Source organism: Streptopelia decaocto, assembly GCF_964273445.1.
Source record: "Streptopelia decaocto genome assembly, chromosome: 1".
Lineage (NCBI taxonomy): Eukaryota > Metazoa > Chordata > Aves > Columbiformes > Columbidae > Streptopelia > Streptopelia decaocto.
In genome coordinates this window covers 127,878,680-127,949,681 of record NC_138663.1, presented here as the reverse complement: position 1 = coordinate 127,949,681, position 71,002 = coordinate 127,878,680, and the positions used below count along the sequence as shown (strand labels likewise).

The window sequence follows — 71,002 nt, the reverse complement described above, 5'->3', positions numbered from 1 at the left end:
TAAAAGAAAAAAAAAAAAAAGGCATTCAAAGCCTTTACAGCATCCATCAAAGCGATAACGTTATTGCATGGTACGTTTATAGCTCCCTTGCAGCTGCAGCAGCAGCTTTTCAGTGGGGCTGGGCTTAAAACGAGACCAGAGCCAGTCCTCCGCTGCTCCAGCACCAGCAGACAGACCTTTTTTCCCCACTGTGCATGGACATTTCCTGGACCCTAGCAGTGATTCTGAAATTCATTTCACCTTTTAATTGGATTTCACGGAGGAGAGTGAAGCACAGAGGGGGGATGTCCAGGACTGTGGGGGTTGCTGGCGCCCATCCAGGCAGCTGCAGATGCAGAGGTTTGGGACGGGGTTGCTGTGGCAGGGGGCTGCCTCATACACCCCAAAACCCACCCGCACACATTCACTCTGTGGGCTCGGTGGCTTCACTGGCTGGGAGAGCAGCAAATGCCCTATTTCTGGTGTCAAATTTCAGCAAGCACAAGTCGCTTCCATTTCATCGCACTCAGAAAACGGGCTGGGCTTAACTAGGTCACATTTCCTAACTGTATCAGAGGCGAAGGCTTGTCTTGCATGAGTGATTTAACCACTCTAGAAGAATTTTACGCAGCGGTGTAGTGAGCGCCTGTGATGAGCAATGGCTCCCCTTGCCTGGCTCCGAAGGAGTGAAAAAGACCTGTGCAAGAGACCAAATGCTGTTTACAGCCCCACTGTTCTAAGATCCTGGGTGATAAACAGCTCCTTTTCAGTGTTATGAATATATTCATCTCCAAGATGAGCTATTTCAAACTCACGTTTTTCTCCATTAGCTGCCAAGGCCCAACCTTTGCACGCTGCTTTTATCCCATCTGCACCAGGCAGCAAAAAGCCCCATGCAAACAGGTGCTGTTCCCTCCCACTTCAGGGAGAAGGCTGAACCTCAGTCCTGGGTGCCAACAGGTAGGTGGTGAGGCAAGGATTAGCAGGATTTAAACACCAGTCTTCTCAGCCTCCTTTCCCTGCCTATGTTGTTGGTACAGCCCACCACCTCAGTCCTCTTCTGTGAGGAAGTCAGAGGTGGTGATGGCTCCCATGTGCTAGCTGGTGGCTTTGTGCTGCTGTGGGGACAACTCACCCACCTTCCCAGCTCAGCATCACCTTCATGCTGTGGCCATTAGTGTGCCTTAGGGAAAAGCTGCAGGGAGCCTTGAGGGCAGCTCGTAGGAGCTGCACCCCAATACCCAGCTGGTGAGGGGCCTGGAGCACAAGTGCTATTAGAAGCGGTTGAGGGAACTGGGGCCGTTCAGCCTGGAGAAAAGGAAGCTGAGGAGAGACCTTATCACTGTCTACTACTACCTGAAAGGAGGCTGCAGCATGGAGGGTGTTGGTCTCTTCTCCCAAGTAGCAAGTGATAGGACAAGAGGAAATGGCCTCAAGTTGTGCCAGGGGAGTTTTAGATTGGATAGTAGGAAAAAAGTCTTCATGGAGAGGGTTGTCAGGCACTGGAACAGGCTGCCCAGGGAAGCGGTAGAGTCACCATCCCTGGAGGTGTTTAAAAGGCATTTAGACAAGGTTCTTAGGGACATGGTTTAGTGCTGGAGTTAGGTTATGGTTGGACTTGATGATCCTGAGGGTCTCTTCCAACCAAAATGATTCTACGATTCTATACCTGAATGTCTTTGTGATTCAGCAGCACGTCCAGTCCTGCCCTGGATCACACTGGACTCTTGGTGTGCACAATGCATTCTGCGCCATCTCATCCCCTGGGCTGGTGATGCACTGCTTGAAGGTGTCCATCCCTTTGCCCACATTAGCCATTTGTCCATCAGTATCAATGCATGTCTCTTTGATTATGGCTTATTTAGGAGGATAAACTGATTTGTCTTTATTTTTCAAACACCTCACCACAATCCTCCTCATACAAGGGGGAACAAGACAGTCGCTATTTTCAGTTTCTCTGCATCCATCATTTTCTTTCCACATTTTTGCTCCCCATTCTTCACCTATGTTACTTGTGCAACAAGAGGATGACTCCAGCCTGTAATTCACCTGCTCTGCTTAGACAGAGGAAGGTGGTATTTTCATCATGGGCTTTTTTTATCCTATTCTTTATATAGCCAGCCATTTTGTTCTCTTTTGAGACGGCTGCTGCAGACTGAGCAGATGTTCCCACTGAACTGTGTGCAGTGACACCCAGCCTCCCCCCACCGTCACCCAGACAGCTGCAGTCAATTGAGAACCCAGCGAGGCGGCAGCAGCAGGGAGGCAGCCTTCTCCAACGTGTTTGTCAACAGCAAGGTTCTCCTGGCCCTTCGCCTACCTTTGGTAGGTCCCACCGGGCGCCTGCACGGTCTACTCTAACCTAAATAATTTCATGCCATCTGCAAAACTTGCTGCTTCGTTGCTTCCACCACTTTTCCAAGTCATTAATAAATATTAAGCACCGGGAGCGGGCTCACAGCTCACTGCCCAGCCTGCTTTCCCCAGCCCCAGAGGGAGAACACATCCCCACATCCCTCTCTCCCACTGCCAGTGAGACCCTTGGCATCACCTCCCTGTGGCTCCCATGTCCCCACCTCGCTGTGGGGGGCTCCAGCCTGTGCACCGCAGCTTTGCTGGGCTAGAGGGGTGTTTTGGCTCCCGGTCAGCCAGCGTTTCTAAAAGTGAAGTGCAGGCTGGCTGACCTCAGCTGGCTGAGTCGGCTCCTCCAGCTCCTCCACATTGCAATACACTCAATAATTCACAACGCTAAATGGCCCCTTTGGTTCAGACCGAGTTTTCCATCCCACGGGATGCCAGATACAGTGCTGGCAGCTCCAGCTACCCATCCTGTCCTCCAGCCAGATAAGAATCGCAGTACGGGACAGGGGCCTCCAAAATGAGCTCCCAAAGGTCTTGAGATGCTACCAAGCCCCCTGAGGATGCTGCTCCCCTTCCCATGGTGGGGAGGGAGGAAGCAGTGGGCTATGGAGGGAAGCAGTGTTCAAGTGGTCCAAAAGGACTGTCTCTGGTAGAGACTTCTGTGCTAACTTGTTGGGCAGGAAAAATGTGAAGCAGCCCACCCTGGCTCTTGAGGGAAGAGGGGAAAGCATACACTTTCTGTTCCCCACACACCTGTGCACACAGCCCAAGAGCAGGACAGGCTTGTTTCTTAGCCTCACCGCTCTCCTCAGGCCTATCCCTGTTTCCACTTGCCCGCAACTGCTGCACTCAGAAACCCCCATGTTGGGCTTGAGCCCCTTCTCCCCCCAACTTGGGGGGCTGGCAGTGGCCACATGCAGGAAGCTGCTGTCTATTGGGCCAGGCATACCCGTGGGGTGCCCAGGGGCTAATGGATTTAACGCCTGTGGCAGATGCTGATGCACCAGCGCTGGCACAGGGAGGGATGGGGACGGCTCAGCTGCTGTGCCCCCATGGGGTGAGAGGATCCAGCATGACTCAGGTCAGTCATTTCTACCCTACAGCTGCATCTCCACCCACCCCAGATAGAAATCCTGCCTCCCACCCCAGAGAAGGCAGCCATTAACCTCAGTGTCCACATCTACAGTTTTCCCTAGCTCATGAGGAAGGAAAGGCTTCTTTTATTTTTGTCTTCAAAGAAAAACAGAAGGAAAATAGGAATTTAGTTCTGCAAGTCTCTGAAGCACTGCTGCCTACTGGAATCGGAGAATAAGAGAATAGTTTGGATTGGAAGGGAAAGCTCATCTAGTCCAACCCCCCCTGCAATAAGCAGGGACATCTTCAACTACATCAGGTTGCTCAGAGCCTCGTCTAGCCTGGCCTTCAGTGTCCCCAGGGATAGGGCATCTACCACCTCTCTGGGCAAAATGTTTTTGCCACCCTCATTGTAAAAATTTCTTCCTCATGTCTATCCTGAATCTCCCCTCCTTTAATTTAAAACCATTACCCCTTGTCCTCTTGTAACATAGCCTTCTAGGAAGTCTGTCCCCATCCTTCTTGTAGGCCCCTTTTGAGTACTGAAAGGCCACAATAAGGTGTCCCTAGAGCTCTCTCTTCTCCAGGCTGAACAACCACAAATCTCTCAGCTTGTCCTAATAGCAGAGGTGTTCCAGCCCTCTGATCAGTTTTTGTCCCTCTTCTGGACACTCTCTAACAGGTCCATGTCTTTCCTGTACTGAGGGCTCCAGAGGTGGATGCAGAAGTCCAGGTGGGGTCTCACCGGAGCAGAGGGGCAGAATCACCTCCCTTGACCCGCCGGCCATGCTCCTTTTGATGCAGCCCAGGATACAATTGGCCTTCTGGGCTTCAAGCACACATTGCCAGCTTATGTCCAATCTCTCATTCACCAGTAGTCCCCAGTCCTTCTCTGCAGGGCTGCACTCAGTCCCTTCATCCTCCCGCCTGTATCAATACTGGGGTTTGCCCTGACCCAGGCACTGAAGTAGCTGTGGACATCACATCTGTTTGCCCAAAGAGCAGAATATCCCACGTGCTTTACAGTCTTCCAGTGCTTGGCTTTTATATCTGTTGTCCACATAATTTTCCTTGAAAGGTCTAGGAGAAGTCCTTCAGGACCACTAGCGGCTGCAGGGCTCCTAAAGCCATAGGGGAGATCATCTTCCCTGGCTGTCCTGCCAGGCATTTCAGCAGCATGCTCTTTGCTTCTAATAGGCATGAAGGAGCTGCAGTACAGGGTCTTCTGCCCCTATCCAAGCTTTCCAGGGGGTCAGACCGGGGCTCTGCGTGCACTTTGCACAGCCCAAAATGCATTTAACCAGACTTGTCGCTGTACAGGGAAATAAGCCACTCATGCAGACTGCAAAGCCTTGTTCAGCTGCTCACTTTGAGAGCTTAGCCACAGAAAAAAGTACCATCCACGCGCAGTACATGACTTTAAAGCAATCAAAATGTACTCAAAAGAAAGCAAACTTTGCAGGCATAAAGTGAGAGAGCTCTTCATAGCAGAGGTTATTTCCCTGCCTAATTTCAGCCTTTCATTCTCCCGGGTTTTGGCCAAAAGGCTGCTGAGAACATCCCTAGGTTCTTCCTAATAATTGGTTGAACCACATCTTCACATTTTCCAGAGAACACAACCTTTCTGCACAGACGCAGGCTGGAATAGTGACCATTGCCTGAAAGATGAACATTTTGAGCAACTGGGCAGCAGAGTGCTATAGGTAAAAGGAGTGCCCCGGCTGCCCCTCGGCACCCCCCTGCAGCAGGGCACACAGCCAGCCACTTGCAGGGGACATCTCGCTCCTTGGAAGAAGAATTGAGGATGCAAGCACTGGTAAAGCCTGTTTTCCTAAATACAGAAGGGAAACAAAGGAGAGATTTCCCATTCACTATTTCAGGCTCCTTTCCCCTAAAACTCTCTAAAGTGGAGCTACAAGCCCTTCTTTGATGTTTGTTTACATCCTCCTTTATCTGCTTCCGTGATATTTTTGTGGCTTTTCTGCACAAAATTATACAGCTCCCTCCTTTGCTCCACACCTGCCTCCTGTGCTCACTCTCAATTACTCTCTTCTCTGATCACACCTCTCCTCCCATAGCTCAAATATCTGACCCCCCTTTGGTACCACTTGCAATTTGGGCAGCAGCTCCTATCATTTCAGCTATATATTTCATTAAAGGGAATGTGTTTGGGTTTGGGGTTTCTTATTTGTTTTGGTTTGTTTGTTGTTTTTTTTTTTTTTTTTTTAATATATGTATCTTGAAAAAGATTGGCTATTAACAGCAGCTCCTGCTGACCTCCCTGCTGCATCCAATTCATCCTTAAATAGCACAACTAGCAGGACTAAAGTCTTTATAAAAATATTGCATGCTACCCATTCCTGAACGTTTTTGTCTAAGGTTCTCTGTTGCTTTGAGGTTTTTTTCTAAGGCAGGGTCAGGAATGGAAGAAAAGCTTCTGAGAGAGGGTTTATAGATGTTAGGTTATTTGCATTATAACTACAATTCAAACAGAGGAAAGGGAGAGGGAGGGGGAGAGGGGAAGAAAGAGAGAAAGAGAGAGAGAGAATGAGTGAAAACTCTTTTTTTTCCCAAAGCAATTTGTAGTGCAAAGGCATTCATTATTTCAGAGTAATCTCCTTCTTGCTATTAGACCTCACTATCAAACTTTTCCTAGACACATTCCTCCCCCATTGGATAATGTTCATCAGATTACTACTAATCTTACCACAGACTTCATGGCATTCCTTGGAGAAGTCATGCCTCCATCTCGTGACAACCCCCCTTTTCTACTGGTGGCAGGCTGATGCTGCACCTGAATACAACTGATTTTTGCTTTTTCCAACAGATTCAGATCTGATGGCAACAAAACCATCATGGCCTCATCATAGCTTGCATAGCTGTTCATATAAAATAGTGTTTCACCAAAATAGCTGTTCACCAAAAAATAGTGACCAAGCAGCTCTTCAGGCAGTCAAAGGGTTTCATTTCGCTATTGTCAAAATGAAGCATTTGGAACAATTTTTCATTCCTTTCTAAGCCAAAAAGTCTCAAATCCTCATAGATGGAATAAAGGAAACGAAATACACAGCTTTTCCTCTTCACTTTGCCATGTTTTAAGTCAGTTCATGTTTTCTTAATTTATCGTCCTGCCAGGGGGTTGCCAGGAATTGCTGGTGGCAGCAGACTCTGCCAACTTCCCAAGCAGAGGAACGAGGTGCTCACAACTTCCCTACCTATGGGCTCTGCTGCAGTCCACACTGCCCCATCCCAGCAGCCACACAGCTTTCTCCAAGTGTTTCTGCCCAAAAAGCACCGTTCTTAATTTTCCATGGATGCTCTCCGCATTACCAAGATCTGGCCCCTGCACGGGGAAGCTTGTGCTGCGTGAAAAACTGTTTCATGGGCAAGGGTCTGAGCAGCGCAGACTTCTCTCCCGCACTTTCCAACAGGTTATTTCCACCAGGACACTATGCTAACCTGGTAGCATTGCTGGCCTTTTTCTCTATAAATGACTAGCAGTTCATCAAGATGGAGCTGGTCCTGGGATGCCTGAAACGCACAACCTTGTAGGTGCTGTCCGGGGATGCATCATCCCTTGCCCACTGCGGCAGTCCTCCTCTGCCCTCTCCATAGCCAATAATCACTGAGCACTGCTGCCAGCATCTGAATTGCAAGTTTACAGCCTGGCTAAATCGCCATCCACACCCCACAGATCTCATTCAGCATTTCCTCTATCACCCTCTCACTGGATATCTGTTTCAGATTAATTGGCCCTAAGATGGGGCAGCCTGCATTTGTCTGGATTCTTTCCTGCCCAGGCTGCTAACCTCGATAGATATAATTTTTTTAAAGGGAACATGTTGGCAGACAATCAGAAAGGAAAGCTCCCTGATGGTGCAATTATAGTTTAATGTGTAAGAACCATCCGGGAGACACCAGGAAAGCCCAGGCATTCTGGGCATATGAAATACAACTTGCTGCTCCACATGGAAAGAAAAAAGAAGAAAAATCCACTGGAGGGGACTTTGCCAGAGGTGAATGGACTCTGTGCGAACTGATATCTCATTTCCATTGCTGCCTTTGATGCTGTGGGCAGGGAAGGCTCATGAAGAGGCATGTAGACCAGCGCAGGACAGGTGGGGATACCTGCAGGCAGGGAGAGACGCTGCTCTTGGCAAGGGGCTAAGTGAGAAAACAACACCAACTCGCCCTGATCTTCAGTTCAGTGACATTGATGGAGGGATTAATTCAAACTGATTGACCACAACTTTACACTCCACATTGCTGTCACATATGATTAAAGTTGATCAAATTGCTCACTGCAGATAAATCCTCCGACAAACTCAGCCCCGTTATCTGTCCCTGAACCAGCAGCCAGTCTACTTACAGAAGGGATTGCTGTTTGGGTGGCTGCGACAAGCAGTTAGCGTGAATGCATTTTAACATATGGTTTAGCTGGGACCCTTTCACAGAAAATATCCTACTCCTCATTCACCGTTTGCATTATGCCGTTGGTCACGTAAGTCATCCCGTATTGCTTCTAGCTAGGCACCATGCTTTATAGGCAAGAGAAACATCTCCTCCTCATCGCAAGTTATTTGCAATCATGCTGAATTGTTCCACGAGCCTATTATGCAACTGATAGGGCTCTTCAAAACAGCTTGCAGAACAACGCCAGCCTGAGCATTCAATTATAGTTATTCACATAACTCTAAAAGATAGCTTGCTTTCGTGAACATCTTTGCGAGTAGAAAAGTTGGGTGTGTTTTGTTTTTTTTTTTTTCAACAGAGTGTTTGGGAATAAAATGGGTCACAATCACTGAGGAAGACAGGCTGCATGTTTTATTCACAAGCACATTTTGTGAACGTTTATTGCTACATATGGCCAGCTCTAGTGAAAATGGACATCCCTAGTTTTCCTCCTCATTTTCCCTCCCTTGATTCTTATTTTTGTTTCCATGTCTTAACTGTAACCTAATGACAAAAAGGAGAGAGCTTCTGGGAAACTATGCAAAAGAAAAGTTTATTCCGTCCTAGGCCTTTTCCTTAAATTCAATTATATTGCTTTCATCCGCAACAGGATAATGGCCATTTACAGAGTCCATATCAGATGCAGCCACACAGTTTCTGCTGAGCAAATATTTCTCTGGAAAAATGCCACTTCATTTACTAGTGAGTTGGTTTGCTCAGTGCATCTCAGCTTTGACAGATTTTCACCAGCTGCCATGAAGGATTTCCAGGATGAGTCCCTGGCCCAGCGACAGTGCCAGCCCCATCCCAGCCTCTCAGGGCGGCTGCCAGGGACCCTCTTTCACACTATCAGCCCTGGGAGCTCACCCAGCCATTTGGTGTCCATGGCCAGGTAGTGGCAGCTGGGGTTTTGGGGACAATTTCTTTGCGCTGCATGCTCACACTTTCAGGTTTTCAGGCCGTACCAAGATGATGGGAGACTCGGTCTCACCCTGGCCGAACACCAACACCACTGGTCACAGCGCAGCTCAGCCACCTTGCTTCTCAGGTGGCCTTGTGCACCTTCTTACAACTTCTGCCACAGAAGACTGGAGAGTACCTCCTGTATTACAGGAGCCCAGGCTTTTGGTCTTGAATGGTCTTGAGCCTGAAGCCTGTCACATCAGTGTGTTGGGCTCAGCACGAGAAAACAGGCCAAGGAAATATCAACCAACCCAACAGGAAAGGGGGAGCGTGTGTCTGTGTCAGAGCCTGTCAGTCAGGAAACAGAACAGAGACAATGTCCTCCTCCCTTAGAAACCAACACCAAGAACAAGGGATGGAGGGAGGGAGGAATGGAGGGAGTGAGGACACGGTGCCCTGGCTGAGGAGGATAAAGATGTGGGGTTTTTGCCTTACCCAGCTCTCTTCTCTAAAGGCTGTTCCTTTCAGCTGCCTCAGAAAGGTCAGCATGGAAAACCAAAATGATTTTTTAAAACCAGCTCTAAGATAAAGGTAAGTACTGCTTTCCTTGAAGGCAAAATAAAAAGCCTAGCTTAAAAAAAAATTTAAAAAAAAAAGAGGAGATGGAGGAAGAAAAAATAAATAGTCCCTTGACTTTTACTTTATGTTACTATCTGTGGAAATAATCTTATCTGTGGGGACTTTTCAGTGCTACTGCTCTTGGAGTCAGCATTTGATGTAGAGCACACATGTGGAAGGACAGCTGCATGGGAGGGTACCAGTTTTCCACACAGGCACTGAGAAACAGATCCAGACAGCTACGGGGACAACAGGGCCAGAGAAGCTATCCAACACCTTATCCCCCACCAAGTGGGACTGATTCAGCTCAGGTGCTGTTGCCACAAGGGCTGTGGGGTGGCCATCACACAGACAGACACAGCTGGGTCACTCTGCTGCAATGACCTCCTCTGGTACCGCAGGAGCCCCAGAGGTCCCCATGTGGTCCGGGACCAAGCACCCCATGCACTGTGGCCTCCATTCAAACAGGCCACCCAGCATCTCCTTTCCATCGGGTGCAAGGGAAGGAGGCAGACTGGCAATGCTCCTGCAATTAAAAACACTATACCCTCCCGCCACCCCGTGGGGATTTAGGTCTGTGAGCATTTTGCAAATTTTAGTCTGTTAAGCAAGTCCCGCAACTCCTCTTTGAGGCGCTGAATTATTATTTCCATTTTACAGGCAGGGAAATGAGGATGGACCATGTGAGGGTGTTTGTGTGAGATCCCATATGTTCTCCATTACGAATCATTGCGCTTCCTGGCTGCAGCACGACCCAACTTGAAGTGCTAAATAATATCCAACATTTGTTCCCTTTGTATGTCCAGACCAACCAGTAGCAGGAAGCACTGCTGCAAACTCATGCAAACCTGGGAGGTCTGGGGAAGGGTTTGGGCCCCCAAGAACACATACTCAGAGACTCAGAGAGCAGAAACGCCAGATGCATTAACCTTCTGTGTGACAAGATACACCTCCTACCAAGGGTATGACAGGGCACAACCGCTTCTAGCTAGCGGGAACATTTGCTTTTTAAAAAGGCAAGTTTCTGAGCACCTTCCTTTCTTCCCCTGGATGCAAAAAGGTGTAAGAAGTGGGTAGGACATGCATCAGGAGAAGGAAGCAGCAGCAGCAAGGCAAAACCACTGCCCACATGAAGCTGTGAGACATCAAAGGCAGCCTCCTCCCAGCTGCTTTGCTTCTGGGACCACGCATGCCTGCCCCACACACCACATTGTGCCATCCTTTCATTTGGGAGGGTCAAAGCAGCATGTGATGCAGCCCTTGTGCTTCCTTCACTGCACTGCCATATGCTTGCTGCAGAGAGGGAAAGAAGCAACCATTTACCCAGGCAAAGCAGGGAGACCACAACCACAACGATGGGCGAAGAGCTCACTGTCCCAGCCAGATACAGCAGGCAATGGTGAAGACAGCAGTGTTACCCGTGGTGAAGTAAGGGATTGTGCTTGGACGAGCACTGCCACCCTTCTGGAGGGTGATATGGACATCCAGGAGTCTGGATGCAATCTACAGCCAAGACAAACCTCTGACCCTTCCTACATTACTGCAAAAGTCATACTGAATCCCGATAGGCCAAGATTTATTTCCAAAGTTTCTCTACTCGTCAATATGACAATGCCTCACAGTCTACTGGCTTCATTTGAGGCTTTCAGTGGGGCTTGGACTAGATGGCCTCCAGGGGCACCCCTTCCATCTGAAATTAAGCTTTGATCCTATAGTTCTCCAATTTTGAGGAAAGAGGTCTGAGCCAAAGTACCACTGAAGCAACAACACTGCTTCTTCCAGCATAATCACTTTTATCCTCAGTGCATCTTTGAGGAAATTGTTCTTTGTTTCAGCTTGAAAAAACAACATCCCTGTGGAGACACAGCTGCAGCTCTGTTAACATGGCTGGTCACCCAGAAACTTCTGGAAGAAAACTGGACCATTTCGACACACTTCACAAAGAGGATGCTGCCTCACCCTCTGCTTTGAGTCTCAAAGCCATGGCAGTGGCATGAGGAAGGGCCTTCAGTATGTGCATCCAGATTATCCCCAACACACACATGCAGAGCCTAGCTGGATTTCATAAGGAGGCTAAAAAGCAGTGGCCTCCTCATTGACACCAGCAAATCACCCTGCTTAAAAAACGTGTTTCATAGTATCCATAACCACATGCATCCCAGACCTTGGAACATAGGTTATGGTTGAAATAATGTTTTGAACATGAATCACCTCCTCAGGATTCAAGGAGGATTTTCCTCTCATCCTCTGGATGCTTATCTATCTCACAAAGTCTGTCCAGAAGCAAATGGAAGAGCTGTGCATCAGACAGCACGTGCAACTGCCCACTTACTGGGTTTGTGCCTTTCACTGTGAGGACAAGACTGCAGGCGACAGTAAGCTTGTGCAAAGACCCAGCTAATTGTTACAAACAGAATACGCTGCACCATAAGCCTGCTAGGGCTGTGGGGTTTCCAGCATCTTTTCCATAAAAGCTGACATCTATGGCTCTTTCAGCTTGCCTTGGAGGTCACTCCTCAAAACGTGGCCAAGCACCGTTTGCCCACATCCAGCCCAAGCCACTCATCTTCTCGGCCACAAGACAAATAATGTGCTCCAGCTCTGGCTCGCCTTCCTCCTCTGCATCATCTGGGCTAACCGCTTGCCTTCCCACGCAGAACAGCTGGCTCCATCCAGGCTCATATGTTTCCTAAAGACCTTGTGGGGGCTGCACCAATTTTCCACTAACACTGCACTTTGTTTATGCCCAGAGGTCTCCAGGTCAGCAAGATGCTGGGGGTGGGGAGCTGGAGCCATTGCTCTGTGCAAGATACATTTGGCTCCTGTCTTTGGTTTGGCTGGGAACCCTGTGGAAGAGGCAAATGGAGCAGTGGAGCAAAACAAGCTGGAGTTGCTCCCCACCATGGCAGCACCAGCTGCCATCCCCAACTAAGCAGATGAGAGAGCTCACGGGAAAATAAAATATCTTACACAAAACATGCCTCTGTTAAACATAAATATAACTGTTGTGACTCGTCATGGCTTTCTATGAAGGGATGAAAAGAGGGAAGCAAGTGGAAGTAGCACGAGTGTCACTGCTTTGAGAAGGTAGCCTGTCCTGAGAAGACCATGCAGGGTAGGCAATACATCTGCTGGACGTTGCTTCCTGCCTCTTTTCTGTTCTGAACAGAAGAGAATGAATGAGACAATACAAAAAGGAGCATGTGAGCAACTTGGGACTCTAACCCCAGTGACGGACCCAGCAGACCCAGACCAGTAGGGGAGGAAAATAGGTTCAGCATCAAGGGGCCTGCTGACACAGCACTGCCAGGACAAACCAGTGGAGGCCAGCTTGTCAGTGAGACATCTTTGAAGGTATTTCATTCAAGGGTCTGCCACCACTGTCACTCACAAGACCTCAAGGCTGTTTAGAGCAAAGTGCTACCACCCTCAGATGCACCACAGAGCCTGCCCATGCCTTCCCCACCAGAGTCTAAGAGTCATCATCAAAAGCAGGGCTCCCTCCCCCACCACATTGTGCCACACCACATCCCTTTGAGCTGAACTGACATCCATTCACCCTGCTTCAGCAGAGCCTCCCACAACCACATATCCGTGGGATCAGTGCAAACAGAGAAGAGAGATAGACACTTGGCACAGCTCCTTTTGCTGCATGCCACCTTAGCACTGGGACAGGACACCACTAGTGTTCAGGTCCACAAACCCAGACACTGTTTTTGCACCAGGTGAATCCCACAAAGCCAACACATACCTCTCAGTATCATCCCCACAGGTCCAAGCTCCCAGCCTGAGAGAACTCACCCTAAGCAGCAGGAAGCTCTTACTTAAATGCAGAACACAGCTGAGAAAGCACCTGAAATCTGTCTGGGGCTAAAATCCATTCCCCAAGGTGCAGGTCCTCCTCTTCTGCAGAGACTGGCAGCTGGGGGCAGCGGCAGCCCACCACTTGCAAAAACCCCACCAAGGCAGCCTTCTTCAGAACCCTGGGCAAACTGGGCAGCAGTGAGGTGCAAGAAACCTCCTCAGGAATGGCTGGAAAGCAGTGCCTTGTGCTTAGTGTGGGTGTGAGGGAAGGCTCCACCATGGGGCAGGAAGGGTGGCGAAGACCCTCACCACCTCCCATTCCCCACCCATCACAGCACAGCATGGCCTGGCTGCCTGCCCCCACTCCAGCAACAAGGACACCCAGCATGAGCTGTGCCCTCCCAAAAGCCGCAAAGCCTTTACTGATGCCAACAAGCCACCCCAAAGCCCATTATGTCCACCCAAGTGCCCACGTCACTCACTGCTGCAACTTGTTGCACCCCAGCTTTCTGCTGCTCCCTGAGCTTCCAGCATATGAGCAACCAGCTCATCAAACAAATGAGGCAGCAGCACATCACCCCAGGCCAAGGTGCTTGGGCAAGCCTAGGCAGGCTGGGTATACTGCTTGGCCTGTCCTGGGCAAGAACAAGCTGTTTGCAAGAGTGGTTGTCAGGGTTTTTGCTGGTGCAACAGCGATGGAATAGATACTGCACCTCCCTGAGGAGGAACCCAGTCCCTCGCCCCTGCAGCACAAAACATCTCACTAGGAGAAAGCGTTTCATTAAAATGTGGTGGTTTGTACGCTTAAAACAGGGTAGGGGCAGATTCACTTAGCACACGTGGAGCCCATTTTAACAAGCCATATGCCGTCCCAGGAAAAGGCCTTGGACAAACATGATTTCAAGCGTCTCATCTGCAGCACCTTGCAGCTTAGTTGACAGCCTCAACAAGCAGGAGAGACAGGTCATTAGGGAAAACAGAGTCAGAAACAAGGGGGGAAAGGAAGACCAGAGAAGCAGAGACAGCCTAACAATAAATGCTTGTCTGTTCTGGAGAAAGGAAAGTTAGTGTGTGCATGTGTGTATGTGCCAAGTAAATGAGTATATTTATACTTCATGTTGTATGGACTATGTGGAAAAAGTGCCTGTATATACACAGTCTGTTATATGAATTTCTTGTAGAGCAGTTGATGTCTCTGTGCTTAAAAAGTGGTGATGTACACATAAGTGTGAGTTACATGTGGGTTAGCTGGCCACAGCTATAGAGCATGAAATGTTTATTGCGTGCATGCCTTGACTAAGAGAGTGGCGTGCTCACCTGAGGAAGGGAGTTGCAGGCAAGTAATGCAATTAGGGCATAAGTTTATACAGCAAAGCCACACAGCGGAGCATGTAAAAAGCATTTGTTGGTAGAGATTTCATGCTTGAATCTGCAAGCACCCATGAGAAGTGAGGAGGAAACAGTGCATGTTTGAGGTGAAAAGAGTGCATCTCTGCACACGTGAGGGAGGGAAAGACCGTGGGATGCTCACACTCCCAGAAGGGAAGTGTGGTAGGGATGCTGCAGTCAAAACTCACTCCGAACAAATGCCAAGAGCTTTATAATCTGGCTGATACTGGTGTTGCATCTGGCCATCCCTCAGTGAAGCTGATCTCTGGACATTTCTCAGTCCTGACACCTTTGATTTGAAATCCGATGTGCAAGATCTCTGGCTCAATGTTTTCAGCCTTCGGAAAAACAGGCTTTTCAAAGAGCAACATTCAACCAGTATTAGCACAAAGAGGGCGAGCGTGTAGTGTAGTAGTGTCTCAAAAAGACAGCCGAGTCTGGCACTGATTTCAGCTTGACATTCTTGCATGCTGAGGTGGGATGTTTTTTCCCTTCCTCCAAGCCTGACTGTGGTTTGAACACAGGTACTGTTTTACTGAAACCTGTGTGTTTCAGGGAGATTTTTGGGAAAATAAATAAATAAATAAATAAATAAATAAATAAATAAATAAATAAAATCTGTTTTTGATCACTGAATTGCTGTGTGGTTTTGTAGATGAGTACATTGCTGGGTGCAGGCATGGGCATGTGTGGAGAGAGGTAGAGAATTTGGGGCAACGGGGGAGGGTTGCGGTGTCTGGATGCAGGCGGGAGAGGCTCGACTTTCATGCCACAAAGCAGAAAATTCCTAGGAAGATGAAAAAGGCTCTCAGGGCTTGTGCAAAGGAGAGAGGGCGGGGGGGGCCGGGGCGGGAAGCAGGGAAAAAAAAAGGAGCGGGAACAGCCCAAGAGCAGAGAGAGCCGTGCACGAAAGAGTTGTTTGCAAGTGCCCTCTTCTGGCCTTGCTGGGGTTTCCCTCGGATCGGGCCAGGCCCGGGGAATTGCTCCGCCCGGCTTTTTTTTCCTGACCCCCACATAATTCCCGTGTGTGGAAAGGGAATCCCACCGGGACCTTTGTCTGCTCACCATCAGCTTGCACTGCTCAGCATCTGCAGCTGCTGTAGCTGACAAGATGAACTGGAATAGTTAAGCAGGGGACAATGTGTGCCTTAAACAGCAGGAGAAAATAAGAGATACTAAGCTGGGAGTCCTTAGGAAACCAAACACTTACTGCACTTCAGCAGATGTAACCTGCAGGTTAATGTGCTTCCTGAAAAAGACTAGGAAAAGGGTAGGAAGTGAGGGTAGAGGAGGACAACATGAAAGGGGACCAACAAAGACACATACCTCCATAAATGTATTTCCTTTGGGAAATCACATGTGGACAGAAGTGTTTTAGAGATAGAAAGATGAAGGATTTCAACCTAAACCACAAAGAGCCACACGAAAAGAACAAGTGGCAATGGATACAAATTGTACTGGGAGAGGTTTCATCTATATATGAGAAATAAACTTTACAGTGAGAACAATCAATCACAGGCACAGCCTCCCCAGGGAAGTGATGGAGTCCCCGTCACTGGAGGTTTTCAAGACACAACTGGACAGGGTGCCAGATGATCTAATCTAGACTCCCTTTCCCACAAAAGGTGGGACCAGATGATCTCTGAGATCCCTTCCAACCTGAGCTGTTCTACAGTTCTATTTAAAGTATGGTTAAGAAATCCCTGCATCTTTAAAAACAGAAACATGCCAATGCTTCTCATATGAGAGGCTGCTTTCATTTCCCTGTTGCCCCCTGCCCAGGCTGTGGTTTGTGTTCCAGTTCCTCCATCAGAATTAGCAGCATCAGATTTTCCAGCAGTCCCTCTTCTGTGGGAGGAACAAGAAGGAACTTACAGGATTAAGCCATTAGAGGCTGGGAAAGATGTAAAATGAGCTGCAAGGCTCCACTCCCACCTCTGCCCTTCCGTTGCCACTCATATCCCAAATGCTGTGTCTCTGACATTGTTTTTCACCTTCCGGAAGACAAGTCATCTCAACGTACCCTCAGGGAAAATTTGGGGCAGCCAACAGGGAGGTTCACCACGTGTTGTGTAAGTGGCAGAACATGTCTGAGCAGCTGCAAGAGGAACCAAAACTTGAGCCTAATTGTAGTGGAGAACAAAACCAGAAAGTAGTGACTGAGGTTGTGTTTTGAATACAAATCACAGAAATCAGCTGTTTAAGAGATGTCTCTGGCCTTGATCAGTCAGATTTCCTTGAGTGCAAAACAGAATCTAAATTAGATAGGTAGTTAACTATTATTCTATTTGTGCATTGGACTGACCTCTTTCACAGGCACAAAATACACTGTAGTGGGAGGAGGTATGCGACGGCCAGCTGAGTTCATGAGTTTGGATGAACTCCCTTTAAACCTAACCTGTGATATGCAAGCCTGATAAAAACTGTGTATGAAGCCTGTAACAATGACAACTTTTCCATTTTTTCCATTCTAGGGAAAAGACTTATGGCCCTAAAATACCCCCGAGCCTATTAGTTGGGATGTAGGTTAGCTCGAGGGAGGAGTAAAAGGCACAGGAGGACGGGCACAGAGCCATGGCCAGGCCATGCTCATGTTGTCCCACTAGATGACAGCACCAACATGTTCTTCTGCACCCTGCACTCACACCAGTACCAAGCAGGCTGATGCGGGCAGTGCACCTGCTGCTTCCATTTCTTGTCCCTGGAGACAGCTGATAGCACAGCTGGATAAACACTTGGGCCAAATTCTGCAATACAAGGCTTCATACAGGAGCTGCTAAGTAGTTCTGTGCTGTAAACTGCCTTCAATGCCTAGAGGTGTGTGCCAGAAGCTGGCTAATAGATGCTGTGCTTAAACAAAGCATCCCTTAACTGTTGTCATTACTGTATAGCCAGCCCACAAATTCCCCTTCTCCTCCAGTGAGACCATCAGTTCCCTGATCAGCAATGGGCTAGCTGCCCCTTAAGCATGGGTCTGGCTCTGTGTCCGCTCCTCCAGCCATGCTGTTCACCACCCACGGTAGAGACTTGAGCCCAGAACCACTGGAAAGGGCCAGTTCTGGGTGTAAAACAGGCATAGCACAAAATTTCCATGCTTCATGCACACAGGTTCCCCCAGGGAATGTCTTCGGCGGCATGTTTCAGATAGGGCATCCATCCTGGCCCACTCTGGGTTGTACCTGGCTAGGCTGACCCTGATGTTCAGCTTGCCAAAGCTGCCAAGAAATGCGTGGCAGAGATCCATGGACTGAGGTCCTGGCTGGGAGCCACTTCATTTGCACACAAGTTTCTGCTTCCTTCATGACACTTTGAGCTGGGAGAAGGTGCAAAGCAGCCAGGTCCCAAGTGTGTCAGGCCCAGGCGGCTGTGTCTGGCCCCAGGGTCAGCCCACAGAGGGCCAGTGCCCACAGTGTACTCCGCAGTGCTGGGCACAGCCTCACCTGTCCCTCAGAGAAGTATCATCTGTATCATTTCTTTCATCCCACCTTCTTACAGAAGTTTTTTTGATTTTGTTGTTGTTTTTTTTTTTCAAAAGGACACAGCATCATTTTATACCTTAGAGAAGCAGAGCTTTTGCTTCCCTTCTGATCAGTCTAGGCCTGTAAACCATTCTTCTGTACTATTTCTTATTAGGGCTTCAGAAGCACGTGTCCTTCAGAACTTTAAGAGAGGGGGAGGACTAAGAGTTCTCACTACTTAACATGTGAGTATGTATGTCGAGTCAGTTGAGACAGCTGCTTTCGTGCCTATCAGTAGTGGTGCAGTTTTTCATCTCTAGATAAGACATCATGCCCGTATTTGCCTCAGGTGCTTGGTCGCAGATGTTCTTCTCTAGCGCAGATGCTTTGAAAGAAAGGAGATTCACAGCTATTTCTTCTACAGTTGCCATCTTGAAATGCCTCTCCTCACTTGTCAACATGCCCTCTAACCCTGGCACCATTTGTGGCTCTTCAGAGCTGCAATTTGATGATTTTCCTAAAGCTGACACAATTTTCCTGATGTGATGTCCCCAAGAACAACAGAGAGGTCTACTGGAGGTAACATTTGATATTCAGAGACATACATATCAAGCCTTTTTTTCCCTAGAACATACTCAGGCAAGCTGTTCCTGTGGTACAGGGATGCCAAGGAAGAGGGGTGGGCTGGACAAGAATCAGCCTGATAAGAGAGTGTACTTTGACAGCAATAGCCAGGGACATATTTGTTGTTCTCAGCAGTGTGAGACTAGGCAGCCCATGAGTGAATTGCCTGAATTTCTAGGCAAGGTGATATGTCTGATAAAGAAAGAGGGTGGGGAAACCATTTATTTCCATCCCTTTTTCCTTATTAAACAGACCTTCCTTTGGAAGACCTTGGATTCCTGGCACCTCCTCCAAAACTCAGTATTTAATTTAAACTACAGAGACTAAAGGCTTCTACAAGTCACTTGCTGTGCAGACATGTTTCCTTCCTGTCAGGGCTTTTTTAAAAAATTCCTGGTACTCAATTCCTCTTTTGCAGTGGCTAGCTTTTGGATAAACTTGTCTTTTTTAAATGACTAGAAGGAAAATAGAGTCTACAGAAGCTGTAAGCTCAGCAAAAGGGTGTTGGAGGTTTTGTCGGTTGAATTTGAGGTTTGAGATACTGGCCCTTCCCTGCAGTAGGGACCACATCCTCATTCTGCATTCACTCGCCCTGGCTCTGGCTACTGAAATCACACTGATGCCAACTAATATTGAAGTTTTGGCTGCTAGTGACTAGCATGCCTGCAGCACATGGGCCTTGCAGTCGCCTTTGTGTTGTAGAGCCTGTTGGCAGTACAGCCATTCCTAAAGACCAGCACTGCACAGCCATTCTTGGAGACACTGCTCCCTCAGGTGGTGCACTTAGCAGCTGTAAAACCTCCAGAAAAATAGAAATGGAATAAAACAGTGATGCTGACGTAAATTGATACCTCGTGAGTACTCCCTTCTTAGACAAGAGGAGAAATCAGGACCCCATCTCCAGCAGGACTATGAGCAGGGGCATCACAGCAACATCCCAAGCCTGCAGACCACTCTTGATCTCCTAGGTTTGATATCTGCATAGTGCTCAGGGCAGGGAGAGCCACCAGGGGATGGGACACACCATCAGTGTGAGATGAGAGGTCAGGAGTAAGAACAGAGCAAGGTAAGCCCCCAGCCTCTAGCACAGAGCTGTTTTGCAGGGCAGGGAGATTAGTAGCTTCGGCCTAGCAGGACATTCTGTGCCCTCCAGTGAACCCACCAGCCAGCAAAGGGGGCTCTGGGACACCCAGCCAAATGGGAAAGGGACTGAAGCAGGCTTTGGGAAGAGCCCATCATGGAAGCAGGCAAGGTGCATGCATGTTTTATGGAAGAATCGTCATTGGCAAGGAAGCAGCCCTTTATTTCATTCCTGTTCATAGGAAACCTCACCTTGCCTTTCACAGAGGAAAAGGGGTTTGTCTGACTCTGGCTGCTAACAGCAGTGGTTCCAGACTGTCCCAGCAGGCATTACATTTCAGCATGAGGCTTTCCGAGAGCTAGTTGTCCTAACGCACCAGCCTTACTGCCTATCCCCATTTCACTGGTGTTCGGGGAGAGGTAAGCACAGAAATGCAGTTTTGGGATGCCTGCAGATAGTTTTGTCTCAGAGCTCTTCCCCTCCAGTTGTCAGCAGTGCTACTCCAGTCTCTACTCACTCTCCCTGCCTTTGCACCACACTGGCCCCTTGCCCCACGCCACTCAAAAGGGCTGGAAATGAAAGCGGGTATTTGTGTGGGAGGGCAGGCAGCAACCTGAAAGTCTTGCCTGCTGTTGTTATGTAGGCAGAGAAAGCACGTGGGAAATGCAACCAGTGAGCCCTACTATGCGGATAACGTCTCTGTTGTGGGGTTATCTCTTCCTGTTATCTCAAAAGCTACATTTCAGAGGCACCGAAGGCAGGAACTGTCTAACAATACCACCCAAAAAAAAGGCACGCAAGGCACCGGCACTGTATTGAGGTTGATGCTGCTGACAGCCAGGTGGGCAGAATCAAACATCGCCTTAGTCATTTGTCTGCCTTAGCTTTTGCCCTCTCCTTCCCTCTGCAGGTGCTTCAATCGAATCCCAAGCTTACACTGGTGATGCACTTGCTGAAGGAGGGAGAGCAGGGCCTGCCAGCACCATGGGCTCTGGGCAGACAGTGCTCACTGTGTGCCCAGCAAGACTGGGAGAAGGAGAGAGAAAGAGAGAGTCAGCATTAGCTGTGCACCTCGTATGGCAGGCGACAACAATACCTGCCTCCTCTGCAAAGAGGTGCACCCCTCTTCCATCCTTTCAAATCATTCCTGACAGCAAAGCAACCTGGAGCGGGGCTTCCTGGGGCAGGTACGATGAAGAGGAACCATGCTCTGAAGCCACAGGGGTGCTTTGAAAGTCCCCTCTCCTCCCTCTCTGTGGGCACAGTGTCCTTAGTCTGATGTGTGCATTGGTGGAGTGCTAAGGTATCATTCAAAGTGGAAAAATAAACCGCCCAGAGTGGGTGTTTTGTAGGAAAGTAAAAATAGAGTAGAAAGTAATGCTGTAGTAGTGCTGCCTGGGGAAATGTCACAGGAGGTGAGCACAAGGCAGTTGGTCCTGGAATTAAAAAGGAGGGGGACGTAGGAGGCCCAGCAAGGCATCCTATGATTGCGTCCTGCCCAAAGATGAGAGCTCTGCATGGAAAGAGAAGCCCCATCCCAGGACTGCAAGCATGATTAAGTTACATGACTCAAATCCTGTTTCCTGGTCATCCAGTTCATCTTGTCAAGTAACCATTTCTGTGCTTGCCCATCCCTCTCCACCTGACCTGTTGTCCAGTGTGCTACATGCACAGAGCCTGCCTTATTCCCTTCATTTGCCTTTGCCCTGCCCGGAGAACCCACAAAGGGCAAGAAATTTTGCTTATTTTCTTACTTTCACTGCCATCTTCCCCTCCAAAGCAGAGCTGGGAGGCATTGAAAGTGCTGACTCCTTCCTGGACTTTCAGGACAGACATGCCAGGGGTGGCTTCCTCCTTGGCAGATACTGCTTGGAGCCCAGCTAAAGCAAATCAGCCCCAGCTGTTCTGGCACAGTGACTTCACTTCACTTCTGCCCACAGAGCTGCAGCTCTCCCCCTCTCCAGCAGCAGGGCAGAGGGGAATTTCAGTTTAGGGTGGTCATCAGAGGCCCTTCAAACAGCTGCTCTGGCAACTCTTTGCAAGCATAAAAGCTAAAGCTGCACCTCTGAAGGAGGGAAGTGTTCCCATGGCCTCTGCTGGTCCATGGCGTAGGGCAGCAGCTGGGCTGCAAGGATGGGAAAAGGCACTTCTGGAAACTTCCACCTGCAGGGGGGAAGAAGCACTTTGTTGGGGGAGAGGGTGAGGAGAGGGCTGGATTTGGCCACCCTCCTCTGAGATGCGGAGCGGGTCCAGAGAAGAGCAACACGACTGGTGAAGGGATTTGAACATAAGACCTACGGGGAGAGGCTGAGGGAGCTGGGGTTGTTTAGTCTGGAGAAGAGGAGGCTTAGAGGTGACCTCATCACTCTCTATAACTACCTGAAGGGAAGTTCTAGCCAGGTGGGGATTGGTCTCTTCTCCCAGGCAGTTAGCAATAGGACAAGCGGGCATGGGCTTAAACTCTGCCAGGGGAAATTTAGGCTGGATATTAGAAAGAAATTCTTTACAGAGAGAGTGGTCGGGCATTGGAATGGCCTGCCCAGGGAGGTGGTGGACTCGCCGTCCCTGGAGGTTTTTAAACTGAGATTGGACATGGCACTTAGTGCCATGATCTAGTAAACGGACTAGAGTTGGACCAAGGGTTGGACTCAATGATCTCTGAGGTCTTTTCCAACCCAGTCGATTCTGTGATTCTGTGATTCTGTGATTCTGTGAAAGAGGAGGCCACTTCGCTGTCAGAGTCTCTTACTGTGCTCACCTTGAACTAACTCTTAACTTTCTATTCACAGCATCAGACAGGGTTATTTCACAAGCTTGATAGCTACTGGAAACTGATTTTATCTGAAAGTCTGAGGCCAGACCCCTTACATTATCACTTGCAGCACATGAACAAGCCCCTTGGTCTCTCTGGGCCCAGGGTGACCATCAGCCAGTTTGGGGATCAGAAGGTGACAGCCATGTCAGCCTGCTCATTGCATGGCCGGCATCTGCAAGGAGCACCTCACCCACTCAGCTGAGCTCTGTTCCTGCCTATCGCCCATAGCACAGCCCACAGAGGACTACAGTTTGAAAGGCAAACCAGCATTTCTTAAGCATTTTGCAAGGTTTCAGCATGGCTGAGGAGGTGATGCCCTGTCTCTCAGAATGGAGAATGGAGCTGATGGGCAACACAGTCCAAGCTGGGGTTTGACTCTGCGTCACAGTCTGAAGATTTGTTGCAGAAGAAGGACGAAATCACTGTCTTTTCATCCATGGCATCATTTTGGCAAGCATGCCAAGAAAGGTATTTGAACAGCCATGATCTCCTACTTGACCTTTTACAGACTGAAAGTTTTGGGTTAGAAATGAAACTATCTAACTGGCTCCAGAACTGCCTGTACCAGAAGAAAGAGAGCATCCCTGTGGACTGGCTAATGGCCAGCTAAGATACAAGCAGGTCTTGTATTCTTTACTAGAAATGCTAAGTTTGGGTATTTGGGTTTGAAGTCAAGCAGATTAAGACTTAGATAGAAGATTTGTATCTTGTATACAACCAACCATTGTGTTTTTCTGTGCCTACCCAGACTGCACAACCAAGGAGTGCTGTAGGAGCACAGCACAACAACAGACCTGCTTGGATCAAAAGGCAGAGCGTTCCTCCCATTCCTTCAGCACTGGCCCTGCAGCACTTCACCATGCAACACTGATCCCTGCTAACACCTGGGCAGCATCAGCTGTGTCTCCCAGTCTGGGCTGGACAAGCCAGCACCCTTACAGAGTATGGCTCAGCACGTCAACCGTCTCGTCTCATCCCCCTTAGGAAGAATGGGGAAAAACACTTCATCTGTGTGACTCACTGGTAGATTTGTCTATGAAAGAAGAACAAAGAAAGGTTGCAGCAAGTATCACCAGAGCCAAGCACTTCCTGTTATTTCTTAGATCTCGCTGTCAGATCATTTTCCAGAAGTGAAAGATCCACTACAGCATAAAACCCCGAGATTTTAATGCTCCATGACATACATTCAGAAAAAATGCTGACTTTTCAAGTGAACACTGGGTAGAACTCAGGACCATACAAGTATCATCCTTTGTATCACATCAGAACAAACATGGGACATCACAAAAACAATGGTGACTATGAAAAAAAAGGCGTCAATCAAAAATAAGTTTTGCCCTGATGAGACACTGTGCTTGTAGTATTTTCTTCTCTGCCTGAAAGAGGACTGTGTTTTAGTGCAAATCCACCAAACAGGGCTAAATTCAGCTCTTTTTACTTAGCTTTGAGCCTCTTAGCACCTAAGAAAGAAACATCTAGCTGGAAAGAAACAGTGCAAGATTCTAGTAACCCAGAGGAGACCTTAGGGAGTTGTACAGAGTCTGAGAGTGCTTCTCCCAGCCTGTGGTTACGGCAACCAGGTGGAGGGCAGTATTAAAATACGCACCTCCACGCTTCACTAATGCGCATTGTGGTGGCCTCTGGCCTGACCTGTGCTCAGGGACCCTGCTGGCAGCCCTGCTCCCCAGGAAAGGGAACCAAGGGCAGCTTTTGGGTGTGCTCAGCCCTCATATGCCTTAAGCTGAGACAACAGAGGTTTCCACAGTTCACAGGATGGTCTCAAGCCTGGTCTTGAGGGTGGGTTTGGATGCAGTTTGTGACCAACAGTAGAAAAGCTTCCTGCCTTCTGTTCCTACACTGGGCATAAGGGTGGTGAAACACTGGCCTGGGTTGCACAGGGAGGTGGTAGATGCCCCATCCCTGGAGACATTCCAGGCCAGGTTGGAAGAGGCTCTGAGCAACCTGATCTAGTTGAAGATGCCCCTGCTCATTGTAGGGGTTTTGGACTAGATGACCTTTGAAGGTCCCTTCCAACTCAAACTGTTCTATGATTCTGTGACAGCAACATGCTGCAGCTCCTTGCCAGGAGAGTGAGCACAGCTCTGTGCTGGACCAGAGTCACCCTGGCACCACCTCATGCCTGCACTAGTACACCCCTGCAAGGCAAATGTCACCCCACCAGCACCAGCCCCATTTAGAGGAGCGACCAGGACAGCAGCCAGTGGGAAGCCCAGGAGGGCTTCTCAGATTTATGACAGAAACTCACCAAACCTCTGCAGTGGGGAAGGAGCATCTGCAAAGCATTCCTGCAGCTCTGTTAAGCTCAGGGCACAGAGAGCAGTATTCAGTGGCAGGGAGTCCCAGCAGGAGCCTGCCCTCCTCCTCAGGTCCCAGTAACCCTCCCTCTGTCCCGGGAAGGGCCAGTGTGCCCATAAACACAGAGGAGTCCCAGCTCAGCTGCTTGCTCTGCAGAGGGCACCAGCAAAGCTCCGGCCCCACAGGCAGAGCATGCTCCACAGCAGGCAGGTGGACATTGTGCTCACCCAAACCCACCAGCTGCCAGCACTCAGGTGGTATCCGGTACCTCCCAGGGGTGGTGTGAAACCTCCTGCATCCATGATTCCATGGCTCAGGGACTAAAATGTTTTTCTTGTCTCCTTTGTACCAAAGTGAGATACAGATACTCAAGTACCAGCACAGGTATGAACTAAGATCCTCTCCACCCACTCTCATCTTTATTCATTCACTACAGGCATAATAGCACATGTTACAAAATAAACCACAAAATGTTTACCAAATGCAACTTTAAATAGTGAAGGCCCTAAAACAAGCTGCAGCAAGCTAAGCCAAGAGCAAGCGACACTCCCAGGGTTGTGTCCACCATTGAAGTTCAAGGAAAAGTGACTGAGCTCTGGGGGAGGCAGAGACCTCTTTCTCCCTGACAAGTTACTTCCCTGCCCTTGTACCAGAAGATAAAAATAGTCACATTTCTCAGGAGAAACAAGGATGGCTATTTTAACTCCACTGGCATATATAGGATAGTCAAGCCTGAAAGAGACTCTACACACTCTTCTGCCTAATGCAGAACCTGCTAGCTGGATGCCTTATGCTCTCTGGTGCCTCTTGCACCAGGTGGGCCAATGTACCCATTCAGATGTTGCGGCTTCTCAGCTGTCCCATAGAGGCAGTTACAAACATCTCCAAGGACCAAAAGAGCAAGCAGTATTTTCCAGCACATGGAGGGAAATGCAGGTGCAGTTATTGCAGTCCATCCTCTCCCCTTGGGAGAGAGATCTCTCAAAAGTTCTCTGTCATCACCTGGTTATACATGAGGTGCTTACCAGCAGAATCAAGGATTACGGTCCCTCAACATCAGCAGGCAGCCCTACAGTAAAAACCATGACAATTCAGACAATGCCACTAGTAATCAGACTGCCTGGCAACTCATAACACTTGTTTCATGAGTTAACAGATACCGGACCTCTTCTGTGACAAAAAAGATTGTCTGGATAGCCAAAAAGACCTATGCTGAGAATAAAATTTCATTTTATTTGCCAAAAAGGAGTCACAGAAAACTAAGCTGAAATAGTCCTTGGAGAGGCTGTGTAGCATGTTGCCCTAGCCCTCAGCAGGATGAAGATGCCTCACAGATGGTTATCTCATCTGCCTTTTGAAATCCCCAGTGCTGGAGGTCCTCTCCCAGAAAATTACACACAACTATGTTTTGATCCAGAAGGTCATGCATTTGATGCTGAAGTCAGAGGGCTGATCTAATGTGTGGCAGGAGAAAGGAAAGATCCTCAGGCCCATGCTTTCTTACCAGAACTTTAGCTTCTTCTTGATATAATCCATCCAAAAGCACGAAGACAACAAGGTGCACTAAAAACAAATGAATCACAGAAAGACACAGGTTTCAAGGCTCGGTGTTCCATACCCTAACATGAAGACACTTGAAGAAAAATAACGGCAGGGATGAATGCCCATCACCTTGAACCTCCTCCACTGGGTCTTTTCATCTCCATTTGATGCTCTAATTTTCTGCAACAAAAGCTGTCATTTCGTAGCTGAGCGTCATGCAAGGCTGGGCAGGAGGGGTTCCTGACGACTGGAAACTTTATTTTCTCAGTGAATGGTGGAGTCGAGAGACCACCTTCCCTTCCAGGACAGACATTCAAGGTCTTTCTCTTGGATGGTTTGGAGTACGCTGCTGAGTGCGGGGCCGGGGCCGTGGGGGCACTGCTTGCTGCTGCCCCTGGGGCTGTGGCAGTGGCCGCTGCTGGATACGCAGCTGCTTCGGGGTCGGGTTGGATGGCGGCTGAGGGAGCTCCCGTACCACCATCTCACTGTCCGCCTGGCAAGCCTGCATCACTTGCTCGTCTTCTGAAATGACAGAAGGACCCAGCAGTTAGGCACGTAGTTAAGTCTAAGCAGAGGCTGAACAGCCAGGGAAAAGTGCTTGGCCCAAGCAAGAAAAAGCCAAATGTTGTTCTTACCTGGAAGGCTACTATCACTCCGAGGTGTTCCTGCTACTCCAATGGAACAAGCAAAATCACCTCTGCCTGTGCACCCCAGGCAAACCCAAAAGCCTTTTGGTTGCCTGGCTGAGGTCAACGTACCTGGGGGCATTTGGGACAGCTCTGCCCTATCTATGTTGGGGGAATTGACTTTGCTGGGGAGGGCCCAGCAGTCACTAATGGACACTCCCAGCCTGAGCTGCTCTGTCTTATTTTCAAAATGGGGCACCAAAGGGAGCGTGGGATGTAAGCCCAGGAAGCAACATCAATACCAGAGAGAGTGCAGAGGAGAGCAATGAAGCTGGTGAGGGGCCTGGAGCACAAGTCTGATGAGGAGAAGCTGAGGGAACTGGGGCTGTTCAGCCTGGAGAAAAGGAGGCTGAGGGGAGACCTTATCGCTGTCTACAACTACCTGAAAGGAGGTTGTGGCATGGAGGGGGCTGGTCTCTTCTCCCAGGCAGCAAGTGATAGGATGAGAGGAAATGGCCTCAAGTTGTGCCAGGGGAGGTTTATGAAAAAATTATTCACAGAAAGGGTTGTCAGGCACTGGAGCAGGCTGCCCAGGGAAATGGTGGAGTCACCATCCCTGGAGATGTTTAAAAGACATTTAGATGAGGTCCTTAGGGACATGGTTTAGTGCTATAGTTAGGGTATGGTTGGACTTAATGATCCTGAAGGTCTTTTCCAAGCAAAATGATTCTATGATGAAAGCACTCTGCCCCACCACTATCCCTGCTGGGATTTCCAGGTACCTGGAAGCAAGAAGTCCATTTTGCCAGCATTAATTTCCACACACATAGAAGTAAATTCATGCCAGCTAACTTTTGATCACTGACTCCTCATTTCTGAAACGTCGGTCAGCTTAGTTTAGGGATTGAGGGATTTACCTCTTGGGGCACTGAAATGGCCTTAAGCACATGTTGTTTCAAAGAGGCTAATCACCCTCTAATATTAGTTCTCATTTTACCAGACATCTCTTTTTCTCAATTCTTGCTGAATTCAGACCCAAGAATTAAGGGTATGCTATCACTTCACAGTTGAGGAAATAATGTATCCCGTTCAAACAAGAACAGCCATAATGTAAATTTTTTAACACTCGATGGCTATGCTCATGCCAGCATTGTGCTCACAAGCTGTGGCAAGCCTTCTGAGATGGCATCCCATGGTGCCACTCTGGTGAGCTCTCTCAGAGAACAGGGAAAGCACCTTCCTGTTGTTCATGGTTGTAACTTCTGGAGCAGTGAGAGGGCCATGGTGAGTTACGCATGCTCAGGTTCCAGGAGGTTGCACTCCCCTTGGTCACAGGACCTGTCTTGCTCACCCTTTTCAGCCTGACCCTTGGCACCTTTGAGATATCACCTGAGGTTTCCTTCAGGTATTGCCCTCTTTATCTTGACAAAGACTGTTGTAGTGTGCGAAGGAGCTTTTACTCCCATTTTGTAACTCACACAACTAGCTGTATTAGTGACCACACAGTAAGCCTGACACAATGCGTGGGGGCAGAACTTGGAAACAAGCCTTTAACACTAAAGTGTTCCCATGGCTGCAAGGCGATCTCCTTGCCAGAGCCACCTCTCTCCTGCTTTAGCCTCCCCTTCCAGGTGGGCCAGACATCTCTTCTTGAGTGGTAGCTCAGTGTCCTCAGTCCACCCAAACTAACAGCAATGCCTGGGTTGTAATTCAAGGCAACTTCTCCATCAAGACCACTCTCAGAGAAGACTCTGGCAGAGTACTTCTTATGGTCTGAGAGAAGCATGAGTTTTGGACAATAGATGAAATCTCTGCCCACTCTGAAAACCTCAGCTCTTTAAATTGCCACAAGTTGGATTTCCAGTGTCCACAGGCCTCCAAGGACATTGTTTTGTAGAGAGAACAAATTCTATGAGATGCCTGAGGAAACTCACAGAAAAGGTGAGCCCTTCTTGACCCTTCTCACTGTCTACAATGTTTCCAAATGTGACTAATGATTTCAAGGATCCTAATTTTACACCATATAAATTTAATTTAAAAAAATCTACTGACAGGATATCTAATTGTATATTTTAGGCCCCACATATGCTCATGACTAGTGGCCTTGGCTGAGCTTTAGAGGAGCAATTCTTCCCCCACAAATAAACAAAATGGCTTGAGAACAAGAATTCTTTTGTTCAAAGCATGTAGCAGAAACTGAGACTGGCAATGCCAGCTAATCTGCCAAGATTCACCATATGCCAAAAACGTTGGCTTTTTTTCTCATGCCAAGGCAGAAAGAGTGTTCCTGCTCACCGGGGTGCTGTCAGCAGGGAGCTCGAAGATTTTAGGTAGCTGGATAGCAACATAAAGCCCCTTAAATACTTACCATAATCTCTAAGCCTTTCTGCTTTCTTCTTCCTGATACAACAAATAAGCAAAATCACAAAGATGACAAAGAAGGTTGCACCTCCTGCTATGCTTAAGATGAGATAAAGGTCCAACTGGCCTAGTTAAGGGAATGAAAGAGGATGTTAGACGCAAAGATATAACTTCCACAATGTCTACCTAGAATTCCATATTTTCTTCCATTGACTGTGAAGGCAGCCCCAGTGACAGACCCTATCATTTGCCTTTTCTCTGTACACAGCAGAAAGTAGCTGGTCCTCATTGTGGAGAATTTTGATTGCTCCCTGATGGATTCAAGTTCTGCAGAAAATTGAAGGCAGAGCATTCATGTGTGCCAGCTCATCTTATTTAAATTACCACAAATGCCCCCTTCCTGCTCGCAATGGACCCTTTTAAGGACAATGAGCATCCAGGCAGTGCTCTGCATCTCACAAAAATAAAGTTTTGAAGTACTTCATACTGAGCTGGAAACACTGAGACTAACTTGCTTCATAGTATTTTGGTACTTCCTCTTCAATTTTTGGCTGTATGGAAAAAAAAAAATTGAAAAGGATAAAAACATAACCAAACACCCCACAGCTTCAAAATTAGTTTGATTTGCCTGGTGAAGAACAGTTTTGTATGAATGTTCCTTATTTTGGCCAGATAGGGCTTGCTGGACACTGGCCTCCCTTTGCCACCTCCTGCTTGGGCTGTCCTCCTGACATTTGGTGTTCATGCTCCAGCACAGGCACTGTGGAGTTGAACCCAGCAGAAGTGCACCTTCCTTCTTGGGAGACAGAGCTCCAAAGGAGATAATACCACTGGTACCACCCTTAACATTTTGTGGGCATGCACATGGAGGGCAAAGAGTGATGACACCAAAGTCGAGATGTCTACAGTATAAAGGCCACCAAAAAAAAGACTGGCATCCTCACTGATATGGTTCTTCTCAACTGTTTTAGCTGCCAGTGTTACATCGAGGTGTATTTTGCCCTTTCCGTGCCTGTTTCTCCCAGCTGACTATAAGGTGGGCCCAGGCAGACTTACAAATATTTATGCTTATATGAAAAGTTAGCTGAGCTGAAGCCCATCTGAAGCATGCCTTGCCCGCTAAAGGTCAAAATTCAAGACCAGATGCAAAAAGCAAGACCAGACATTCATGGAAGGCAGCAGGACTGAAGGAGGTTTGACTGCAAGCTGAGAGATTTTTAATCAGCTATGGAGCTGACAGACTCCTGCCACCACACAGAAATATTTGAGGGGTTTTGTTTGAGTAGGAAGGGTAGTGCTATGTGGGTTTAGTGGTTTTTGATGTCTGAGATATGATATATTTGTACCTTAAAGATCAGTGTGGCAAACCTTTTTTTAGTTTGTTAATGATTTGAGAAAAAACAAACTCTCCCATCCAACTCACCCTGTGAAAGAAGAACATTTCTCAAGGGTGAAAAGAAGTGAACTCAGAGTAACTGGCTGATGGCTAATGGCTGCCTATACCAGCAATGCAGGTAGGCCCATGTGTGCCTGGCCTGTGCCCTGGGATGCCCAGCTTCAGCCAGTGTTTCCTCATTAAGACAAAGTGTTTGGACTAGTTTGCCCTACCTTAAATGGACCTAATCCAGCAGTATGTTTTCACGCCTGGCTCCAAAGTCCATGCCACATCCCAGTCCCCCACACCTCAGACCTGTCCCAATGCCAGCACCAACAGGACTGTGCAGCCCACCAGGTCAGGCACTCATGCAGCAGAAAATAACCCTTTAATGGCTATTTTAAGCATCAGGAAGATCCTTCAGGAAGCAAGGGCTGCACAGGAGAGCAAAGACCACCCTGTCCCTCAGTTCTTTGCCCTTCCATCAGCTTCAGCAGATCTTGGGTCACTTCAGTAAGGCCTTTATACCTTAAAGCTTGCTCCCTCCCTTCTCACGCCATGGACTTTCTCTAAATTCACTATGTCAGGAATAGCTGGAAATTGGAAATACTGAGCCAGCTCTCGTGAGCCCCCCACTCTCCACCGGCTCTACAGGGAATCTAGAGAAAGAGAGTGCTTTGAGCAAAGTGCTCACAGTTAGGTAGGATGAATCCAAGCCCAGCAAATTCAAGAACTTTTCCCTAGTATTGCACTGGCAATCTGAACTTTGAACTGAACACCACATCCAGTGTCACACGATGATGGTCTGTCTCCTGTTTTTGCCTTAATGTTCAAACTTTTACCAGGAACGGCGATGGCATTTTTGCCTATCTAATCATTTTCCATCTGACTCTGCTCATTTAAATGCAGTCCTTCAGTTCTTTTGCTGGCTTTGTGGCTTAGAACAATGACACTTCAAGTGAGTAAGAAAATCCATGGCACATTTGAGATATGCTCATCTGAGGCATGCAGCCCCAAAGCTCAGCTAAATTCATCATAAACTTCCTCCTTATTTCTAGGCCGAGTGGGAGAGTTCAGTTTATTCTTCCACTTGTCAAAGCATCCATCCATATCCATATGTAGTGGGCAACAACCACTTTTATAGGTATGAACATGAAGAGGAGAAAAATAATGTGCAACTATTTTCCCAGCCATGAGGATGTAAATCCCTTGAAATCAATGCCATGGCTTCGTATATATAGGGAAGACCCCAAGCCATATTTTCCAAAAATAAGCCATTAATTTATGTCATGATAGCTTGTATAGTTTTATATTATCTTACTAAAGTCAACCCTTTGGCTTTGGACTCTTTGACTGAAGTTAACCTTTGTGAAGTACCATTAGTTTTAAAGGAATAAAGGACAATACAAAATGAGGGGTAAAATGCATTCTGCCTTTTACAGACTACTGTGTGTCATTAAAAAACTTTCAGACCCACCTCCCCACTTTCTCCTTTACTTCATTGGTCTACCACTAGTGATGACTGACACCACTGGAGTCTGTCAGGATGCTCATACCAGAAAGTCTGTTAGGATACCCCTGGCAACTTTTGGAAGAAGACTAAGCAGTGATGGATGGGAGGGAGAAAATGAGCAAGACTATCTGTCTTGTTCATTAATCCCTCAGCCAGCCTGACCTTGCAGGCAACCTGCAGTTTCCCCCAGGAGACTTCATCCCTGGTGGAAGCAGCATCTCATAGCACCCTGGGCACCTGTCTGCTACCCACAAGGTTCTTGATGCCAGAAAAACCTCTCTCCCTCTTCCAGCAAACCCCTAGGGCCCACTGAGCATGGGGCTAAACATCTTCGGCTGCAGAAAAAGAGGAGGAGCATGACCCACCTCACATCTCACTGTCTCTGGCTTGGTCACCCTGCTTTTAGAGCAGGGATGCCACAAGGGCAGCAGTGGGGCAGGCAGCAGCAGGGTGGGGTGGATGGAGGTGCCACAAGGCTGGGGAATGCCAGGCAGAAAGTACAACTCGTATCCTGGCTACCACAATAGCATCAGCTCCCAATAACCACGGCAGTGGTAGACTTGTGATACTGGGTACCAGAAACAATTGAGGCTCCTGACACCTGGATCAGTCCTACAGATACATACAACTACATAAGGCTTTATGGGTCTGCCCTAGCAGATTCTGGCAAAAATGGATGTTTTTACCTGAGCATTTAATTACTTTTTCAGTCACTTTTTCACTGACTTCATTCTTAACAACACATCTGAACATCCCAGAATACCGTGTGTGCAATTCCAACCTTGTTGCATTCTTTTGGATTTTTTTGCTTTTATCTTGAGTCAGTTCTATTATAAATGTTTCGTCTTTATTCTTCTGCTTTACTTCGCACTTGACAGATGCACTTTTATTTATGCATTCGGAACTGAGGATTGGCTGAGGGACAGGCTCTGAAAAAGAAGAGAAGGGACAGGCACATCTGAGATGGTTTCTCTTTTTGAAAACCTCCATTATTAAGCAGAACAGAGAATTAGCTCCCAATAAGCAGTAAGGGAATAACACCAGCTAATGAGACTGGAGAAGAATTAAGAGCAAATTAGACTTCTAGTACTGAAGTAGTGCGGCAATAATAAAGAAATGCAGTATATTAGCCTACATATTCAGCCTAGCAAAGCAGAGCTGCACCAACAAGCTGAGCCTGGTTCACAGGCAGGCAGGCAGGCAGGTGAGGAGAGGAAACTGTGTTTTCAAGGAGGCAACAGATGGGAGGAACTTAGAGCCACAGCCCCCTCCAACTCCAGCCCCAAAGTTTTGGTGCAAATGAAGTCAGCCGTGATCAGAGCCATGCCCATCAGGAGAGATTTCCTCTAAGACAGGGCAAACAGTTATTTACGGTGCTTTATCTGTGGCCAAAGACACTCAGCTAGCACAACAGCCACAGCATGAACACCCATCAAAACAGAGTGGAAAACATAAAACAGACAACCTCTTAGCTCTCAGTGGGGCTAAGACAGAGACAACTGATTTCTGTCTATTTTTATGTTCTGCCATCACCTAGCTACAGTTCATTTCCAGATTCTCTTATCACTGGTGGCCTTGAAAGAGCCAGAAAAGCCCGCAGGACTTTCCTCAACTAGGGGCAGCTGGCAGGGACATCAGATGGAAAAAAAATAAATTTCTGCCTTTTAGACCAGGTAAACAAAAACATGGCAGGGCCAGCTCTAGTTGTAGGCAGTGTAAGTTATAGAGAGCATAAATTTTAAAGCCAAGAAGGGTCACTTGTATAAAATGCGGTATAGGTTCATAATGTGACATCTGCAGCCATCCTTTCTTTGTTAAGCCCACTCCTCTTCCACAAGCTGTAACCTATAGTTCAGGGGAACATCCTAGTGCGAAACACTGGAGTTCAGGTCCTGGTGATGGAGTTGTGTGATGATAAACTATTTTTTGTTTTGGAACAACCGTTTGTTCAACCCTAGGAACAAAATATAATCTGGCTGACAAATTACTCTAACACCCAGCAGCTACTAAAGGACTTTACTTCCAAAACTGCTTTCAGAGGTAAGGCCATCTCTCTGCTGAACAGTAGATAAAATGATGTAGCACATAGCCAGGTTGGACCCTTAACCTGAAGTCGAACCCAGGACATGCAAATGACAGTTCAGTGGCTTTAGGCATGAGTAAGCAGTATCAGGCCCTGATGACTTCCTGAATCTGTAGGCAGATTGCAACAATAATTCCCAAAGTAGTGACACACCCTCACTGCTCAGCAGTTTGTTAGCCATGGGGCCTCCCACTGTGCAGAAACCCTGCTAAAACCACTCCAGCTGTCATTGCTACATCATCAGTACATCATTTCTGTAGTGCCTGATGGTGCCCACAAACTCAAAGAGGCTGGCAGAGGTGTGAATGGTGGCTGAAGAAGGACAGAATAAAATCATCCTCTTCCTGGGAAAAAAACCCATGCTGCCCTACAGCTTAGAGGTCTGGAGAGGAAGCAGCAGCTGTAATGTTATGTGTTATGCTATGAAAGGATAGGGTGCAGGAGTCTTCTTCCCCTATTGTGAAGTATCTCAAGGGAGGTGACTACTGGCTATTTTTTATGTTAGAGCAAAAATCGGGTGGGACCACATTGCCCAGAAGATTGCCTTGCTGTAGCATGAAGGTTGTTGGTCTCTTCTCCCAAGTAACAAACAATATGATGAGAGGAAATGGCCTCAAGTTGCCCCAGAGGAGGTTTAGATTGGATATCAAGAAAAATTTCTCACTGAAAGAGATGCCAGGCATTGGAACAGGCTGCCCAGGGAAGTGGTGGAGTCACCATCCCTGGAGGGGTTTAAAAGATGCGTAGATGAGGTTCTTAGGGAGATGGTTTAGTGCCTGAGTTAGGTTACGGTTGGACTCAATGATCTTGAGGGTCTCTTCCAACCAAAATGATTTTATGATTTTATGAAATACAAACATTTACTGCTACCTGGGCTCCTGAGCACTCCCCAGGAGGTGGGCAGATGCTATACAAAGTGCTCAGCTTTCTCGAACAGTAGCTAGAGTCCAAAAGTCATGACTCAGTGCCCACAAAATAGCAACAGAAGTGCCAGAAGTGTACAGTGCATCAGCCACAGAGGTACCTCATGTAGGTTTCTGGCAGCAGGATGCTGCTGGAGGCACAGCCCCACTCCCATGGTGCTGCCCCAGCTCAGGGCTCCAGGGGTCCCAGCATAGCCTGCAGTGCTGCAGTGGGGCCATCCACACCCACCCTGCTTCAGCATGGTCATGCTCATGGCTGCTTGCTTGGGCCCACGTAGAAACCTGGTGGCTGACAAAGAGGGGAACCAGAGAGAAGCAGGGGACCAGAGGGCATCAGCTGGAGCAAGAGAAGGGAGAAGAGTGGCAGACTGCTGTCAGCGGTGGGAGGAAAGAGGTACATCTCACAGAAGTACCCCCAGAACAGAAAGGGGGGCTGTAGAAGAGAGCAAGAACACCAAGTCTTATTCAGCTGTGCTGGAAATGGTATGCAGTGCAAATACTCACCCTGAACGATGAACATTTTATCTTCTTCTGCTGACAATTTTCCATCCTTCTGATAAACAGTCACTGTGTACTTTCCACTGTCCTCTTTCACCACACGCTCTATTCGCAGAGTCCCATTGAGGAATACCTTACACCTGCACTGGTCTTTGTTTACGTAGTACTTAACTTTGTTATCTTTTAACTGAAGCAACTTTTTTCTGTCTCTCAGCCACGTTGCATCATAGATGTTCTCAGCAGCAACAGCGATGTGGAGAAAAACTGACTCATTCACGGCTGTGTAAATCAAGTTGCTGACCGAGCCTGTAAAGGGAAGGACAACCAGCCTGTCAGCATGTCTCTATGTGTCTCACATCCCCACTGCCATACTTGGGAGCCACAGCAGTGACCCAAAAGGTTGCCACTTGCTACCCACTCTGAGCTGCCCAAACCTTTTTGCGTTACTGATGCTGTTATCTTCCCCTGCTCCAAAGCATCACTTGATCATTCATTAGATAAATGTTAGCCCCCAGTTTAATTCTGAGAGGCAAGGAAGCTAAGAGTCCAGCTTTCAAAAGCTGAATTTATACTTTGCATGACTCATTTGGAGTGATATTGGATGCCAAGATTCATGGCTGCCTGTGGACTTAACCCTTCCTAAAAATAAGGTCACTTTGGTGTCTTTTGTACATGGCACAGTCTGGTACCCAGAGCACCCATCACTGCAAACATTACTGTGGACAGCAAGTACACAAACAAGTAGTGGCCCTGGACAGAAGGATCAGCGCAGCAATAACAGAGATGGCAATAACAATATTAATAATAGTGGCTCATGTTAAGCAGTGAGTGTAAGGCACTGAACTGGAGGCAGACCCGGTGCTACCAGTTTGCAGTGCCCCCTCCTCACCCATCCCGGGCACCCTGCCCTTCTGGGATATATCCATTTGATTTTTCTAGCTCAGGATCACAGTGGGGCAAGTAAGGCTGGGAGAAACAAACAGCTGACCACATCCTGTCAACTGATCAGGCACTGGAGACATCAGGAGATAAACAAAGGCCAAAGAAAAACTTTTCTCTTTGAAGGTCTCCTTCGATGACAGGTCCCCTCTCCAGAACAGGTAAGAGCAGGTGCTTCCCAAAGGTGCTGCCAGCACTGGGCAGTGCTTAGTGTGTGGCTGCTGAAGGTGACACTCAGGAAAGCCAAGGCTGCTAAGCATCAATCACCTTACTACCCGTGGAGATGATGTACCCTTCGGGCATGCTCTCTCCCCTCCAGGCTGCTTCAACACCCTTTGCAAGGCCCGTCGCTGGTGAACAGGGACTTCTGGGCCCAAAGTTTGCCAGGAGAACACTTCAAGTAAGATTCTATATCCACCCGATAGTGACAGGTAGAAAATGTGCACAAGGAGGTAGAAAAGTGCTCACAAGTGCCAGGTGGGATGCTGTCACTGATAACTGCATGTGCACTCAGAGCCACGGCTTATTTCATTTGTCATTTTCTTATTTCATTCCTCTTCAATTTACCGGATAAAGCTGATCGGCAGGAGAGGATTTTTCTTCACATTACCAGATAGAGCTGATTCTGCTTGAATTTTATATATTTTAGGCACTTTTTCCCCACAGAGAGAAAAACTATGTTGATGTGTCTTTTTATTACAGTCCTTCATTCCTGGTATCTAGGACGATGACAAGTTCATCACGGGGGGGAACTGAAATCCAGTTGGTATTTCATTAAACTAACAATACTAGAGATAATCAAAGAATTAAAATAGTGTGCCTCTGCAACAAGAAAATTAATACTGAAGTGCTTTTGGCAACTCACCCCCAGTCTAGGGAGAGGCCATTATATCTCTATTGCATTTTTTACAATATATTTGACGTATCTATTGAAATATTCGGAAAACAAGCTGTCAAACAGCCTTGGAAGTAACTATCCTCCACATAGATGACACTACAGATTATAGTAAAACATTTGAATTCTGATACTTGTTTCTGCTTAGTCATGCACAGATATTTAGAGCCAGTAATAGGATTTATTTTCCCTCTGGAAGTAAAAAAACCCCAAATCTACGTTTTCAGGGCTAATTCAACAGCAACTTTATGGAAACTCTATGGACAGACCACTTAGACATATTTCTGAATGTTTATCCCATTTCCATAGTCTTTCTAATGGAAAGCTCAGGATTCCATGCATGTGATGCTAAAAATCTGTTTAGATAATGCAATGACGTTTCTGGTAGTGCCAACTGAAATGCTGCCCAAGGGGCAGAAAGATCTGATCTGGCAGCATAGAACTCACAGTCACAAGAAAGAGTTAAAAGGAAAAGCTTCAATAATAAATTTAGAGAAGAAAGTCTTTGACATAAGTTTTCCATTCAAGGGAATAATCTTCATTTCTGCCAGGGAAGATGTTTTATATATCATGTACAGAAAAAAAAAACACAACAAAACAAAAAAACCAACAACACCTCCTTATTTATCTATCAATTTTGTTCTGGAGGAAAAGAAAAGCATTAAACAGCCATACACACAATCTATAGTGGAATGAACAGGGGGAAAAAAAATCTATGCACCATTGTATTGCCTCTATCTTTTACAACCTTCTCTAATCTATGAGTTAACACCTTGATTAAGTTTTTAGATTAATATTTTAAAAAATAATGAGAGCAATAATACACAAAATATAAAAGATGCCTGTATTTGCTTGCTGTTTTCACATCCTAGACTTCTTCAGCTGCACCAAAGACACTGAAATATATCACTTTCTGCTAATATTTACGGAAGAATATAATTTGCACTTTCAAAAGATTTGCTCATCTTTGATAAGAAAAGGAAATTACATGCGATAATGCACCATGAACTTGATCTCTTATGTAGTACAAGCTACCTCGAGGGCAGAAAGAAAACTACATGCTGACATTTCTCATTATACATGTGTCAAATTAAGGCTCATTAATTTAAAACCAAAACTGTTTACAGCTTATTATTGTAACTGGAATAGGAAACTTAGATCCTGCCCTCCCCTTTGGCTGAAAATTAAATCCAATAAAAACAGCAATAACCCAAAGGTCTTCCCTCATTGGGTAAGTGGAACTAGTTTCTTATCAGTAACATCCCACCAACTTGTAAATGGTTTAAAATACAATTTTAACAACATTAGTCCCCCAAAAAGTAAGAAAAACTCACATTTTACACTGGGAAATAAAAGCAGCATGCACTTGATTAGGAAAATCCTCCTAAAGTTCATTTTCAGAGTGAAAAAATCCAGTGTCGCCTTGTCGAATGATAGCTCCTGGCAGGTGAAAGGATTTTCTGCTGTGAGCAGGCAGTTGTGGGACGTGTCAGTACAACCCCCGTGCCCTCCTCCCCTCTTCCAGCTCTCAGCCCGGCACTTCTCGTTTCTAGCACAGCCACAAAAAATATGGCCGAAATGTACCTCTCAACGGGTTGTTTTGTCAGGATGGGGACAAGATGCAGTGACAAGGAAAAGGCACAGTAAAATGCAGGAATGTCCCCAAGGTCTGTTTATCAAGCTGATGGGTCAGCCAGTGCCCCTTATCCTCTTTAATGTCCACACAAAGAGTTCAAATCCAGCATCCACGTGCCACCATCCTAATAGGACAAATGTGGTTTTTGAGGTGGGGGCTGTGATGGAAATCCTTCTTCTCCCCCAGAGCCTCATCAGCATCAATGGGACAGCAAGCCCAGGATCCCCAGAAGGGAGCAGGTAGCCGATGGCTGTTGGGCAACATGTAGAAAGGAGACACGCTTCCCTTGCAAACCATCAGGATCAACTTTGCATCAATGCCTGATCTGTGAGGGGCTGGCTAGTGCCACGCAAAGGTGTCCTGCAGGCATGGAAGCTTTGAAAGAGGAATGAACATGGAAGCGTTGAAAACATTGCCTTGGTCTAGCTAGAAACCAGCCCTGAAGCTGGCTAGTCTGAGAAAGATGGTGAGGAAGGAATGTGGGAGGAGGCATGGGAGGTAGGTCCAAAAACACATAAGAAGCTAATAAAATCTTTATTCCTCATTCCAACATGAAACAGATGGGGTGGTGAGGATTTTGAATCACATCATCCCCGGCACAATCCCTCTGCTATAGCAGCTGCTAAAATCTTTCAGCTTTTCATCGCAGATGGAAACCAAGAAAGAAGACAGAGGAAAAGCTGTGGCACAGGAGATGTAAAATATTAGATAAATCTTTCTCACTCTTTTATGTCATTCTTCTTCCTTGCAATTATTGGAAGGTCTTGTAAGACACTTTCCCTTCTCCAGCTTTGTCATCTTTAACTGGTACTAACACTGGTAAAAACTACTTCTTTTTGCACAGAAGGAGAAAAAGTTACCTGAGCTAAAACACACTAAAATCACAGTATTGCTGCCTCTGTACATCGTGGGAAAACCTTGCTTTTCATTCTTCTTTTTTATTATTGTTTCCTTACAAAGAACGCACAAGGGAAGAACATGCAAAAGGAGAGAGGAAGCAACAGCAGCAAGATGACATTTCTGCGCCCAACCTCTACCCTCTGCGGAGAAAAACAATGCGAGAGAGAGTCTGCTGTGCCCAGGCATCTCCCCAGCCAAGCAGACTCTGCCGGCAGCACTGGTTCTGGGGAGCTGTGGGGACCTCTCTCCCTGGGCACGATGGCAGGGTCATGCAATTTCTGCATGCTTGGACACATCTGCTTCCAGCCTGAGCACCTACAGGGGTTTGGACAAAGGCAGTCAGCCCAGTATCTCCTACCTTCTTTTTTGTTTTTTCCCCCAAGGTTCAGAAAGCAGAGCAGAAGGAGGCTCCCACCATGCTGAAACCACTACCCACACTCTGCTCCTGCGATGCAGCATGGGATGCACGTCCTGAAAAGAGCTATGGCAGGGAGCACTGGCAGACCGACCCCTGCACCAACCAGCGATGTCCCCCAAGGAGCCGGGCAGGCACGGTGGGAGCTGCTGCTCACAGCTGTGTGCTGCCACAGCCCAAACACCAACCCAGGTTGTGCTGGGTGGGACAAGGTGAGGTGTGCCAGGCCTGCAGACGACCATGGCCTCACGCTCTTCTGCTCGCTGCAGACACGCTCCCTCCTACCCATCACACAGGAAATAACACTGCTGGGCTGAACGAGCCATATAGAAAACCAGGGCGTAGACAGAAAAGATGTCTCCTGGTATGGCAGTTATTCTTGCATTTCAGTCTTGCTTGTCTGACACTGATTTCCACCATCCACAATAATTATAGATTTAGGATCTTCAGTGTCTTATCCTACTAATTTCAGTGATGTTACTACTACTGTAAAACACGTTGCAGTCCAACCAAAAGTTTGTTGGCATGATGCAATCTGTCTTACACAGGAAGCTAGATAGACAGTTAGAATAGCCTCTTCCAGTCTTAGAAGTGATAAATACACAAGACCTGTATTAAGTATAATATGCCCCTTCACCAGAGAGGAGAGGGACTAGCTACCCAAGGAAGATATTAAAAGAACAACTGCTCTTAGAAATATATCCAGGAAAGACAACTTGCTACTACCATCTAAGTAATCTCTCAATCAAGATTTGACACTCTCAAGAAATCACCACCTTAACAAATGCATTAAAAACTTAAAAATCTTTTACAATGTTTTATTCTATATACTATTTAATTCCAGAAAGGAGTGAGGGACAGTCCAAAATGAGTGGGTGGGAGGATAAGAAGTGATCCAGGACAATGAGCACAAACAACTGGGTAATGTATTTCAGTACTAAACATGTTTATTCCTAGGAGGGGCCCTGAATGGCCTTTATACAAGTCCCACACACAAAGGCATACAAAGGCTCTTTTGCTGCTCAGTGTGGACCACAAGTTGGCAGCTCAGTTTCCTCTGCTTCTTCTCTGGTCCCATATGTTTTGTGTGCCCTGTGAACCTGGTTTTGGCCTCTCTGATGTCCATCCATTCTGAGGTACAACCATTTCAATTCAACAACTCACCTAGTCCTGCCAGCTAGCAAGACGTGAGGACAGAAAGTGGGGCAGAAGGCAGGACCTGAGACCCTTGCCTTGGCAAGACAGCATGGTTTTGGCTAGTCAGTGTGGCAGGACACCCTGCTCTCCCTGGCAGCCCTGAGCAAGCAGAGAAGGCACACCAGGACCAAAGCCCAGTCTGATCAGACCAGGCAGAGCCCTCCCTCTCAGCTGAGTGACCTAGCCCCACTTAGGGTCTGAGAAGCAGCAGCAGACCCAGGTGGGAATCTCCTCAAGATGCGGGGGCACAGGGCAGCAGGATGGGCTTGCCCCTGTCCTGACCATGCTCAGCTCTGCTGCCAACATGCTGGGCAGCTGCCACAGGGAACTTGTCGAAGGTTTAGATTGCGGGGTGACAATAAAACCCTGGCAGATGTATTGTTAACCTCCTCCCCCGCCACTTTCCCCTTTTGCCCCTCCCTCTCCCCCCTTCCCACTCAGGACAGGTGATCGGGAGGAAACAAAGGACAGAGAGAAGAGAGTTGGAAAAAAGTAAAGATGTTTTACTAATGCTACTAATAAGAATAGAGAAATAATACAAAATATACAAAACCAATCTTGAAAGTCTCAGCAACTGCAGAGCCAGCACCCAAAGTCCTGGATTGGACTTTGCAGCCAACCGGAGCTGGATTCAGTCTGTCACTAGGCCTCAGTTCACAGGGACGACTAGCAAGGTCCTCTCCTAATGTCGGCCATAAACAGAAGGGAAAAGGGAAAGAAGGGCCGAGATCCTCATGATCTCCCACTTTTATATGAAGTATTCACGTGAATGGAATGTTATACACAGTTGGCCAGTTTCTTGGTCACTTGTTTCTCGTCGCCCCTCTCACGAGATGTCCATCTGTCCTTATCAATAAGTTTGCATTCCATTGCTAGGTTTACCAAAACGTGTCTGGTTCTCCAGGAAAATGCAGTTAATATGAAGCCTTTAGCTGACAGGCAAAATTCACTGAAAGAGAAACTTGTTTTTTAACAAAACCAGGACAGAACTACACAAACGTTGGCAAAGAGTGGGCCTTTTCCACAGCAGGAGAAAGTACAGGCACGTAATATCCCATGTTTATAAACCTTTACAGCCCACAGCTCCTGTTGTCAGCCAGGAAGGGTGATGGCTAAAGTGCTGTGTCATTGCATTTCTGAGAATGTCTGTGCCTCAACAGCTCAATAAGGCAAGGAGGGGATGTTCTGCACAATGCATTTGAGCACCAGGGGAATAGAGGAAAGCTGTGGCTTTTCACAGTATTTCTACCAAGGCAATGAATGAGGCCCAGCTCCTTTTGTCACACTTTTGAGAGTCAGAAGAAACCCAGCATCTCACAAGTTAGCAAGCTTAGTGAGAGAGGCACCATCCCCCACAACAGCTTTAGTAAACCTCCTTCCTCACATCCTGTGCACTCAGGCATCCTGTGGCACCCGGACCACAATGCTCGATGAAGCCCGTACAGACACTCATACGCAGCATCACACAGGGTCTCCCAGCTCTCCACCACATGAACACGCAGGTGCGAGGTGCTGCCGTGTATCAGCAAGGCTTAAACCCTTTTTAGAGAGGAGGCCTGTGTGATCACCTCAGTAACAGATGGGGAGAAGAGGCAGAGGAGGATGAAAGGACTTTCTAAGGACAGCCAGACAGTCAAAGAAGGACAGCAAATTGAACCAGATGCTCCCGTGACCCAAACTCCTGGCTCCCAACCACCTGTCTGCACAGTGCCATTTAAAAGCACCTTCTATTCAGAGCATCTACTGCCACAAGCAAGGTCTCAGTGGTCAGGTTCAGGATGGTGTTACCATTCTTTTCAGCCACCCCTTTTTTTTTTCTTCACAGAAGAGTGAGTTTTTTGTTGACTACATTTCTCTCATGTCCCCTACATGCACCGCTTTCAGCAACTTAGGAAAAATTTGCTGAACCTTAGTGGCCGCTTTGCAGAGCTGCAAGTTTACAGTTCAGCCTCAGTGGAAAGTTACTGTGCCCACATAGGTAAGATGCACTGGGTTGGAACCACAGCTGCGCTCGTTACTTGTGTTATCTTGGAAGTTCCTTTTAGTTCTGCAGCATCAGTCATTCAGTATAAAAGCAGGGATCTACTTTCCTCTCTCACTGAGGCTGTTTAACCATTGGGTTTTTTAAGATAGATTATATCAAATTTATGGCAGTGTTGACTGCTACTGATCTTTTCCTTTGCTGGAGAACCAGCTTCTCCATCTACAGCTCATTCTCCAGAGAAAGCTACAAACAGTCATCTGCATTTTCCAAATAACAAAGCTTTAAACTCTCAATGAAAGGTAAGGAAACAAAACTCCTTAACAGAAACTACATTATCTGATGAAAAAGAGCTCCAAACCCCCAAAAGCTGGGCAGGAATACAAACAAATAGAAGCTTAATTTGCATAGCTTTCACCATGGCCTTCTATGGCAGCAACAGAAATTCAAGGCCCAGCTTGTGCATAGGAAGAAAAGGGAATAGGCAAGCTCTTACCTGTATTCAGGATACCTAAAAAGCTGGCCAGGGTCCTGCCTTCCCACCACCCTCTCCCATCTCATTTGGCAAAACTCACACCAGAAAATGAGGTCAGGAGAGAAATCCTGAAAGGCCTGAGTAGAGAATGTGGGGGGAGGGTGGGAAAAAAAAAAAAAAAAAAAAAGTTGTTTCCATTTGCTGCCAGGGAAAGATTTGTGTTTACTCCTCTTCTCGGGCTTACCAAAACTAGCACAGCACATTCCCTAAAAATGGTTAATGGGAAAGGCAGAGAAGAGTAAGGAGTCCCTGGTGCCCCAGGCTAAGCATTGCCAGAGGGGCTCAGGGGAGCTGTGATCTACCATCAGGACACAAGTGCATCCATCTGGGGAACCTAATTCACAACAAATGTCAGGGACAGTAGGTGTGAGGAGGAAGCAGCAGCAACTGCTCTTTTCTGGAGAATGCTTTATATTACCCAAAGAGTTTGCAGGATGATGGAGGACAGACCTTGCCTGAGACCTCTGCAGCCTCCCCATACATTTGAGGGAAAAAACAACATCTATAACTGCTGTTACTCACCATCACTTCTGCACCCTCAGCCATTAAGTCCGTGCCCTTTCTTCCTCTTAGATCATCTGCAGCAGTCACTCTCTTTCTGCAGCATCCTCCTCTTCTTTCAGTCCTGCCACGGTTTGTTCCTGTGAGGACACAAACACTAGCAGCAGAGGTTGTCCCACCCAGCAGGTATCTCCTGCTCCAAGGCCCATGTGCCGTGTTGGAAAAGCCTCCATCCTCCAGAGCTGCTGCAGTTAGCTGAAGGTGAATTGGGACTGACTGTCAGACAGTTAACTACCCATTCACATACCCCACTGAATCCCATCCCTTCTGTCCCAAATCCCCTAACTATGGGTTTGTCTGTTGTATCAGAGGAGAAATCTCTGAGGCCTATTGCTCTGTGATGGAAAACTTTCACAGAAGTACGACAAACTCCTAATGCTCTTTGCTTCAAGCCATGTTTGAAGTCACTATTGCAATTCTTTTCATAGACAAAAACACTATCACATCATCTTTTTCTTTCCTTTTTTGTTTGTTTGGAGATATCTTATTACACAACTTTTATTATCAAAAAACCACCCCTTTTAAAACTGCTTCATTCCTTAGTTTTGAGGAAATATGTTTTGCTCTCAAAGAAGAACTTCTATAAACCAAAGCTGAGACAGCAATGCTGGCAAGAGGATAGCCACTAAACCGTATTTATTTATTCCATTTGCATATGATACAGGAGCAGGTAGTAATTTTCTTTAATGCATTGTATTTGCAATTCCAAAAGTTGAACTGAAAATTGTCTCCAAGTAATTCTTGGTCTGTAATACATGTAGTTTCTATAGTGTTAAACAATACTAAAATTATCAGTAGCTATCATCAGTTAAGGTGAGTTTTAAAAGTTCTGCATAGAATTCAGGTTTCCAGTTTTGCTTTTTCTCTCATTTCCAATATTAACTATAAAATACACACTTTATACTATAGCCCTGTCCAATATTTTATCATGGACATTGGCTAAATGTGATATAGAATATGCTAACCAGAAAAATGAATCAATTAAAAATAAACTGACATTAGCCACCTGTATTTGCTACCTCTATAGACAAGAACCATTCGTTACCATTCTTAGTGTTTGGTACAACAGCATAATAAAAAGAAGCCTATAATAAGGACAGGGACAGACTTTTTAGAAGGGCCTGTTGTGACAGGGCAAGGGGTAATGGTTTTAAACTAAAGGACAGGAGATTCAGACTAGACATGACAAAGAAATTTTTTTACAATGAGTGTGGTAAAACTCTGGCCCAGGTTGCCCAGAGAGGTGGTAGACGCCCCATCCCTGGAGACATTCAAGGCCAGGATGGATGGGGCTCTGAACAACCCGATCTAGTTGAAGATGTCACTGCTCATGGCACGGAGGTTGGATTAGATGACCTTTGAAGGTCCCTTCCAACCCAAACTATTCTATGAGGAGCAGACTACAGATGTCTCCACATGTGCCAGGACCAGCCTCTGTCCCAAAATGTCAAGTGGGTATAGGCCAAGTATTCCCATCTGCCAGGAGGCAAAGACTCACCCCATCTTCACAACACCCACCCCTCCAGCCCCCAGAGACCACATGAAGAGTGAAGGGAAAACCCAAAAATCACTCCACTCACTGCCTGCAGACCCACAGCCAGCTCTGGCTGCAGTATCGGGCATCCCTGGTCACAGGCCAGCAGGTCCAAACCAAGCTCTCTGAGAGAAGGAGAGACATGGTGCTGACAGAGGGCCCCTTCTCTAAGCAAAACTTGAAGAGGGGCTGTTTAGCCTGGAGAAAAGGAAGCTGAGGGGAGACCTTATCGCTGTCTACAACTACCTGAAAGGAGGTTGTAGCATGGAGGGGGTTGGTCTCCTCTCCCAAGTAGCAAGTGATACGATGAGAGGAAATAGCCTCAAGTTGTGCCAGGGGAGTTTTAGATTGGATATTAGGAAACATTTCTTCACGAAAAGAGTTGTCAGGCATTGGAACAGGCTGCCCAGGGAAGTGGTGGAGTCACCATCCCTGGAGGTGTTCAAAAGGCATTTAGACAAGGCTCTTAGAGACTTGGTTTAGTGCCAGAGTTAGGTTAGGTTATGGTTGGACTTGATGATTGTGAGGGTCTCTTCCAACCAAAATGATTCTGTGATTCTATAAGGTGATAGGAGGTGTGGAGCAAAGATGGCAATGCTAGCTCCTGGGTCAGGAACCAAGCTGACAAGCACACATCTGTAGGTGCGCTGAGAAGGGAGGGGTGTAGTCAGGCACCTAAACTTCCAAGCATAATGAATGATTTGATGAAGCCAGGCCCCTCATGCCTTCACAGTTGATGGGAATATGGGGGAACCCCAGGGATGAGGTGCTGTTTGGGACTGAAATCTCAGCTCCTGGCTGAGTTGAGAAAAACTCCCATGAAAATGCCAGTAATGCTGTCAGCACACATAGGCAGAACTGCTCTGGGCTCTTCACATGCTACTTGAATGTAATTGCTACCCAGTTCCTGAGCAATATTTGAAGAGTTTAGGGGAGTGTCTCTACCTCTCTCCCCCCCATCTTCCTTATCATTAAATATTTTTTGCCCTCCAGGCCGTGTGCTTTGGTACAGACAGGGAACAGTTTCTTTAGCCTTTATCATCAGTGGATGGCCGTGTGATTCACCCACAGTTGCTTGCTGGCGATCAAGAGGGCTGGAGGAAAAGTCTGTCAGTCCTAGAGCTGTCCTAGGCCTCCACATCAACCCACCAGGCAGCCTGGAGCCACACAAGGGGTGTTTGAGGGAGGTCAGCCAGAAAGATGCTGCACTTCCCAGTGCTCCTGCACAGCCCAGAGACATCTCTTAACTGAGTTAACCTGGATATAATTAATGCAACACCTGCTGCCATTTGCTTGCTGAAAGAGTACAAATATTTAGAAGGGCTTCATCTAAGGGCCTTCTAGGTTCCCAGTAAAGACTCATCTGCTGTCTCCAGCCACATCCCCTGCCTGAGAGATGAGTCACACAACCTTGCAGAAAGGAAATGCAGTGCTCATTGTGAACAAAACCAACACAGGATGCAGTTACTGGTTGTCAAAAGTCATGGGTCCCCACCGAGTGATGATGTTGTTCCCCAGACTGTTTTATGCCTGAGAACAAGAAGGGAGCATTGCATGTGCTCAGGAGGGACTTCACCACCACTAGCCTCATGCAGGCAGGGTTTGATTGCACCCAGGCACTGAGCAGCCTGGCCGAAGGCAAAAGCAATACTCAAATGCTAATCCAAGCCTCTGCACTGACACACCACCAAGCTGTGCTTCCATCTCAGACAGAAATGGGTGATGCTACTGCTCTTATCCACTTCTGTTACCAGCTCTGTGTGTTTATCTGTGGAAGTCCATGGGGTATCTCGCTCTTCCTCACCTGGTGATAGCAATACCTACACTACTGGATCTTATAGCAACACCAGAATTTGTTGGATAATATTAAGGAAATTATCTTAAAGATATCTATCAGTGACACTGTATCCTACAGCTGAGTTATGCATGAAGTTTTGTTTGCTTATTTTGAAATTAATTGCAATGAGTCATAAAAAGTGACACAAATTTACTATGCACATGCCTAAAATCTAGAGGTTTTTTCAACTACAATGACATTTTCATCAGAAGTTAACACAACCACTGCTCACACACGTCTTCAATATTTACAATGAATGTTTCATTTGCTATTGTAAACTGGCCCGTTGTCAGCTTTGCTTATCTGCTCTTAGACTCCACAACTTCTACTCTGTTGTCTCTGTAGAGCTAATAGTGGTGGGGAGAGCTTGGTCCTCCAGCTCCCCGCAAACTGCTGGCTCTTGCCCTCATGCTTCCGTCGCTATGCTGGGCTTCAAGGGAGGAGCCCAAGGGCAAGGATCAGGCAAATCCATTCACATCACTGTTCCAGGGCTAACTCTGTAATCATAAAGTCAAGGGATTTTGTATGATCACAAACCATCAGGACATTGGTTTTACCCACCCTCTGGGCCCACTTGTGTAAGAGTGACCATGAGGAAATTTTTTACGATGAAAGTGGTAAAACTTTGGCCCAGGTTGCCCAGATAGGTGATAGATGCCCCATCCCTGGAGACATCCAAGGCCAGGCTGGACGGGGCTCTGAGCAACCTGATCTAGTTGAGGATGTCCCTGCTTATTGCAGCTGTTTGGACTAGATGACCTTTGAAGGTCCATTCCAACCCAAATTCTTATATGATTCTAAGAGAGAGTCAGTTCCTCCTTGCAAATGGAGCTATGTTCTGAAAGCTAAGGAGACCTAGGTGTCACAAAAAAATACAGATGGATAGAGATGGGTAAAACAAGACCATCTCCCTATGTCCCTTCCCTGCACCTCACAGTTCAGGCAAGGCACAAGAGCAGGGTTTGGTGAGCTGCTAGTGCACATGGATGTACAGGCACATTAGCACGCACAATTCTATGGGGACTGGTTATATGCCACTGTCCTACAGCCTCTCCTGGACTGACTTACAGAATCACAGAATGTTTGAGGTTGGAAGGAACCTCTGGAGATCATCTAGTCCAACCCACCTGCTAAAGCAGGTTCACCCAGAGCAGATCACACAGGAACGTGTCCAGACAGGTCTTGAATGTCTCCAGAGAAGGAGACTCCACAACCTCTCTGGGCAGCCTGTTCCAGTGCTCTGGCACCACATGGTAAAGAAGTTTCTCCTCATATTCAGATGGAACCTCCTGTGCTTCAGTCTGTGCCCATTGCCCCTCATCCTGTCACTGGGCACCACTGAAAGGAGTCTGGTCCCATCCTCTCGACACCCACTCTTGAGATATTTATAAACAAAAGTCCATGTGGTCTCTGTTCCCTAGACCACTCAAGTCAGTTCTAGTCAGCAGTAACTTGTTATAACCTTTCCTTTATTTGGTCAGGTGAAAATTTGGAAACCACTCTACACTTTCAGTGAAAATCGTAAAGAAACGGTTATTAAATAGCAGAACTTAAACATTTCCCAAAAAAGTTAGAAAACAGATCTTTATTAGGAACAAAATCATTGCAAAGAAAAGAAAAAAAAAAAAAAAGACACCACAAAAGAACAATAGCTGAGCATGAACACACAGAGTTATAGGAAGAGCACAGGCTGCACAACCTCTTTCCTGACCTCACAGTAACAGAAATCTTTGCCCTGTTGCTGAACGACATCTTCAGCAGGGAAGGGCAGAAAACCAGCTGTGTCCAATTCGCCTCATAAAGATGTCTCGAGTCTCGGATTCCCATCTCAATAGCAAAAATCCTTCCCAGAGTGGAGTTACACCAGCAGTGGTGCTAAGAGCTGCCGGGGCATCCCAAGCCCTCCCAGGGCTGAATGGCAGCCAGGCAGCACTATGGCGAGCTGGGGTTGGGGTGCCCCAGCCCAGCAGGACAAGCCTGGCCCAGCTCTGTCACCCTCAACACCCAAAATGCTGGCAACTATTCCAGTGCCGCTCAGAGCACGCATCAACCTTTGAAGCATGTACTGGAGTCGACTGACCCCTGCCTGTTGCTGCCAGAAAGTGCAGAAGAGAAGCAAAGCTGACTACGGCCCCCTATTTCAGGGACGCTGGCCCCTGTTCACCCAGTGTCGCTGCCACTGTGCCGCCTACGGGCAGCTGCCACCCCAAGTGCTCGGCATCACATTTTTGTCACTCAATTCACAGCCTTTGAGGAATGTTTATACTGAAAGGATATAGCACAGCACCGTGAGGAAAAGAATTACTATCTCCCTCTTACCGTGAAAAATCTGATTCCTATGGCAGCCTTAAAAAGCAGAGACAGGCTGAATCACCACCAACACAGCACACAAGATCCGAAATATCTTCTAAACAGAGTCACAGGACAAGGAAACAACATGAACAACCACCTATGGCTGGGTGTCACCAATGCAGAGCTTTGCCATGGACACAAACATGGAGGACTTCCAGGTAAGCATGCAGCCATCCCACCAGCCCCCCCTTGCCTGGTAAAGAGGTGTTCAGCTCAGTTTTGATTTTGCTGGGGTACTTGCAGACCTCGTTGGGCGGCATTTACAAGGCACACCTTAAATCCATTTCTGAGGGGTTCATGGCACAATATTAGCACAATATAAAACAGGGACTAAATGACAAGGGAAGAGAGGAATGCAATACACGCCCTCCCAACCCTTTTGGCCATCTCTGCTTTTCCTTTACCATGCCCTTCTAGCCCATTGGGCTAGCTTAACATGAGCATGCCTCACTTCCAACTACTGAAATGCACTTGTACAGCATATATCTTGCTCTGGCAGTGCACCCTGCAGCACTTCCCATGGACAGAAAGCCCTGCAGCCCCTGGCAGCTTTGGCCACTTTTCCAGGGACTCAGCTACCTGCTGCCTGGGACCAAGTCCTTGCCCCCTCTTCACTTCATCCTACTTGCCTGCAAGTCTACCCCAGCTGCTCCACTCGCAAACCTCCACTGAGCAGAACAGGACATGCGTTAGCAGCAAGACTTGCCTAAGAGATTCTGTAAATTGCTGCTGTCTGTGCAAATAAGGCAGCACCAAAAAAGTCTACAAGCACAGGCAGATGGCCAGCTTAATCAGCTTGCAGTAACTAAATCATTAAACTAAAGGCACCAATAGTTACACTGATGAATGATCTCAACATTATACTCAACGTTTCTGACAAAATTACACACCCAAGCCCCAGACACCCTTCTGCTGCAAGCAAGCAAGCTAGTGACAGAGCTGTTTTAACTCACTGGCAACCCGAACAGTTAAATTCTGGCGAAAGATAACTGGCAGCCCTCTGCCATTACAAGGCAACGCAAGGCAAAGCCAGTGTCACCTCCCAGGGTGTGCACACAGCAGCCTCTAACATCACCCCTGACCCTACGCAGTGAGAGATGAGGCACAAATCACAAAGGGTCTGGAGCTCCGAGGAGCAATTCAGATAAACACCCAGCACAGCAGATACCCAGCTGAAACCTCCATTGAGGATTTTTTTGTTGTTTTTGCAGGGGCTGTGAAAAATGCCTTGAAATCTCCTGAGAAGAGGCTTTCTCAGGAAATTTCTGGCAGGTCCTTGTTCCTGTCTGGGACTGACTGGCCACCTTGATCTCTCTGTCAAGCCTGCCCCTTGCAGGAACTGCTGGCTGGTGAGGATATGGGGTGGGTAGGGAGCAGGAGGAGAAGCCTGTCTCGTTTCAGGCTGTCCTCTAGGGCTCCACAGTTTAACCACAGGTCTATTAAAGCATCAAAGAGCTGCCCAGTTTTGTTTGTTAGTGAACCTGTCAGCCCACGGCAGTGTGGCCTTAAAGCCATGCATGTGCTTTTCCTTATTTTTTCTTTTTCTCCTTTTTTTTTTTTTTTTTAATGAAGTTAACAGGCCTGACACCTCACATCTTTCATCTGCTAAAATTTTCTGGACCAATTCTTACACACAGTGAGACTATGGGATGCAAAGGATGGGTGTCATAGGATTCAAGACAGGGTGGAACAGCAAGCACGCCAGATCAGTCATCAGTTGGATCCAGGAAACAGTCCGAGGCATTTTCCTGACTTTCCACTTCAACTATGATCTCTGGGTCTGGCATTTCCTCAGGCGCTATCTCCACTGGTAAATTTTCTTCCACCAGTGGCTGGGGCTCAATGCCTTGACCGGTCTGGGCAGCATCTGGAAAAGAAGGGAGAAATTGTTTATAAGTGCTTACGCTATGCCCACCCTCACGGAAATCCTCCCCCCATTCCCTGATGCTGCAGGCTGCCTAAGCCACTCAGTCCCCTCTCTCCAGGCCTCTGCAGGCCAAATCTCAGTTTTCTTCGTAACTACTCAATTATTGAGCTGTTCATCGTGGCTTTAGACACTTTGGTGCTGAAGCTCTCTGGGCTCAGCTGCCCAAAATATACCAAAATATCAAAGCCAAATCTATTCAGTTACGTCTGAGTAATTAAAGCTGGCTAACCGCACACATTTAATATGTTTTCACCTCAATATTTTCGACACACACCTCTGATTTTTACTTATTTTTAGAAAATTGAAATATGGGATATTTTGTTAGCCAAACTGACAATGTAGACATTTTTTACTTAAAAAAAGGTTCTACACTTTATTAATATTAAACAATTACTTGAATGACATATCTTTTTTTTTCTTTCTTCCACTATGTTCATGACTAGCATTTAATGTTTTGAAAGCAGAGAAAAGCAGCATCTAAAGTTAGACATAAAGCATAGCTGAGCTGCTGAGAGACCATGTACAGTGAAGGACACCAGAAGTGGAGACAGCAGTGCTGTGACCAGGCTATGACATATGTAATGTTGCTCCAGTTCACAATATCTCTGCTGCATCTACTTCAGTTGATGATGGTGAGTTACTAGGGAAGATGTTGCCAGCGTTCATGCTTGTGAAAAGAAATTGAGGGAAACATAATAAAAAAGAGGAGTATTAGTATCAAGCACTCACAGAATGGGAGATTTCTGAAAGGTTTTTATCGCTGCAGTCTCTTGACCATATTGTGCTAAAGCTGTGGGGTGTCCTTCTCCATTTCTTTGAAGGATTTAAAATGTGACTGTATTTTCACTTTAGCCCAAATTTGAGGAAATGCACATGCATCTGACTTTGATGGGATTTAGCTGTGTTTATGGCTCAGCATATTCGTGGACGCTGTCCAGAAGATGACTGCTTACAGAAACAATGCCTATTCTTATAAAACGTTACTGATGAGAAAGGTGTTTGTGATAAAACTGCAGGAAGACTGCTAGGTTTGGGAGAGGTTGCTGTTTTTGAGATGAATACTGGAACAGCCTGCTGGGATACAAGCATGAGTGAGGTACTGATGAAAGACCTGCTGCAACTTCTGACCTCTGGACAAGTTGCAGCAGCTTCCTTGCACTAGTGAGTCCCAGGCTGCCCTCTACAGTCAGCTTCTCCCCCCTCAGCCACACACCTCCATTTTGTCCTTCACCCTCCTAAACATGCTACCTGTCCAACTTAGAGCAACTCACTGGACCCACCAGGCTTAGGAGGCCAAGCAGTTTGGGCAGCTTGAGCCTCGACATGGTCTCCATTGCGGGGGCTCTTCGCGCCTTCACTGGAGACCATGGACATTGTTAGTCCATCATCCTTCTCCTCCTCTGTAAAACCAAAACCAGACACTTGAAGGAAAGGCATCCCCCACATCCCAGCAGCCTTGGCACATTCATTGGCATGTTCATTGACCAGACCACCACCACATGCCTGCACCTCCTCATGTGGCACTGGCTCCATTCCTCGAGCAGACAGACACTGAGTACAGAGGGCTATTGCCAACCTCTCAGAGACCATCTTGGCCGTGCTGGCAGCGTCACAGCTTGAGGTGGCCTCACTGACAAAGGACTCCCATCAGAAGCCTTGAGGTCGTTCCAGGATCAGACCTGAATGAGGCTTAATTTTCTTGCCCACAGGAAATATTTTGCTGTGTTTTTTTTGTGGCCGGGAGCACGGTGGCAAGGCATGAGGTAAAAAAGTTAAAAGCAAGGTTTAATTCAAGACCCCACAGGCTGAACAGTTGCCTACGAGCAAGCAACTTTCTGCTCCACCAGGTCAAGGGATGGCTGGCTGGAAGACAAGTAGCCACCCAGCTGAGGCCAGTTGATGCTAAGGTTATTTCAACCCCAGCCTCCAGAAACAGTCCTCCATGAGCCTCACCCCAGGGGGCAACAGATTGCTCCACTCACCTGAAGGCACTGGGATGAACTTGTGTTTCCTCTTCATGCAGCAACATGTGACTGAGGACACAAACACCACCAGGATAACCACACCCCCTGCACACCCTGCTAGGATGTAAATGAACCATGGGTACTGCAGCAGGTCTCCTGCAAGAAGGATGTGGCATTGTTAATTATAATACCAGGGTGGAGAAGCTTCTTCCTGCAAACAGGAGAAACCCTGCAGACAGATCAGAGCATGTGGGTGTTATTGCTGCTTTGGTTTGGACCAGGGGAGATGATACTGTAAGCTGTGGCACATCATGATTTACGTCACATCATTTAATTATGGTATGGAATTTTTTGTTAAGAGAAGAGGCTTGCGTGACTAAGCTGTGTGTGTTTGTTTCTGCCTACTCTGACCAGTAACATCTAAGATAATTTGTAAGTTTTAATCAAATTTAACAGGGAAGGTGATGATTTAAAAGATACAACATTTCAACAAGTTTTATGAAAACAAACAGCTGAGAAGAGGAAGGAGACTTAAGCTAGCATCTCCTGCTGAAAGAAAAGCTGCCAAGTCTACCCTCCGAGCTTGCATTAGGCCCCAGAGAATCCACTTAGGGCAGCAATGTAACAACTACACCAATGTCAAAGCAAGTCTGATCAGACCCTCTACTTCCTCAGGCACCAGCGACTCCAGCCACCCGAGTCAGAGCTGTGGAAAAGAAGCTTCACTGCTGCTGGGGGAAAGATTTCTCTTTATTGCCCTTCCCAACTGAGACCATGCAAAACGCCTGGCAGGAGGCAGAGGCTGCAGATGGCTGAGCAGAAGGCCACGCACAAGTCAGTGGTAATGACTACCCGGATCAGAGTCCCTTGCTCAGGGTTATTTTGACAGGTCAGACTTGCACCGACGTCGCTGCAGAGCAGGGGAGCTGGTAGAGGCCGTCACAGACTTGCAGAAAAAGAGAGACCCATCCAGTCACTCCTCCACCAAGACAATTTGCTCCAACCTGGGGCAGCCAGTAGGAAAACTCTTCGTCCCATATGAAAAAAAACCACACAGCTCAACTATCGCAATAATAGGAATTCCTTAAAACTCCTTAGGATAAGACTATACCATCCCTTTTTGAATCATTTGGCTTCTTTTTTGGCTGCGCACACGCCTGCGGAGCATCGCACTGCAGAAACCAACAGGCTCATTTGCAGCTTCTTTTCAAGAGCCCAAACACACAAACTGCTGCATATCCTGAGGCTAGGAAGTTTTTCACATGTTCCAGGACGTATTACACGCTGTCATAGTTCACATACTTGCCAGAACAGTAAAAACAACTGTAGACAGGTGATCCTGTGTGTGAATCCACACTCAAAAGTATTTTCAGAGTGCTTGTTCCAGTCTCCTTAGGAATAGTTACCAAGTCCAAAAAGATCTATACTCAAAATCAAACTTTTGGCAACTGAGAAATAACTTCCGTAATTATTTTATTTCCTTTTTGATGAAAGCTTATAAAATACTGTCAAAGGCATAAATACATGTTGGAATTATTTTTTCTGAATATTTTTTTAGTAAAAAAAAAAAAAAAATTGCCATTTATTAAAAAGGTCTCTTCTGAGATAAAATAGTGCACTAAAAATCAGTAATAAACAAGTAATAAAACAAGTAACGAATCAATATAAACATTCTGTATATATTGATTTGTTGATTTCTGAATCCTCTGCTTTATACAATCAGAGCCCTTTGGTGCCTAGGAAGTTTACAGTATTTCTGCTAAATTGTTTTACTCTAACAGTTATTCAAGATTAATTACAACAGTGCAACAGGTTGCGTAAAGACGTGGTTTTATATAGACCTTTTATATAGACCTTATAGCTACAGCAGAAAAAAATATATTCACCCCTTTGCCTGGAGCAAATAAAAACCCACAAAAGTAGTGAACTTGTCTTTAATTTAACTGAACTCATTTCTCTCTTCAACTCATTTTACTAGTATTCAGAACTGCTTTAGTTCACTTTTTACAATTGTGGTTACATTTGGTGACTAAAAAGCAGAATCGCTGCTGCTTTCTTGCTCTCAGACCCTTCCAAATATGTGGTCATGCACGTGTCCATCCCAACAGAGCTATCACTAAATTCCCCTGTGGGCTTTTCAGGAGGAAATGGGGAACTGATATCACACCCAGGGGACTGGGCAGCCACCCAGAATAAACAATGGTAACTGTCAGCACTTGTGTGATTTATCACAAGGCTTGACTGAACAACTCATGGATGTTTGCATCCTCACTCCCCAGTGCCTCATCCAACCTGGGTCTGACTATGCTGAACAACCTCTGACCAATTTAACTGGACAAAAATTAAAATCACTGCTCTACAATCACAAGTGCCAAACTCGTACAGATTGGCCAGCGGCACCAACGCGATCAGGCGTGAACAGCCTACAGCATTTCCGTTGAATGCCAGCACACGATACAGGGTTTATGTCAGTAATTTTGCTTTCACACCAACTGTATGCCAACCATAGAAGAAAAGGCAATATCTGCTGTAGAGCCGGAGCATCTCAGATCTAATTTCTAAAATGCTAGGTGCTATTGCACAGCACAATTTCTCTAGTAGCAAAGGTGATTAAATTAATTACAGATAAATTAATCAAAAACCTTATAGTTAAATTATGCCATCCTGATGTAGTTTTGATGACCATATTCACTGCCAGAGAAGAAAAAAGCCTTCACTACTGGAGATGCAAGTGAAATCACACTCAAGGTTATCAAAAAATTTGTTGTTGTTTAATGAATGTGAGCTTACAACACAGATGAGTGCTTTGCATCGTGAGGTTCTGGCAGTTTTCATCAGTTGTAGGATCTGGATTTTCTGTCTCATTAAACTATGGCCTCATCCAAGGAGAGCACTCAGCAGTTATGGATAGTTTGCCATTGGATAAAGTCACAGCCTTCTCACAGAACTACAAATCCGAGCAGGTTGTGTCTTTACCCCACCTCTGATGACATGGGGCTGGTGGGGAGACATTTGTATAGGCTGCTAAATCTTTGTGCAGTTGGCCTAGACAGGGAGAAAAGAGACAAGGCAAAACACCTCAGCTAAGTCCAGCTGCAACAGGGCTGAACTAATGGAGGAGTTTTTATAGGGATGTTGCAGAAATAAGAAGGCCATCTGGGTAATGGATGAATGTCAGAGTAGGAAGCAGCTCATGTTTCTAAACCAGCGTAGAGGATCTGTGCACAGGAGGGTGCAAAGTCTCCATCACTGGGAAGCACAGACACACAGAGATCCATCCTTTCTGCAGAGCTGGGTAAAAGGACCTTCTGACCAAACTTTCATCCCTTCTGCGGCTGTAGGCTGTGTCAGTTCAAGACACAGGAGGGAGAAGAAAGTCAGGAGGACACTTTCTAAACTGAGGATGTGGTAAGTCTGGAAGGCAGCTGTCAGAGCACAGCAACAACTCCTTAGTTTTCCCCTGTAAGAGACCAAGAGGGAGGTATTCTGCAGACACTGTTACTCACCATAGCTGCAGGACAGCACAACAGGCCTGGTCCTCGTGACGCTGTTCCCGTGGTACACCTCACACACAAATTCCCCAGGCACGGTTTTGTCCAGGAGAACCTTCTTGCCACCATCCTTAACGCAAGCCTCAGGGGCGCTCAGCGCAGTGCCATTCAGCAGCCACCGAAAGCTGGTGCTCTCGTTGCTGGTCACATCACAGAACAGCTCTCCAGTCCCGTTAGGGAAGCACTGGATACCAATGGCCGGCTCTGGTCACACACAGCACAGGACGAAGGGAAAAAGGGGGAAAGAGAGAGGTGAGGAGCAGTCGCAGCAGTGAACATGAGCTGGAGAGGAGCTTCCCTTATCAAGAGTCTTACTACCATTGCATCTACTGCTAGCCAGGGGGCACAGAAATAAGTAACCAGACTCTTCAGTGCCTTCCCCTGGTCCTGAAATGCTCAGCAGTGCAAACCCAACCCTGCCAGCAGATCTTGGTCCCTATTTTGGGGATGCCACAAAAATCTGGCGTGTCTTCATTTTCCTTATTGAAATTGAAAAAGCTAAAAATAAAAGCCCCCAGTGTGAGAGGACGGGGGAAACACCCAAAGCATCTGCCTGCCAGAGGCTTCCTCTGTAACCAGTGGATAACTGTAGCTTCAGGGGAGATTCAGCCCTCACCTCAACCAGAGGTTTGTACTTCTGCTGTCAGTCTGCCTCTTCTTCCATTTTTTGAGAGGAACTAGTACAAATCATACCCAATGTTGGTACCAACACCAGACAGCTGCAGTTAAATGGGGTGACCCAGACTAGGACAATTTAAAACAAAGGAATGAATCATTGATGTTACTACATTTTCCTGAATTTCTCTCACAAGGAGCATATTTCTCACGTTTGCCACTTTGCAAATACAGATTAAACAGAGAAGTGGTGCAGCTTTATGACAGTAAGAGTTGTATTGAGAACACCTATACAAACATCTATGTAAATAACTTGATTCAACTAGGACATCATCTTCAGCTAAAATTCACTGCCTCCAGGAATACCTTTGCTGTGAAATTGTTTCTGTAACTTATGTGTGGCAATAGAACACGAGAAGGAGACGGAAGTTCCCAAAGCAAACCCACTGAAATGGAGTTAAGAACAGGATACTTCTGCAGCCTTTGCCTACTCCCAGTCTAAGCCCCTTGAACATCATGTGAAGGGGTCACATCTTTGACCTACTCCCGGCAACAGTTCCGCCTGTTTGCACCCAAATGGCATAAGGATTCATTTGTCTTCACTGAGAGACTAATTTGATTAAACGTTTTCATTACAATTTCATACACTTCAATTTCTCTTTGAAGCTTATGTAAGTGAAAGCCCTGCAAAAGGCACAGTGGAGATGAAGACCAGAGCAATGGTCGCTGACTATCTGGAACACTATTCAGTGGTCAGGCAAACCCATTTAAGCCTTCTCCATATTAACCCAAGCAATGAGCCAGATCCTGTACTGAAGTGACTTTACTTCTGCCTTTACACCCTGCAGAGGGATGAGCAGGCATGTGAAAGGGAGCAGCTATTCTAAGGCCACAGGGAGGACAGCAAGGAGGCTGGCACCGTAAGGTACCTATTGCTGAACAGGCCCAGAAGATGCTGACCTCCAAGATGCTCAGGGTGGCTAAGAATCAGAAAGTCACACCCAGATTCCTTTAGTACCTTTCCTCAGCTGCATGAAGCAGGGGAAAAATCCAGCATGCCTCAACCCAGACCTACAGAGAAGTCTAGTTCGGTTCCAGAGCCAAGCCAGGTAGGGTTAAGTCCTTAAGGAAGCTTGTCCACAGGCAGCAAAATGCTGTTGATCAGTGAGAGTTTTCATGAGAGCCATCAGGAAGAGTACTCTGGAAACAGACTGAAATCTCCAGCTATGTGTCTACATACTGTACGCTCAACTTCGTAAGTGCTTCATGCTGCTGCCTCTTACATCAGGGAAAAACTGCACATTGCTCAGTTGACTGGCTACTTCAAGGAAGGCTCAACAGACAGGTGAGACTGAAAACATAGATGCAAAAAACACCCCTTAGTTTACACTCACTGCTGCCTGAGGTGCCAAAGGCTTACAAAGCTGTTTCAGAGGCACCTATAGGTCTTGCAAGCTGAAGTGATCTGTTAGGAAGAATTTCAAGACACCAATTTCCACCCAGGCTCAGAAGTTCAAAAGCTATTTGTTGCTAAGAAGGCCACTTACCAAATACTTCCAGTGTAAAAAATCTGGTGGTGTTGTGAAAAACAAACTCATATTTTCCTTCGTCCTCTTTCTCCACACTCCTCAGCACTAGGGAGCCGTTCTGGAAGCTCAGGCATCTGCCGGCAGAAGTGCCGCACTCAGCCAACAAAGTGTCATTTAAGACAGCTGTCAAACATCTTGCATCCCTCTTGCTCATTCTGGAGAGGTTCTGCAGATTTTGAATTCCCATAGAAAAGACTGCTGAGCCGCCACTGAGCACACCAGTCCAGGTGACAGACCCTGAAAGGAGAAGAAGCACAGATTGTGGGCAGTAAGCTTGCCGTGCCCATCCAACCCCTCTCAGCTGCTTCCCAGAAAGACAAATGCCCAGGTGAGACATAAGAGAGACAGAGCCACCCCTAGTGACAAGCTGGAGTTACCACTAATTGAAAATCAGAGGAGTGGGAAGCCTTCTGTAAAGGCCAGCTTTCCCCCCAATAACATGGGAGTGGTGTGCACACCATGCGCGCAGGGCGACGAAAGGCTGAGAAGCTGGTCTTTTCTCTCCTTAAATTTGACATGACCATCTACCACCCCCCCTCAGAGCTAAGAGACTATGCAAAGAAAGAACCTCAGGGCATCACTGCCATGGATCTTGTACAGAGGGTAGCAAAAACAACTGCTGCCTGCACAGCTGCTTTCACCCAAAGAGTAAGGTCGCAGTTTTAACTTGAACAAGTCTCTCTGTGTCCTTGCACGTTATTAAGCTGCTGTACACAAATCAGAGATGGGTAAGTGGCAGGGTGACAGCAGCTCAGGGACTAATCCAAGGTCATACTGAGCGTTAGGAGCAGAACCACATTGCTCTCCAGCCCCTTCAGCCAGTGTTCTGCATACAAGGACCTTACATTCTCCATTGAAACGCTTTTACAGACGCAATACACTGAGAAAGTACTATACTGTTCGTTATCATTTATTTACTAAAACAATAATCTGTCTTACTTTGGTCTGACTACCCCTTTCATGCATTAGCAGTTACACTGTTTGATGTCTCCCCAAACTGGTAGAGTCTTTAAAAGATCTTGGAGCAAAATTAAGGTCTCTGCTCATCTAGGCAAATCTGTGCCAACTTCATAAAGAGAAATCCCACTTACCATGAGTAACAGTTATTATCATCAGCAAGCACTGCAGAGCAAAAGGAGAGCTGAAATCCATTTTAAAGGGCTCCTTGCATCATATGCTGCGAAGACGATCTGGCTACAGAGCTCAGTGAATATAGCATTCAGGAAATGATGTCAGAAGCAAGAGTGAAAAAAAAAAAAAAAAGAAACTCCATCATGGACAGTTTGAATAATGTTTCAAAATAGACCTGCAAGGTTTTGGGTGACTGAACTCAAGCTGAACCAACGTGAGCCACAAGGTGTTCTGCAAAGTCCTGTACCCTCAAGCTAGCTGCAAGTGTGAGAATAGAGCTGAGAGGTGGGGAGAGACAAAAATATCTCATGGTCAGCTCACCCCGTTTAGGAAGATGCTAATGCTGAGACCGTGCAAAGGCAAAACACTTAATTTTTCATCCCTTTCCCATTTATTGAAATACAGCATCCCCACCCAAAGAAGAGAAATCAGTCCAGTCAGATAAAGCACTGCATGTACAGAGCAGCTGCTTTTCTGAAAAACCAACAACGATCGCTCATGGAGAGTCTCACCAGCAGGAGATATGGGAGAAGGTTCTCTCTCCATATGCAGAGCCTGAACTTTGCTGGGCTCTTCTAGTGGCTGAGTGGTACCTGCCATGCAGAAAAAGGCTCTGTACAGCCGCCCCAGGCAATGAATACATGCTATGGAAAGTTATAAGTTGCATTGCAAAACTAGACTGAATGCAGACCAAAAGCCTCCCCAGCTCTGCTTGGAGTGCAGGTCCCAGAAGTGAGACTGAAAAGCCAGTGGATCAGAAGCTGTGAATCAGTTATCTGCAGGGTCACACAGGGCCAGATACTTTGCACTCACTGAGATGGCCTAAAGCACAGTGGCTTTTCACAGTGAGTGCTGAGGTGTATTACACAAGCAATACAGCAGAAACAGTCTGGTTCTCTGGAGGAAGTAAACTGCCATAGCATTAGCCCAAACATCTGGAATTTTTTTAGATGCACTTAGCAGATGTGCTGGGGCATAACTGTGACAGCAGTTCAGGATGCGGCTGGGAATCTTTCATGCTGTTTCTCTGGACACAGACATAGACACAGCCCATTGAGGAAACTCCATATGGTGGAATTACACGTATACCTGCATTTCCAATAAATGGTTAAACCCCTTGTGTTGTGGTATGCACTGTTACTCAGACAATTTGGCTCTGCTTGATATTTCCATGTTTCAGTCAGTGGTTTGGCCCCTCTGACTTCTTAGCAATGACAATTACATCTCACCTCCTGCTCCCAGTGTCCAAAATTTACAAGTTTGTTCAAGGCTACCATAGCACCATGCTGTCTTCATCATACATGCATAGGACAGGTCTAAATTGATCTAAGATGTGACAGAAATAGCCTTCTCAGAGAAACGCAGTGAAGTGAGTCTTCAGACACTCACAGGAGCACAGAGGAAGGGGGAGAGAGAAAAGTATTTACGGCAAGAAACACTTTCATTTCCTTCTGTGCTAGTCAAATGACATGAAGAAAATCTCTTCCAAATACCACTGCAAGATTGGGGCTAACCTTGGTAGTGCACATTTAACTTCATTTCACCTTCATGCTTGAAGGGCAAGCTGGTAGAGCTTAGGGTTGCAGTACTGTGGTGAAGGCACGAGACAGAACAGACAGCATGTGCAAGGTCACTTCAAAATAGCGCCCCAAACTGTTCAGAATCTCAGAAAAACAACAAAATGCAAAAGGGGTCTGCCCATAGCCAAACCCAGGAAAAGTTCACTATCTCATCCAGCCAATGTTAGCAGCCTCACAGAGCTCATTTACAGATTTGCAGTAAAAGCAAAGAAAAATACGGCCTTTCTACTCTATCTCTATTGTTACAGAAGTGATTCTGCATGACTGTGACATTGCGGTGTCCTGTATTCAGTCTCCCTCTCAGTGACTCCAGGGCAAATGAGTACATTTATGAGTTCAATATTTCTGACTGCAAGTGCCCCATACATCATGCAGTATTATGAATTCCCATTAGGCTCCTTCTGTCCCTGACACCCTCACCAGCTAAAAAAAAGAAACCACAGGCAGGATAAAGACAACAGCACATGTACAATCTGTGTTGTCATCAATTAACAGCTTCCTCTTACAAGCAACCCTCTCAAATTTCATATATAACAATTTTTTTAGATGAGATTAGATGCTAATTTCTGACATTGGCCAATGAATGCACACAACACCCTCGGTTTGCCAGAGAATTCACTTCCCCTTTTTATATAGAGATGCATAAAGTTTTGTGTGATCATTGCAGACAAAAAACTCCTTGTGAGGCTTTACGGAAACTGCAAGTAGGAGAAGCTAGGGGGAAAAAAAGACAAGAACTTGTAGTTGGAAGGTGAACTTAAATCTTTTTTATTTGGTGAGCTGCAAGCTCACAGGGTCATTTTGTCCTTTCAGCAACTGACCACATAATGAAAGGAGAATGGGGATTCATTCCTTACATGACATGAGGCATTGATGGAACACTGGAAGTATTGCAAAGAAATTCGTACATACTGACTCTGCACGTCTTCCTTTCAGTAGGCTGGTAAGCACAAGCAGTGGACCTATTTTTACTGTTGTTAAAGCATGACAGCGATAACTGGGGAAATACGCAGGCCTAGCTTCACACAGAGGGAGGTAGCAGAGCTAAATAGCAGAAACTCAATGGGTGGAAACAGAAAATAAGGCTGCAGCTTCGGTGCTGCACAGAGACGGCTCTGCAGGCTGCTGAGGGCTCCCTGCCCCAGCACCAGCCCCAAGAAACACTGCTGGCTGTGGGTAGTCAGCTCGTCTGTCCGTCCATCCCTCTTCATCCCCTGCAGTGCGATGGTATGGCCATGGCTGCATCACAGGCTACCACGGCAGGTACAACCTGGACGGTGCAGCACTGGAAGCAGGGAGAAGCCTGCAGCCCTGCTAGCTTACCTGTGCAATCCACACCTACAGCTATTCAATTTTTTTTAAACACACTTTGAGCGGCTCTTTTGGGAGTTTAACTGTGAAACCACAAGGCAGGAATAGGGCACAAGCCTGAGAGCTGCTTCTGTGTGGGGGCTGCAGGACCCCTGAGACCGATGAAGATTCATATTCATAAGAATTTGAATTTTTCCTTTGTTAAGTGAAACTAGCCAGAGAGCTGTGCTTGAACTCTGAACTTTTTCTTGATCAAAGAAATAGCAATAGCAAGCAAAAAATACTAAAGATAAACACAGAAATGTGTATGCTTCCATGGTGATAAAGAGACTGTCATGCCCTTTGTTTCTCTAACAGCAAAGCTGTAAAATTACAGCTACTTTGCAACTTATTTAGGAATTAGACATGCATAATCAGGGTACTCCTGTAGATCATGTTCAGAGCAAGTAACTTTTGGACAGAATAGGTTGTACTGATGTAGCAAGAGGAGTGACCAGGACCTGTAGTCATAGATGAGGGCTCTCTTGTGTCAGGGACTCCACAGCCCTGCACAGAGCCATAAAATGGAAATAAACCTGCACACTCCCAGACTCCCAGCTATAGACAACCCAGAGCATGAACATACACAGGATTTCCAAGACAGCCCCAAAGCACAGGCCTGCCAAATACTGTGTGCTCTGCATGAGACCTACTCCACCAGTCCTTGTCGCACACACTTTTCTGCAGCCCTTGTACTCCACACATTTGTGACACAGCAGAGCAGGGCTGCTGCTTGGGATCCAGCACACCAGAGAGAGCCTGTCGGCCTGATCGACGATACCCAGCCTGCTGCAGCTGGTGTACATGGTCCTCAACAGGCAGAGAAACCAAGAGGCTGTGCTGCAGCTGTGGATAAACGTGATTTTGCTGGAGGCAGCCCATTCTCAAAGCTGACCCACACGCTAAGCACATGTGCCACTCAGCCTCAATGGATGCACACCACGCTGTCTGCCAGCATGTCTGACAGAGGACAGGCTCTTCCCCACCACATGAACCAGAGCAGAGATGTCTCGTGTCAAGTCTTGGGAAAGCAGACAGGCCAGGCACATGTCACTGGTGTTTCTCCCCATCTCCTGAATTGCCCATTTGCCACAGTTGCCACAGAACATTGCACCCAGGGAATTTCTCCTGACCAGCTTTTAGCTGGATCCTGAGTAAGGCGAATCAGGAGGAGGGAAGGAAACTGGACTTGCGTTCTCATTCCTCCTATCTCTGCTTTAGAAACAACCTGCAGGTGACCCTCCTTTCAGCTCAACCCACCCAACTTCCCCAGGGCTGGTCCTCTGCCCTCAGACAACAGCCAGCCCTTTGTGGCACCTCGCAGCCACCAACCAGCTGCACAATGTGGTTTAATCAGAGGCCACAGTGAGGGGAAAAGAGTGAAGGGGACACGTTGCCACACTGTTTTTTCAGCTGCTGGTACAAAGAGACCATAAAAAAGATTGTTCTGGATCAGACTGAAAGTTCACCTCAGTGATTAGCCTGTCTTCAAACATAGCTGATGTCAGAGCCTTAGCTAGAGATGCTATCTCTGTGACAGGGCCATTTAAAGTTACCCACATATTACAAAACATCACACTGTGGAAACATGCTGAGATCAGGAACTGCTACAGAAATGGTCTGGGCCTAATTACAGACAAGGTACACATGGTTTCTCCAGCCTGTAATACCTCTGGGGAAGGAACAGTCCAATGCTTGCAGGAGTCAGGGCCAGGATTTCTGGAGCTCCTGAGATGCCTCCATGGGGACTGTCAAATCTCTGGTGACAGGGGCCCAAGGGAACACTCTTCTTCAGAGCATCCGTGGATATTTTCAGCTTTCTCTTGCCAAGAGGTGGAAGGAACATCCAAGATCCTGCAAACACAGATGAGGACTTTGTTGTGTTGGGGGCTTAGCAACAGGACTAATAAAAGGAAAACTTGTATGATACCTCCTCTGGTGCACAAAGAGGAACCTGGGAGACCTCCCAGCAGCAGGTCTGCCATGCCTCAGACACCTCTCTACTGAGACACATAACAATGGCCCTTATCTTGCTCTTCCTGCCACGGTCTTTGCTTTTGGTATGTTATGCTGAGGCTATCTGGGATACACCACACCAGATGCTGTTGTCTTGTCTAAAACATACATTTCAAGCCACAGAGTGTGACAGCGAGTGTCCTGAAGGGGCAGAGATGATGAGACTCCGCATAGTACGCAGAAGCAAATGGAAGATCTAATCTGCAGAAACTCTCTGCTGAAAGTAACCCAAGTAGGAAAACTCATTCTAATTTCACGCACATGGTGCCCACCTGTCTCATGCTCTGGGAGAGCCCCTCTCTCTGCTGCCCTATAATTGTCAGCAGAGCAGCCTCGTGCCTTCATAAAATGTAAATGACAAGCTGGAGACAGGTCTTCTTCAGCTCTCATTTCTGACAAGTTAAAATCCACATGCTTGTCACAGATCCCATAATTCATGCAGCTCAGGGTGAATGTCATAAATTCACCTCCAGCTCCACTACTGCTGAGCCGCTATGGGGGGAGAGACCCAGGCAGGTCCACAAAAAAGCAGAGGCATGGAGGAGGTACTGTGCCACACTGCCACCTCCTCTGGGCACTCACCTGTCACCTCACTGCCACAGGAGATGAACAGGAACATAAGGATCCCAGCTGTCCCAGTCAAGCATACCAATCACATACAGTTTCTCTGACAGCTCTCCTAATTTGTCTCACGACAACGAGAGAAAAAGAAGAGTCCATATAAGGAACAACTGCTAGAAACTACACAATTTATATTTAGCATCGCTGCGTGCAGAGCGAAACACTTTGCATTTGCTTTAAAAAAAGAAAAAAAAGCCTTATTATTACAGAGCTATTCAGACATATGGGTTCAATCGTGCTGCTACATGAGCAGGGTCTAACTGAAGGACCACATCAAGGACAGCAAGCACAGTGCCTACGATCTATAGGCTTTGCCTTGTTTCACTAGAGTCAGGGGAAAATCTGTTTCTGTGAGTGGACAACACTAGGAGAAGTCAAATTAGGATCCAGCCTGACACATGCTAGTGCAGGTCAGCTGTGCTTTTTCGCTTTCATCTCTAATGAATGACTCAGATGAACTTCAGCCCCCAGTCAGTTTCACCTGGGTCTTGCTCAGAGGCTGCTACCGTGCAACTCCAGCTCACTGTCCGTGGCCTAGCCTGCCAAAACTGAGACAGAGACAGCCACAATTGTCCCTGGCAGAGATTCTGAGCTCCTATCAACCAGGATTTTTTACTGCAGCCACCCACCCACTCCTCAAGTACCAGATCATCTTGTTCATTTTTTCCTGTTTCTCCTTACTTTGCCTTGCCACAATCAACTTGGCAAAATCCCAGCTTGGAAGATGAACTTGCAAAATTTCACTAATGTTGCCATCTTCAAAGTAATAATGTAAGCATTATATAAAAAGGCAAAGAGATTTCATAGGTTAAAATTTCCTGCAGGATTCACTTAACAATGTCTTAGCCCTATATCTGCTGTGGTTAATGCCAGGCTCATTTAAGGCTCATTTAAGAAAATCTTTCAACACAATACAGAATGGGGACAAAAGCCACCAAAACAGCTTTACAGCCATGAGATTGCAGGTGGTTATGACAGGGATTTCCCACCTCATCACACTGTAGCACCATGAATATACTAATAGGACAGTTAAAAGACTTGAAAAAGTAGCAAAAATGACTTTTCGCCTTTTGCCGAAGCTTTGCCACCAGGGCCTAAGAGGTTGCAGCTACTGGTTCCTGCAGAAAAACAAAGCATTCAAGAGCTTTAAGAAGACTCTTTTATGGAGCACAGACATACTCTTTGATCAAAAGAAAAAAAAAGAGATCCAGCTTATCTCATTTTGCATTGCTTACTAGAAGTGCTTAGCGAACACAGACTAAGGTATTTAGAAAAATAGCTATCTTGTCAGCAGACTGAAATTCATTGTAGAGGTAGCAGAGCTCCACTGAGAAGAAAAATTTAGGGGTCCACAAATTGAAATAGGCTGGAAAGCAGTGTTTTATATGATTGAAGCTGGAAACGCAGCTTCAACATGCCAACTAGAACTTAAAAGGCAGGTTGAAAAGTCCTTGGTCACGACACTCTTCAACGATGTAGCCCTGGCTGAGGCCAAGATAGCAAATAAATATGGCCTTTTCAGGCTAGGAAATACTCCTTCATACCCTGAAAATCTGAAATGAGTAATATTTTTAGGAAGTGCAAGCATTTCTTGTCTGTATTGGGCAATGCCAGAAGGCTGATTTGTGTTTCTCCCACACTCAGTGGAAACAGATGTGGCCTCCTGGACTGATGGTTCTGTTCATGACAGGAATCACAGGATCACAGACTGGTTGGGGCTGGAAGGGACCTCTGCAGATCATCTAGTCCAACCCACCTGCTAAAGCAGGTTCACCCAGAGCAGATCGCACAGGGATGTGTCCAGGAGGGTTCCGAATGTCTCCAGAGAAGGAAACTCCCCAACCTGAGTCCAGGAAAGGCTGGGTCAGATCTGCCTGGGGGAACACCGGAACAGCATAATGCCCAGTTCACTGCTGATGGAGCGGTCCCTGTGCAGGTCCGAATCATGGTGCAACAAAGCAATTCAGCTCCATGGAAATAAAACCAACATACTGCCAGACCTGATCCTTCTGAAACTGAGGAAGGCCAGCATGAGATGGACTTTTACATCCTGAAAGTTTAAGAATACAAAGGGATTGCCACATTACATTTTCCGGTCCTTTGCAGCAGAACTTCCGATCACTTCTGAGTGTGAGCGATTATTGCAGTGGAGGCACGTACCCCATAAAGCAAATTTCTCACAATGCTGACAATGACCTTAAAGTACTACCTGGACACTGAGAGGTGGATGGGTCAAGCTGACACTCACCCCTGGTTCTTTCCTCTAGCGCCCATCTTCATAAACATTTATTTCTGTCTCCTTGGAGACTGAAATCTGGGTGTATTCACCAGAGGTTTGGAGCTGGGAGGGTCTCTCCAGGAGAAGAAGTAATGAGAAGTAAAGGCAACAGACTGGACAGACTAGTTTTCACAGCCATTTGTATGTTCAGAATTTGAATATTCCTGCCAAACAACACTTCTGCTGGGTCAATCTCGATTTATTTGATCTTCACCTTTTGTGCATTAAAGCAACAGATATAGCATCTGGCCATTCTAGTCCCTGCACAAATCTTTGATATATCTTCAAGGCTTTGATTCATTCTTTCTGCTTTCCCTGATGATTGAAGGCGGTACAGAGTATGCAGCTGTTGCTCTATTCCTGTTTCTTAGTTGTAGGCCTAGGCATATCTTGGATAGTTTTTGTTCAGTCAAAAGTAATGTATCAGCCAAAGCAATAAGCATTATTTGTGTCTTCAACACAGTTTTCCCTATTTGTACTTGCTATTAGCACATCATTCACACACTGTATTAGTGCAGAATTATTGGTTAACTCTATGTCCTATAAATCTGTTGCTAGGATTTTAAAAATGAAGTTGACAGTCCTACAAACCCTTGTGGAAATCTAGTCCACATTTACTGTTTCCCTTCCCAGGTAAAGGCAAAAACCAACCAACATTCTGGATGCACTGTTATACTGAACCAAGCTGGGCACAAATCAATTATTGTAAAACATTTTGTGTTAGCCAGTATCATGGTTATAATTGCTGAAGGATCAGAAACTAGTGGATGCAGTACAGTTACCCATTTCTTTACTGGTTCATAAGTCTTGGACAAATCCATAAACTGGTTTTCCATCTGGAAGACAGGAATATTACAGGGAGACTTGCAAAGAGTTAAAATCCCTCTTTACAGAAAATCTTCAGTTATTGGTCATACGCCTTCCCTTACTTCCTGAGACAATAGGTATTGTTTTAAGGAGGGAGGTTTGCCCCCCTTTATTTCTATCTGTACTGGATTAGCTGACCTTAGTAACCCTACATGTGCAGAACATTGGGTCCATAAAATTCTAGGTACATCTTTGAGTTCCGGGGTATACCTATCCCTTTTTCAGTTTATATAGCTGTCATGACTTTTTCTACATTATCCCCCATGAGTCACAATGTAATTCCCTGTGGTGTACACTGCAACTCTACCTGTAATTTGTACCACAAATGTTTCCACACCAAATTTGCTGATCCCTGATTAACAGACCATGGATCTAGCCGACCAGGAACAGCATCTCCTGACAAGTGGCCTGCCAGAGATATGATCGGCATCCACCAGCAAGAGGTGCTCTCCAAAACTTGCATCCATAGTCTCTATCTCTGGCATGCTAGACGCGTGCTCAACCCCAGTCTGGCCAGCCAGAACCAAATCAGCCACTCACCCAGAGCCCTTCCCCCTACCCCTTACCCCAAACAGCCAGAACAGGACCCTTTCCTCTGACAGACAGCCAGGGCCCTGCACCACTTGCCACAGCTGGCCAACAAAATATCTCTGCCTCTTGCTCTGGCTGGCCACGTAGAGCCCTACCCTGCTTGCCCCAGCCAGCCAGGGCCCTGCCATGCTTGCCAGCAGCCAGTGAATTGGGACAGGTTGGTTTTCCATTGAAAGCAGCTCTCAAAGGCCCTGGCCGGCCTTAGCTCCAGTTTCCCAAAGCATCTCAGATTCAGGCTTTCCTAGGTTTCTCATTTCCAATGGGAATTTGGCAGTTGCTCTCTGACATCCAAGGTGATTCCAGTATGTACACATCTATGTCCTAGGAGAAGATGAGGCTGAGGCA

At 46.8% G+C, this 71,002-nt stretch overlaps 2 protein-coding genes across 5 annotated transcripts; both read right to left on the bottom strand.

The window, feature by feature from the left end:
* Positions 1 to 25,154: 25,154 nt before the first annotated feature.
* CD2 (CD2 molecule) lies at positions 25,155 to 39,087 on the bottom strand. 4 transcript variants are annotated; one of them, XM_082053100.1, is made up of 5 exons: positions 38,964 to 39,087; positions 35,802 to 36,101; positions 32,978 to 33,220; positions 29,411 to 29,530; positions 25,155 to 26,938 (listed from the first exon to the last, which is right to left on the bottom strand). In XM_082053100.1, exons 1-5 carry the CDS (start codon positions 39,022 to 39,024, stop codon positions 26,730 to 26,732), a joined length of 933 nt encoding a protein of 310 aa, XP_081909226.1. In that variant the 5' UTR covers positions 39,025 to 39,087; the 3' UTR covers positions 25,155 to 26,729. The 4 variants fall into 4 exon arrangements, with proteins under 4 accessions (XP_081909226.1, XP_081909227.1, XP_081909228.1 ...); XM_082053101.1 differs by having other exon boundaries at positions 29,411 to 29,442; positions 33,073 to 33,220; XM_082053102.1 differs by having other exon boundaries at positions 26,783 to 26,938; positions 29,411 to 29,442.
* Positions 39,088 to 49,734: 10,647 nt separating this feature from the next.
* On the bottom strand, positions 49,735 to 61,415 carry LOC309446279 (uncharacterized protein). Its single transcript, XM_082065862.1, has 6 exons — positions 61,315 to 61,415; positions 60,182 to 60,460; positions 57,975 to 58,223; positions 54,487 to 54,624; positions 53,785 to 53,904; positions 49,735 to 52,444 (listed from the first exon to the last, which is right to left on the bottom strand). The coding sequence occupies exons 1-6, from the start codon at positions 61,373 to 61,375 to the stop codon at positions 52,284 to 52,286; spliced, it is 1,008 nt and encodes a 335-aa protein (XP_081921988.1). The 5' UTR covers positions 61,376 to 61,415; the 3' UTR covers positions 49,735 to 52,283.
* Positions 61,416 to 71,002: the final 9,587 nt, after the last annotated feature.

Excerpts from the sequence above, each read along its gene's own strand:
- CD2 (XM_082053100.1), bottom strand. The coding sequence starts at position 39,024 with ATGAACTTTAGGAGGATTTTCCTAATCAAGTGCATGCTGCTTTTATTT. Across the intron at positions 29,531-32,977 it reads AAAAGTAATTAAATGCTCAG|GCCAGTTGGACCTTTATCTC; the intron begins GTAAAAACATCC and ends TCCCTTAACTAG. Across the intron at positions 26,939-29,410 it reads AGAAAGGCTTAGAGATTATG|AAGACGAGCAAGTGATGCAG; the intron begins GTAAGTATTTAA and ends CTGTCATTTCAG.
- LOC309446279 (XM_082065862.1), bottom strand. The coding sequence starts at position 61,375 with ATGGATTTCAGCTCTCCTTTTGCTCTGCAGTGCTTGCTGATGATAATA. Across the intron at positions 60,461-61,314 it reads GATAATAACTGTTACTCATG|GGTCTGTCACCTGGACTGGT; the intron begins GTAAGTGGGATT and ends TTCTCCTTTCAG. Across the intron at positions 54,625-57,974 it reads TGTGCTGTCCTGCAGCTATG|GAGACCTGCTGCAGTACCCA; the intron begins GTGAGTAACAGT and ends TCCTTCTTGCAG.